This window comes from Oncorhynchus tshawytscha, unplaced genomic scaffold (assembly GCF_018296145.1).
Source record: "Oncorhynchus tshawytscha isolate Ot180627B unplaced genomic scaffold, Otsh_v2.0 Un_contig_7957_pilon_pilon, whole genome shotgun sequence".
Lineage (NCBI taxonomy): Eukaryota > Metazoa > Chordata > Actinopteri > Salmoniformes > Salmonidae > Oncorhynchus > Oncorhynchus tshawytscha.
In genome coordinates, this window is record NW_024609337.1 from 1035 (window position 1) to 72720 (window position 71686).

The window sequence follows — 71686 nt, forward strand, 5'->3', positions numbered from 1 at the left end:
CTTCATGTTGTTGTACTGTATTTGGCCCTAAAAGTGATGCTTACACACTAATGTCAGATAAACACAAGGAAAGATAAAACTCAATGTAGCCGATAGATATGCAAACTAATTATACATTTATGGATTTTTTGATGCATCGTTTTCCCTTTATTCAACCCGCACGCCTCCCACCCGCCCTTCATCCACACAATTTTACATGGCCCTAAACCCACCCGCCCACAGTGTCCACGGGGACTGCATGTTGAGTCAACCAGCACATCACTCCTAGTGTCTGCAGAGCAATACTGCCCCCTGTCAGTCACTGCAGGTAACTTCACACACACACACACACACACACACACACACAATCTCTGAGGAGACAAATGAGTATTACCTGAAAGCCAGCTCAAACACAGAGCCACCGCTGTCGTTGCACACTGCCAGCGTAGGGTCATCGGTGAACTGAGAGAGAGAGAGAGGGACAACCGAGGAGTTCAATAGAGACGATCTGAGCAGAAGACACGTTTCAATTCAACTTGGCTTGTACACAGACAGACTACCTTGACATGTAAGATGGCGGTGCCGGGTGGGTGGGCGTCGGTAATGGTTCGGTAATGAAACATGCTGCACACGCAGAAGCTTCCCATTGGCCAGATCCCACATGGTGATATGTCCCTTGGCGAAGCCACAGAGCAAGCGGGTGCAGTCGTGGTTGATGCTGAGGGCGGAGACGGCTCCGTACTCCGCCCCTGTCGCCGTGCTTCCCAAGCACAAACGGAGAGCCTGGTTCAGATCTGAAGGAGAAAAAAAAAACGCATTACCCATCAGGCAACGCACTGTGGAGCCAAGCACTATGGGAGATGTCGCTCTTAACTCTTATACTGTCATAGAACAACATATTATAAACATATGGAGATCAGTCAAAACATATGTTCTGCTGACAGCATCAACCAGAAACATGCTGCACACAGTAGTGAATGACAACCACACTACATACAACAACACATGTCTGGACCAGCCGGATGAATGACAACCACACTACATACAACAACACATGTCTGGACCAGCCGGATGAATGACACAGACAAAAGACCTCATTCAAAAACTACTTGGAGAAATGAAATAGCACGTGCAGACAATATGATAACATGCCGATGTTGAGCCCAATGTCTACAATATGACTGTACAGAGAGACAGAGACAGCGATCGAGACAGAGAGAGAGACAGAAAGAGAGACAGAAAGAGAGACAGAGACAGAGACAGAGATCAGAGAGAGAAAGAGAGAGAGAGAGAGAGAGAGAGAAAGAAAGAGAGAGACAGAGAGAGACAGAGACAGAAGAGACAGAGACAAAGAGAGAGAGAGAGAGAGAGAGAGAGAGAGAGAGAGAGAGAGAGAGAGAGACAGAGAGAGAGAGAGAGAGAGAGAGAAAGAGAGAGACAGAGACAGAGAGAGACAGAGACAAAGAGAGAGAGAGAGAGACAGAGACAAAGAGAGAGAGAGAGAGAGAGAGAGAGAGACAGAGATCGAGACAGAAAGAGAGACAGACAGAGACAAAGAGAGAGAGAGAGAGAAAGAGAGAGACAGAGCTATTGGAAGAATGTACCTTTTCCTGTCCATTCAGAGTTAGCCCAGACAGACAGAGAGACAACAACCAACTAAATATATAACAATCTTCAGTTGAATTCAGAGTTCACACAACCTCAACTTAGTTAGTTAGTTACTACCTTGTCCTTAACCATGCATTGTACTGGCTCATGTCAATGATTATATGACTGCAGCACTAATCACTGATATGTTAAGGACTTACCAAACACTAGAGCCAGGCCATGAGACGTTCCCACTACGATCACACCAGACACAGTCTAGAAACAGAGAAGACATTTAACTAGAGAAGAGGACCAGTCTAGAAACAGAGAGAAGAGGACCAGTCTAGAAACAGAGAGAAGACATTTAACTAGAGAAGAGGACCAGTCTAGAAACAGAGAGAAGAGGACCAGTCTAGAAACAGAGAGAAGAGGACCAGTCTAGAAACAGAGAGAGAGGACCAGTCTAGAAACAGAGAGAAGACATTTAACTAGAGAAGATGACCAGTCTAGAAAAAGAGAGAAGACATTTAACTAGAAAAGAGGACCAGTCTAGAAAAAGAGAGAAGACATTTAACGAGAGAAGATGACCAGTCTAGAAAAAGAGAGAAGACATTTAACGAGAGAAGATGACCAGTCTAGAAAAAGAGAGAAGAGGACCAGTCTAGAAAGAGAAAGACAGTCTAGAAACAGAGAGAAGACCGTGTAGAAACAGAGAGAAGACAGTGTGGAAAGGGTGAAAGCAGCACTACAGCATAGTATGTGATGACTGTACTTACTACTGCAGTTGGCAGTCCAGCATCTACTTTGTCCTGAAGAACAAGGAAGGAAAAAGTACATGTCAGTGATGCATGACAACATGTACTAATTGTTGGTTGTGTGTGTGGGTGTGTGGGGTGTGTGTGTGTGTGGGTGTGTGTGTGTGTGTGGGGTGTGTGTGTGTGTGTGTGTGGGTGTGTGTGTGTGGGGTGTGTGTGTGTGGGTGTGTGTGTGTGTGTGGGTGTGTGTGTGTGGGGTATGTGTGTGTGTGTGGGGGTGTGTGTGTGGGGTATGTGTGTGTGTGTGTGGGGTATGTGTGTGTGTGTGGGGTGTGTGGTGTTGGTTGTGTGTGGTGTGTGTGTGTGGTGTGTGTGTTGTGTGTATGTGACTCACAGCGGCTGAGACTATCTGAGCAGAGATGCCTTTCAGGATGCTGTGCCGGAGCACAGAGCCATGGACTGTAGTGCTGAGCTCCACTGTCTTCCTCTTCCTACACACACACACACACACACACACACACACACACACACACACACAGACTGTTAAGTTAGAATCTCAGTTGTGATGACAAATGTCAGTTAACTGTACCCGTAATGCATAATGTAACCTGCTGAATACAGCCCATCACAGAAGGGTCTCAAAAACTGCCCATTAGGAGTTAGGTTAAGGGTTAAGGTTACATTTAGCATTAGGGAAAATAGGATGTTGGATTGGGAATCAATTCTTTGGTCCCCACAAGGATAGTGATACAAAACTTCCGGCGCCGACAGAGATGGCCGCCTCGCTTCGCGTTCCTAGGAAACTATGCAGTTTTTTGTTTTTTTTACGTGTTATTTCTTACACTAGTACCCCAGGTCATCTTAGGTTTCATTACATACAGTCGAGAAGAACTATTGAATATAAGATCAGCGTCAACTCACCATCAGTACGACCAAGAATATGTTTTCCGCAACGCGGATCCTGTGTTCTGCCTTACAAACAGGACAACGGAGTGGATTCCATGCAGCGACCCAAAAAAAACGACTCAGAAAAAGAGGGAAACGAGGCGGTCTTCTGGTCAGACTCCGGAGACGGGCACACCGTGCACCACTCCCTAGCATTCTTCTTGCCAATGTCCAGTCACTTGACAACAAGGTTGATGAAATCCGAGCAAGGGTAGCATTCCAGAGGGACATCAGAGACTAACGTTCTTTGCTTCACGGAAACATGGCTAACTGGAGAGACGCTATCCGAGGCGGTGCAGCCAACGGGTTTCTCCACGCATCGCGCCGACAGAAACAAACATCTTTCTGGTAAGAAGAGGGGCGGGGGCGTATGCCTTATGGCTAACGTGACATGGTGTGATGAAAGAAACATACAGGAACTCAAATCCTTCTGTTCACCTGATTTAGAATTCCTCACAATCAAATGTAGACCGCATTATCTACCAAGAGAATTCTCTTCGATTATAATCACAGCCGTATATATCCCCCCCCCAAGCAGACACATCGATGGCTCTGAACAAACTTTATTTAACTCTCTGCAAACTGGAAACCATTTATCCGGAGGCTGCATTCATTGTAGCTGGGGATTTTAACAAGGCTAATCTGAAAACAAGACTCCCTAAATTTTATCAGCATATCGATTGCGCAACCAGGGGTGGAAAGACCTTGGATCATTGTTACTCTAACTTCCGCAACGCATATAAGGCCCTGCCCCGCCCCCCTTTCGGAAAAGCTGACCACGACTCCATTTTGTTGATCCCTGCCTACAGACAGAAACTAAAACAAGAGGCTCCCACGCTGAGGTCTGTCCAACGCTGGTCCGACCAAGCTGACTCCACACTCCAAGACTGCTTCCATCACGTGGACTGGGATATGTTTCGTATTGCGTCAGATAACAATATTGACGAATACGCTGATTCGGTGTGCGAGTTCATTAGAACGTGCGTTGAAGATGTCGTTCCCATAGCAACGATTAAAACATTCCCTAACCAGAAACCGTGGATTGATGGAAGCATTCGTGTCAAACTGAAAGCGCGAACCACTGCTTTTAGTCAGGGCAAGGTGTCTGGTAACATGACCGAATACAAACAGTGCAGCTATTCCCTCCGCAAGGCTATCAAACAAGCTAAGCGTCAGTACAGAGACAAAGTAGAATCTCAATTCAACGGCTCGGACACAAGAGGCATGTGGCAGGGTCTACAGTCAATCATGGACTACAGGAAGAAACCCAGCCCAGTCACGGACCAGGATGTCTTGCTCCCAGGCAGACTAAATAACTTTTTTGCCCGCTTTGAGGACAATACAGTGCCACTGACACGGCCTGCAACGAAAACATGCGGTCTCTCCTTCACTGCAGCCGAGGTGAGTAAGACATTTAAACGTGTTAACCCTCGCAAGGCTGCAGGCCCAGACGGCATCCCCAGCCGCGCCCTTAGAGCATGCGCAGACCAGCTGGCCGGTGTGTTTACGGACATATTCAATCAATCCCTATACCAGTCTGCTGTTCCCACATGCTTCAAGAGGGCCACCATTGTTCCTGTTCCCAAGAAAGCTAAGGTAACTGAGCTAAACGACTACCGCCCCGTAGCACTCACTTCCGTCATCATGAAGTGCTTTGAGAGACTAGTCAAGGACCATATCACCTCCACCCTACCTGACACCCTAGACCCACTCCAATTTGCTTACCGCCCAAATAGGTCTACAGACGATGCAATCTCAACCACACTGCACACTGCCCTAACCCATCTGGACAAGAGGAATACCTATGTGAGAATGCTGTTCATTGACTACAGCTCGGCATTCAACACCATAGTACCCTCCAAGCTCGTCATCAAGCTCGAGACCCTGGGTCTCGACCCCGCCCTGTGCAACTGGGTACTGGACTTCCTGACGGGGCCCCCAGGTGGTGAGGGTAGGCAACAACATCTCCTCCCCGCTGATCCTGAACACTGGGGCCCCACAAGGGTGCGTTCTGGGCCCTCTCCTGTACTCCCTGTTCACCCACGACTGCGTGGCCACGCACGCCTCCAACTCAATCATCAAGTTTGCGGACGACACAACAGTGGTAGGCTTGATTACCAACAACGACGAGACGGCCTACAGGGAGGAGGTGAGGGCCCTCGGAGTGTGGTGTCAGGAAAATAACCTCACACTCAACGTCAACAAAACTAAGGAGATGATTGTGGACTTCAGGAAACAGCAGAGGGAACACCCCCTATCCACATCGATGGAACAGTAGTGGAGAGGGTAGCAAGTTTTAAGTTCCTCGGCATACACATCACAGACAAACTGAATTGGTCCACTCACACAGACAGCATCGTGAAGAAGGCGCAGCAGCGCCTCTTCAACCTCAGGAGGCTGAAGAAATTTGGCTTGTCACCAAAAGCACTCACAAACTTCTACAGATGCACAATCGAGAGCATCCTGGCGGGCTGTATCACCGCCTGGTACGGCAACTGCTCCGCCCTCAACCGTAAGGCTCTCCAGAGGGTAGTGAGGTCTGCACAACGTTCTCTATCAAACTACCTGCCCTCCAGGACACCTACACCACCCGATGTTACAGGAAGGCCATAAAGATCGTCAAGGACATCAACCACCCGAGCCACTGCCTGTTCACCCCGCTATCATCCAGAAGGCGAGGTCAGTACAGGTGCATCAAAGCTGGGACCGAGAGACTGAAAAACAGCTTCTATCTCAAGGCCATCAGACTGTTAAACAGCCACCACTAACATTGAGTGGCTGCTGCCAACACACTGACACTGACTCAACTCCAGCCACTTTAATAATGGGAATTGATGGGAAATGATGTAAATATATCACTAGCCACTTTAAACAACGCTACCTTATATAATGTTACTTACCCTACATTATTCATCTCATATGCATACGTATATACTGTACTCTATATCATCGACTGCATCCTTATGTAATACATGTATCACTAGCCACTTTAACTATGCCACTTTGTTTACATACTCATCTCATATGTATATATTGTACTCGATACCATCTACTGTATCTTGCCTATGCTGCTCTGTACCATCACTCATTCATATATCCTTATGTACATATTCTTTATCCCCTTACACTGTGTATAAGACAGTAGTTTTGGAATTGTTAGTTAGATTACTTGCTGGTTATTACTGCATTGTCGGAACTAGAAGCACAAGCATTTCGCTACACTCGCATTAACATCTGCTAACCATGTGTATGTGACAAATAAAATTTTATTTGATTTGATTTGAAAACTGTGTGTGTACACATTTTACCATACTTGCGAGTACCAGAAGTCCTCACTAGAATAGCAAACCAACTAAAATTCAGAGAAGTGAGGACGTTTTGCCAGTCCTCACTTGTAAAAAGGCTATTTTAGGCTTAGAGGTTAGATATAAGGTTAGGATTAGAGGGTTAGGTATAAGGTTAGGATTAGAATTAAGGGTTGGGTTTAGGGGTTAGGTATAAGGTTAGGATTAGAATTAAGGGTTAGGTTTAGGGGTTAGGTATAAGGTTAGGATTAGAATTAAGGGTTAGGTTTAGGGGTTAGGTATAAGGTTAGGATTAGAATTAAGGGTTAGGTTTAGGGGTTAGGTATAAGGTTAGGATTAGAATTAAGGGTTAGGTTTAGGGGTTAGGTATAAGGTTAGGATTAGAATTAAGGGTTAGGTTTAGGGGTTAGGTATAAGGTCAGGATTAGAATTAAGGGTTAGGTTTAGGGGTTAGGTATAAGGTTAGGATTAGAATTAAGGGTTAGGTTTAGGGGTTAGGTATAAGGTTAGGATTAGAATTAAGGGTTGGGTTTAGGGGTTAGGTATAAGGTTAGGATTAGAATTAAGGGTTGGGTTTAGGGAAAATATAATTTTCAATGGGAATCAATTGTTGGTCCCCATAAAGCCCTCACAAGTATAGTAAGACATCGCTGAGAGTGTGTGTGTGTGTGTGTGTGTGTGCGCTACCGTTTGAGGTGTGTGCGGTCTCCACTGTCGGAGCTGGCCAGTGAGGAGGTTTCACAGGAGTGGGCGTCGATGTTCTCTGTGTTCAGCAGACACGTGTCCTCCAGGATGAAGGGCTCCTCCTCATCCTCAGGCTAAAACAGGAGACGGAAGTATCACAACTGTTAGCCCAGATATGATGTAGGGCTGGCTACCCCAATGTGTTGACTTCCTCACACAACATTGTATTGTTCTGTAAGAAGTCAGGGAGCTAGAAGCTGTCAGATTCCTGCAGCATTTGAAATGGAATATGTATAGTTATTGAAAGATGAGAGACAGTTACCTCATTCAGGATGCTCTCCAATGTAGGCGGGGTGTCAACTTGGGGAATGTCAAACTCTTTATCGTCGATCTGAGGAGAATAGATAAGGTATGCAATATGTGTTCGAGCTCCGTGGTCGCTCTAGTCATAGACATGTCATTATATTACTATTCTACCTAATTCTATGGTTCTAGCGATCTTTAATCGGATATTAAACGTATAGCAGAGACATGGCTGTGCTAAGCCAAAGAAAAGACAACAAAGTAGCCCACTAGCAAGGTACACATTTGACAACCAGCAAAATAAGACTAATGCTAGCTACAGCTTTAATTGCACAAACAAACTCTCATATTTAGCGCATCTATCCCCCCAAAAATGCTAGGTTTAGCTATCTATCAAGAAGAACAGCCATAAGCGCGACAGTCCCACTCACCGTATCTATTTCCATTAAATTGAGCTGGGATGACGCAGAAACCAAACTGCGTGTATCTGGTGATTCTGACATTGTAAGAGGTCAAATATATTAATATAGATACACAACGAAACAATAGCTACATTATTAGCAAGTTAGCGGTATCACATCTCTCCGATTCCACTCTTCCTTGTTGTACCGGAAGAATGGTGGGTCACGTGATACGTCACGGCTCGAGGGGTGTGTTCAGTGTTCGGAACGTTTGGCAAGGTTCGGAAACATTTTGTCTTGAGCGAATAATACCAACAAAAAGTGGTATAATACTTCACACTTTTCTTTTTTTGAGTGAAATGAATTAGTTCAGTGTTGCCAGCTAGCTTCCCATCTCTATTTCCCAGATATGTTTCACTCTCTCTGGTATTCCAGGAGTCCTCGACCCGTATCCATAATCTCAAATCTAGGATCAGGTCAAAACTGATCCTCGATCAGCACTCCGAATCTGAAACCATTTAGGAATATGGGCTCTTTGGATGATGTTAATGTGCAGTGGAGGGATGAAGATTCCGTGAAATGCAATTGCAGCTTTTAACCAGCAAGGGGAGTTCAAAACACAGCCTACATAGGCCGACTAACTTCAACATGGTGTTGAAATTATCAAGAGTAGCTAAATGCTGCCTCGTTGTGTCCTATTTCAGTAATACAGGCGAAAGTGATGAGTGTAACCAATGTTTTGAGTGTGATCCCAAATAAGTCTGTGGTTTGAACAAGATTTTCTTTGATAAAAAACATCTTATCATCTTCAAATGTTCTAGAAGTAGACAGCAAAATAATGACATTCTCATTGTTGTTGACAGAGTTGGGGAGTAACTGATTACAAAAAACTGCAACTGTCATCAGTTCCGTAACCAGCTAAAATATTGTAATGAGATTACAGATACTTTAGATACAGCTTTCTGTTTTCTCAAGGCCATTGAATTCAGCATCGGAAAAAAAGAGCAAGTTTCAGTTTGTTCCACCTGAGTGAGTCTGATGACAAGTCAGAGACCACTATGATGACACACCAGATGATGACCACCAATCAGAGACCACTATGATGACACACCAGATGATGACCACCAATCAGAGACCACTATGATGACACACCAGATGATGACCACCAATCAGAGACCACTATGATGACACACCAGATGATGACCACCAATCAGAGACCACTATGATGACACACCAGATGATGACCACCAATCGGAGACCACTATGATGACACACCAAATGATGACCACCAATCAGAGACCACTATGATGACACACCAAATGATGACCACCAATCAGAGACCACTCTGATGACACACCAAATGATGACCACCAATCAGAGACCACTATGATGACACACCAAATGATGACCACCAATCAGAGACCACTTTTTAAGTCTTCTTCTAATGGGGAAATGAATCCAAAAATATCTGAAAGTAATCCGATTACATGACTGAGTTTTGGTAATCCAAAAGTTACATTACTAATTACAGTGTTGGACAGGTGACTAGTAACTGTAATAGATTACATTTAGAAAGGAACCTACACAACCCTGGTTGTTGATGCCTGTGTCTTGTGCACTGATGAAGGTCTGACGACCGAATGCTCAGCCTAAATCAATAGAAAGTTGTGCATTGATCCTGAGTGTGCAGAGACTCCTTTTCATTTAAATGTGTCTTTTGCACAAATCAATGACAGGCCCCTGCAAATAATGTTGTGTTTGACTCTAAATGTCGACAAGAACTACATATAAGCCTAACCTTACGCGTTTCCAAAACACTGATCGTTTTGGTAAGGAAAGCAAAAATACAAGTAAGCGTTTCATTGGACAGTGTATACCATGTGTATCCTGCACAGATGACTAATACAACTTGAAATTGAAAGGCTTTACTTGAAACATCTAATGAGGCTGTCACAGAGGTCCGTCAGACACATAGGTACAAAAGCAGATTGGTCTGGTAGCCCGAAGCTATACTGGTACATCTCTGTTCCTCACAATCCTGGATGGAGGTTGGATTTTACGCTTTACTTTCACAGATCCAGCTTTAAACTTCTTGTTCTTGCTGCTTTTCTCAGTCTTTTGCACATCGGGCACAGACTCAGGACTCCAAACGGACTCTATGGGATGCTTTGGATCCATCACAGACCTCGAGGTGTATATCTGTCTGGACAGGTTCTGTTTCAATAAACTGGGTGTCTGTTTCTGCATAGACTTCTGTCTGGACAGCCTCTGTTTCGATAAACTGGGTGTCTGTTTCTGCATAGACCTCTGTCTGGACAGGCTCTGTTTCGATAAACTGGGTGTCTGTTTCTGCATAGACCTCTGTCTGGACAGGCTCTGTTCTGATAAACTGGGTGCCTGTGTCTGCATAGACTTCTGTCTGGACAGGCTCTGTTCTGATAAACTGGGTGCCTGTGTCTGCATAGACTTCTGTCTGGACAGTTCTGGTGGCGAGAGCAGCACGCTGATCTTGCTGGACCCCAGGATCGGCTGTTCGAAGCACCAGCCACAGCACCAGCTGAATATGACAGCTAGAGTCAGGGTGATGACGATGGTGCAGAAGATGAATACGACGAGGAAGCCACCAATGCTCCACATGTCGTGGAAGCCCTCATCGGACAGCTTGGAGAAGAGCCTCTCATAGAGGTAGGACCAGTCCTTGGAGATGTTTCTTGCCATGGCTGCCATCTTGGCTCTGGCTCCAGTGTCTTCATTCACCTGTACAGTCATTGAGGTCAATGTCAATTCTCTAATAACCATAGCAATGTGGAAGATACCATTCTGTAAAACATAAATGACACTTACCTCTTGATCACCAGCTATTACTCTGATAGAGAAGAACACAGTTCTATACTATGTGTGAAGCTTCTGGACTACTACATCATTGATGTCCATTTCAGATCCACTTCATCTGTATTCATTCAGAAATAAGAAGAAGATATTGTTGCACGGACATGTAATCTTTTAATGAACAGTAATTCTTTATTATTTCCACCCAGAAAACGAATAATAGCTTCCATCATAACGAAGCCAAGTGCCACTGTCAGTACCAATGAACAAACTGGACAGAGGACCTCAGCTAGCTAGCCAGCTAGCTTTAGTTAGCTTGTTAGCTACAACTGTCAAATTGCAATAATTGAGCCATGACGAAGTGTGTTAACTGAGGCAACTTTCATTATCATAAAATTCCTTCGTGAGAGCGTTACTTCAACTTACCAAAATTGTTAGTAGGACGTTGGCAAACTATATGGCTTTTATTTGAACCGGAGGATCAGCGGTCACATCGGAAATTCTCGGTAACCATGGTAACGTCGTCATCAACGTTCGCCGCGTGTTACATGAAATTGCTCCAAGCCAAGCGCCTAGGAATTCTATGTAGAGAGCATGTATCTTCTTCCTAATGTTAGCTAGCCTACTTTATAACTATTCGTTGAGTTACTTTTAAATATGCATGACGAAATTCGAGATGGTTAGACCTACAGGCTTGTGGTAGAAAGGTTGGGGTGAGCAAGTGAAATAGTTTGTTTTTTTAACTAACTGAAAAGTTATCCAATATTTAATTGCTCTAGCCTAAGCTCATATTCAGTTGCCCCAAGGAAAAGGAATACAGGAAAAGTTAGTACTGTAATTATGGTTACTACATAAACAATTATAATGCTTTTCACAAGTAAAGAGGCCTGATCACTGTATCATTCATGTGCTCTTTTCATACCAACCCTGGTCATTAGGCTCTGGCTGCAAGCTAGTGTTTCATGCTAGACGCTGTGATACCAGCAACACTAATTGGCAGAGATGGAATTCCTCAGGGGCCTGATTCATCTCCTAGTTCCCAGCACGGAGAGGGGCTTATGTAGGGGTCACACACGCACAGAGGCAGGCACACAGACACGCACGCACTCACATACACACATACACACAGTCAAAATGCTACTGTACTACTGTTGTCTTATACTGCATCAATTTCCTTCACATAGGGCTACGTACAGTACAGTTTGGGTAATCTGGGATATTGTGCCTGCCAGCCTGTCACTTCTCTAGACTTAAGCCCCACTGTAAGACAAGACATCAGACAGCAAACAGTAGTCCCTCTAGCAGTGTAAGCTTTACTGAGAGGACCGTGTGTGTGTGTGTGTGTGTGTGTGTGTGTGTGTGTGTGTGTGTGTGTGTGTGTGTGTGTGTGTGTGTGTGTGTGTGTGTTTTAGCAGAGGATCTGCAGGAAATATGGGATAATCCCCTTTTTAAGATAACTTTCCTTGAGAATAATGTGTTTCTTTCTCTAAAGCCCCAATTGATACCACAGAATCCTCAGAAATATATACATAAAACACGCATCAGTGGGGGAGAGAGAGATTCAGCATTCAGCACCACAGACAGCTCAGAGAGAGAAAAGGAGATGTCACATTCGTCTGACATTGATTAAAATTACATTGTTTACAAACAATGGAGTAAAACAAGCTGATATTTTGGGTTATGAAGGGGTACGACACTTGAACTAAGCTCAATTAAAAGTTACATTCTTCAAGAATCAATGGGTGTATACTATATCATTGATTTAGAAGTCTAAAAATATATGTACCAATCACAGATTTCCCCTTTAAAAGTCCTTGTTTTTATTATCAGAAAGATAGAGATACTGACAGGCTACATTACAGTAGGTGAGGGACACTCATATTCCATCACAGAGCAGGAAGTCACACTGACAGTAGCCTACACCCCGAGGTCAGATTGTGTGATGTAACAATGACTGATGTCATATGACAGATAGGATGACCCTCACACCTCACTGGCCATTGCAAGCAGTGTCAAACATACAGTATTGATAAAGAATCATAATTGTTCTGCATTGTCGAGAGAGAGAGACAGAGAGAGAGAGAGACAGAGAGAGACAGAGAGAGAGAGAGAGAGAGAGACAGAGAGAGAGAGAGAGAGAGACAGAGAGAGAGACAGAGAGAGAGAGAGACAGAGAGAGACAGAGAGAGAGAGAGAGAGACAGAGAGAGAGACAGAGACAGAGAGAGAGAGAGAGACAGAGAGAGAGAGAGAGAGCATGAGTGAGAGAGATGAGAGAACACAGGCGATTAAGAGAAGTTTCTTGAACAGTGTAAATTGTTTGGGGTTAATGCTAGTGGTGGTGGGAAGTCCTACAACAGTGTGACATATTTCCCTGGGCCTGGGGGAAACTGCAGCAGCGAGTGGGCCACTCCTCTGATTGCATCCCAAATGGCACCTTTCCTTATATAGCTCATAGGGCTCTGGTCAAAAGTAGTGCACTATGTAGGGAATAGGGTGTCATTTGGGCCACGCTCACTCAGACTGGCTCACTTGTCTCTTCAGACGCATGTTGAAGAGAAAGGAGATGGAGAGAATTCAACTCTACTGGTGTGTGTGTGTGTGTGTGTGTGTGTGTGTGTGTGTGTGTGTGTGTGTGTGTGTGTGTGTGTGTGTGTGTGTGTGTGTGTGTGTGTGTGTGTGTGTGTGTGTGTGTGTGTGTGTGTGTGTGTGTGTGTGTGTGTGTGTGTACTGTCGCTTACTGCCAGGGTTCAGCAGGTTCAGGGAAGGCTGTAGTGTGGCACTATGCACACTAGGCAGACCAGAATATATAAATACCTAGTGTATAGGGGATAGCCTGCTGTGCATTATTCAACAGCCACAGCCCATATAGCATGATAAGGCACCTCCAATGGAGACCTATACATAAATCTTTTGTATCTGTTTAAGCAACTTGTTTGCTAAATGTGAACAGCCTACCTTCCCCAATAGATGTTTTTTTTTATTGTTTATATATCATTTTCGTTGTTGGACATAAAAGACTGTAAAATCACCAGAAAATCATCAATAAAATAAAGTATTTATTAAATCTGTTCCCAAGTCTTCCCACACGCAAATAATGGGATGTGTGATCTTATCCCAATGTAATCAAGGTTTGACATTATTCTGTTTTTGTCAAATACTATATCTGTTTGGGATTCTTGTTTAATCTATTATTTCATCTCATTCATCCCAAATGTTATCTTGTTGCTATCCGAGATGAGACGAGCCAGCCCATGCTCGCCCCCTTTCTTGCATCACGCTGGTGTTCCAGACGGGCCCGCGCCTGGGAGCTGTCCCATCCTTAATGGTGCTGAACCCGCCGCGAGAAGAGAACCATCGAGTCGAATGGATTTCAAAAGCACAGAGACAACGGCCACATCAACCACTTCTCTCCGGTTTCGCTGCTCCTGTCGACCCAAAGGCATGACACCAACCGTTTTGGGGTGAATTAAAGCACTGTTATGTCGTTAAAATATGTGGATTACCCGCTTGTAAAGAGGATGCTCCGTGTGAGAGAAAATGACGGTAGGAGGTTAGGCTCTGTGGAAGCGAAGCCCAGGGCATGTTCGTGACATCCCTAAATGATCTTGTAGGCTTTTGTTGTGGGAATAGCCTCAACCTCCTCAGACAGACCGTTGAATTGACAGGCGACGAACGCAAACTACCGTGGAAACTATATTCGACTGCAGCCGAGGACATAACCTTTAAAGCATCCATCAGGATAGAGTATAGAGAAAGGACGATTTAAACAGGGCTCGCCTGGTCAACAGGGTGGGGGGTGGCGGTTATATCAAGGACCACTGGCCACATAGCGACTGTTATTACAACATGTAATGGGACATTGTTGGTAGAAGGGCCGTAAAGAAACAATGCTGTTGCATTAATGGAACCAGATAGGCTACAACACAGGATTGATAAAGGGCAACGGGAGAGTAGGCTAGATAATAAGAATGAAAAGATCGCAATAGTACAGTCTTGTTCCCAAGATTCGGTGTGTGATGCCATTGGACTGAAATGGGAAGGTGCTCAGCTATGTGCCTGCCCGTTTTCTCTCAGGTATATGAGACAGGTAAATCTATTTGTTTGATATGTAGTCAGGGTTTTCCTGTAACCCGAGCAATTACTTAGTTACAGGCATAAGCGAGCTCCAAGGCTAGTGCACGATAGGGTTATCTGACAAGGCTGAGAAATGATGTGTGGTGGTGCGCGCACACCAACTCATTCGATTTATTCCGGCTGATTCGAGTTTAGAATTCAGAGCTAAATTGAAAATAGCTGTTGAGAGAAAGAATGTCATTCAACCCAACTGGAAAATACACCACAGAGGAGACTCCTCTTTCCGATCATCCTCAACGAAATAACTGTAAGCTTTTCCTTTTCTCTTCGTGTGCTCTGCACGTTTCTGAATAGAAATCTACACCTGTATCCTCCTATAGAAACAGACACATGTTGTTGTCTCTCGGGGTGGTTGTATGGTGCTGGGGATTGTTGAGCCGGAGACCGATGCTGCTCCGCCGCCAGGGCATGTCCAAAGGCCGCTGTTGCGTTTTGTTCAGTGACCTGAAGGTTTTCTTACTCAGACCGCCGGTCCCGGCTCCGCCACCGGTGATCATCCCCATGAACGAACAATACACAGACAGCAATGGGTCCGGCATCGGCATTGATGTTGCCATCGACAACAGCAACTCTGCAGCGAGTGCACCTTCACCAGAGGCGGATGGTTATGCTACCCCTGGCCCGCCGACAGGAGAGCCTCCTTCTGCCGGGACAAACGAGCCTAAAGCGACAGAGGAATGGCAGCATGCTACGGGACAGACTGGACCCCTGGACTATGGCAGCTCCGAGGAGGACTGCTCCAAAGAGAAGTGTGAGGAGAGATTCTCCCAGAACAGTCGCACAGACAGTGGTGTTAGGACTCCCCAGTGCAGGATATGTTTCCAAGGTCCAGAACAGGTGAGTGGCCTTACAGGTAGACAAGACGATAGACATATAGGTAGACCTATAGTCAGACATTGACTGTATATGACTAATTGTTGCTAACAAGGATGTTTTTCAAAGTGTTTCAAAAACAATGGAGCTGAAAGGCTGGAAAATTCTCTCTCTCTCTCTGTCTCTCTTTCTTTCTCCCTCCCTCTCAACACTGTGCATGTTGTGGATCCCAAGCACACAGGAGCAATTATATGCTTGAGAACAGAAATAATGATTTTCTAACTTACTCACTTCCCATGGCTATGTAAAAGGTAGGAGTACTAGAATTCACAGAGCAAGCCCTGTCTTAGAAGAGATAGGAACAGAACATGACAGAGGAAGCCCTGTCTTAGACAGAAGAGACAGGAACAGAACATGACAGAGGAAGCCCTGTCTTAGACAGAAGAGACAGGAACAGAACATGACAGAGGAAGACCTGTTAGAAGAGACAGGGACAGAACATGACAGAGGAAGACCTGTCTTAGACAGAAGAGACAGGGACAGAACATGACAGAGGAAGCCCTGTCTTAGACAGAAGAGACAGGGACAGAACATGACAGAGGAAGCCCTGTCTTAGACAGAAGAGACAGGGACAGAACATGACAGAGGAAGCCCTGTCTTAGACAGAAGAGACAGGGACAGAACATGACAGAGGAAGCCCTGTCTTAGACAGAAGAGACAGGAACAGAACATGACAGAGGAAGCCCTGTCTTAGACAGAAGAGATAGGAACAGAACATGGCAGAGGAAGACCTGTTAGAACAGACAGGAACAGAACATGACAGAGGAAGACCTGTCTTAGACAGAAGAGACAGGAACAGAACATGAAGAGAAGCCCTGTTAGAACAGACAGGAACAGAACATGACAGAGGAAGCCCTGTCTTAGACAGAAGACAGGAACAGAACATGACAGAGGAAGCCCTGTTAGAACAGACAGGAACAGAACATGACAGGAAGCCCTGTCTTAGACAGAAGAGACAGGAACAGAACATGACAGAGGAAGCCCTGTTAGAACAGACAGGAACAGAACATGACAGAGGAAGCCCTGTCTTAGAAGAGACAGGAACAGAACATGACAGAGGAAGCCCTGTTAGAACAGACAGGAACAGAACATGAAGGAAGCCCTGTCTAGACAGAAGAGACAGGAACAGAACATGACAGAGGAAGCCCTGTCTTGACAGAAGAGACAGGAACAGAACATGACAGAGGAAGCCCTGTCTTAGACAGAAGAGACAGGAACAGAACATGACAGAGGAAGCCCTGTTAGAACAGACAGGAACAGAACATCAGAGGAAGCCCTGTCTTCAGACAGGAACAGAACATGACAGAGGAAGCCCTGTTAGAACAGACAGGAACAGAACATGACAGAGGAAGCCCTGTTGAGATCCTGTTAGAAGAGACAGGGACAGAACATGACAGAGGAAGCCCTGTCTTAGACAGAAGAGACAGGAACAGAACATCAGAGGAAAGAACATGACAGGGAAGCCCTGTCTTAGACAGAAGAGACAGGGACAGAACATGACAGAGGAAGCCCTGTCTTAGACAGAAGAGACAGGAACAGAACATGACAGAGGAAGCCCTGTTAGAACAGACAGGAACAGAGACAGGAAGCCCTGTCTTGAACAGAACATGACAGAGGAAGCCCTGTCTTAGACAGAAGAGACAGGAACAGAACATGACAGAGGAAGCCCTGTCTTAGACAGAAGAGACAGGAACAGAACATGACAGAGGAAGCCCTGTCTTAGACAGAAGAGACAGGAACAGAACATGACAGAGGAAGACCTGTCTTAGACAGAAGAGACAGGAACAGAACATGACAGGGAAGACCTGGGGAAGTAGTGGATTCAAGTAACACAGGGTACATCTCAATAGTCTAAAGGAGATTCCTCTCCTAAAATCTCCAGTTGCAGGTGTTTGCTTTCCACCTGTCCTGCTCTTTGATATCATCAGATGGAGCCAAGGAGAGGGAAAGGAAAGGACACTACTTTAGAATATTGAGATCCGGCCAGGGAGTGTAGCTAGGGCCACATGGCCTTGGATTACCTGACTCAGAAAAACTCCCATTTGCAAAGTATCCGGCCCACGTAGACAATTCAGTGTGAAGGTGGGTTGATGATTGAATAGGTGCTGGTGCATCAGGGCCAACATGGTGAATGTGCTGCACATACCTTTCACATCCTGATCCTCTCACCTCTAAGGAAGTCAATGGGGTTGCTCCTCCTCCTCCTGCTCCTCCTCCTCCTCCTGCTCCTCATCCTCCTGCTCCTCCTCCTCCTCCTCCTCCTCCTCCTCCTAATCCTCCTCCACCTCCTCCTCCTCCTGCTCCTCCTCCTAATCCTCCTCCTCCTCCTCCCCCTCCTCCTCCTCCTCCTCCTCCTCCTCCTCCTCCTCCTCCTCCTCCTCCTCCTCCTGCTCCTCCTCCTCCTAATCCTCCTCCTCCTCCTCCTCCTCCACCTCCTCCTCCTCCTAATCCTCCTGCTCCTCCTAATCCTCCTCCTCCTCCTAATCCTCCTCCACCTCCTAATCCTCCTCCTCCTAATCCTCCTCCTAATCCTCCTCCTCCTAATCCTCCTCCTCCCCTCCTCCTCCTCCTCCTCCTCCTGCTCCTCCTCCTCCTCTTCCTGCTCCTCCTCCTCCTCCTAATCCTCCTGCTCCTCCTCCTCCTCCCCCTCCTGCTCCTCCTCCTTTAATTTGTGGCCTAGTCCTGTGCATCAACTAGCCCAGGGGTATTCAACCCAGGGTCCGTGGTTCTGCAGGGGTCCGTGAAAATGTATATTTTTTAAAAGGGGATTTACATTTTTAGCTATTTAATAGTTGTTATGAATATCGCTAACAACAACAAGATAAACACCTTTTGAATTACATACCTACAGTAGAAAAGATGAGCATATAATATAATGATGTCAAATTTATTTCTCAACTCATAATATTGAGCAAATGACATTCACTGAAGTATCAACCAATGGTCGCGCTCCCCTGCTCAGACTTTGCATGCATCAACCAATGGCTGCGTGCCACGTTATCAACAGTGCTGTAGGGCACATGTTGCTGTAACATATGATGCGATTAGCTGATAGTTAAATATCTATCCAGGCGTTGTTAGAGCCGACATGCGTCAGCAACGCCTGGGCTGAGCAGCGCGGACATAAGCTTTGAAAAAGCACCGCGGCTGCCGCTGGCTGCTGGTAAGCTTTCTTGACAGATTTTGGCCAACACATGGCTCACCTCTGTTTAACCAGCGAAACAGCTGCTATTAGCTATTCGTGTTTGGAGTGACCTGCCTAGCTAATAGGTAGAGTTCCACTTCCTGTTATAATGTGGGAGGTCAAAATCATATAAAACCATCTACCAAATCTATTCATTTCAAAATGTTGATGACTGAACCTTGTCATTCACCTGATGATAAGACAAGTCGTGAACATATATATCTTTTGCAAACATATGATGGGGGTGCTGGTTCACTGGTTTGCCTGAGCGGGGATCCATGGTTCACCGGTTTGCCTGGGCGGGGATCCATGGTTCACTGGTTTGCCTGGGCGGGGATCCATGGTTCACCGGTTTGCCTGGGCGGGGATCCATGGTTCACCGGTTTGCCTGGGCGGGGATCCATGGTTCACCGGTTTGCCTGGGGGGGTCCATGGTTCACCGGTTTGCCTGGGGGGATCCATGGTTCACCGGTTCGCCTGGGCGGGGATCCATGGTTCACCGGTGTGCCTGGGTGGGGGTCCCTGGTTCACCGGTTTGCCTGGGCGGGGTCCATGGTTCACCGGTTTGCCTGGGCGGAGGTCCATGGTTCACCGGTTTGCCTGGGTGGGGGTTCCTGGGTCGCCGGTTTGCCTGGGCGGTGGTCCCTGGGTCGCCGGTTTGCCTGGGCGGTGGTCTCTGGGTCGCCAGTTTGCCTGGGCGGGGGTCCTTGCATAAAAAAAAGTTGAAGACCCCTGAATTTGCCCCATCTTCACCCAGTCTCTCAGTGATGAAGACATCCTCATGGTCTGTCCCTGTGTTGACATTTAGGGAGACACTAGTCTAGTGTCTGATGATGCCCGTTGGAGAACATTACAGAGCATCTCTCTCTCTCTCTGCTCTAAATGACATCACATTATAGAACACTACTGCCTGGAGTGGTAGTTGCAGTCAGCCTGTCTCTGGGTGGCAGGCTGCTGAAAGCTTTTTGGCGCTGAGGATAAATTATTATGTGTCCCAAATGGCACCCTAGTTGCTATCTAGTGCACTACTTTAGACCAGGGCCCATAAGGTGGCCCCTAGGGTGCCATTTGAGCTGCATCCTCAGTATAAAGAGTGTGTTAAAGCTTTGGCTCAGTCTGGGAGCAGGAGGAGGAAATAAAACACATTCAGGAGAACCAGTGATGCTGTCTGTCAATCTGAAAGGTCTCCTATTCATTCATATTCTCTCCTCCCCCTCTCCCCCCTCTCTCTCCTCCCGACCTCTCTCTCCTCCCCTCCTCCTCTCTCTCCTCCCTCCTCCTCTCTCTCCTCCCTCCTCTCTCTCCCTCCCTCCTCTCTCCTCCCTCCTCCTCCCTCCCTCTCTCCTCTCTCCTCCCTCCTCTCTCCCTCCTCCCTCTCTCTCTCTCCTCCTCTCTCTCTCTCCCTCCCTCTCTCTCTCCTCCCTCCCTCTCTCTCTCTCTTCCCTCCTCTCTCTCTCCTCCCTCCTCTCTCTCTCCTCCCTCCTCCTCTCCCCCCCCCTCCCTCCCTCTCCCCCTCTCTCTCCTCCCTCTCTCTCTCTCCTCCCTCCTCTCTCTCTCTCTCCTCCTCTCTCTCTCTCTCTCTCCTCCCCCTCCCCTCTCCTCCCTCCTCTCTCTCCCCCTCTCTCCTCCCCCCTCTCTCTCCCCCCTCTCTCTCTCTCTCTCTCTCCTCCCGACCTCTCTCTCTCCTCCCCTCTCTCTCTCCTCCCGACCTCTCTCTCTCCTCCCGACCTCTCTCTCTCCTCCCCCTCTCTCTCCTCTCGACCTCCTCCCGACCTCTCTCTCTCCTCCCCCCTCTCTCTCTCCTCCCTCCTCTCTCTCCTCCACCCCTTCTCTCTCCTCCCTCCTCTCTCTCTCCTCCCCCTCTCTCTCTCCTCCCCCCCTCTCTCTCTCTCCCTCCTCCCCTCTCTCTCCTCCACCCCTTCTCTCTCCTCCCTCCCTCTCTCTCTCCTCCTCCCTCCTCTCCCTCTCCTCCTCCCTCCTCTCCTCTCTCTCCCTCCCTCTCTCCTCCCCCCTCTCTCTCCTCTCTCTCTCTCTCTCTCCCCGACCTCCTCTCTCTCTCCTCCCGACCCCCCTCCCTCTCTCTCCCCACCCCTCTCTCTCTCCTCCCCCTCTCTCCTCTCTCTCCCCCTCTCTCTCCTCCCGACCGCTCCTCTCCTCCCCCCTCCTCTCCCTCCTCCACCCTCTCTCTCCTCCTCCCTCTCTCTCTCTCCTCCCTCCCCCTCTTCTCCCCCTCTCTCTCTCTCCCCCCTCTCTCCTCTCTCTCTCCCCCCTCTCTCTCCTCCCCTCTCTCTCTCCCTCTCTCCCCCATCCCCTCCTCCCCCTCTCTCACTCAGCCTAGTCTAATATGTTATTGAATGTAAACCCTGTTTCAGACACTTGTTGAACCTACTCTGCTAGTCTGATTCCTGTCACAGACAGTACAGGACAGTTGGTTCCCCGGGCGGTTTAGGTTGAATTAGGTTGGATAACCAACGTACCAGTTCAGACCTCTTTTCATCTCACATTGTTGTAGCCTAACTACCAGACAACAGGCTGCACTGGGTACACATACATTTATCTGCCAGCCAGGGCCAGCTTTTCTATGTCTTTATTGTGTAGTATCCACCTGTTTGTATTACATAGATAGTGTGAAATTGAGTCTAGATAATTGCCTGTCTTTCTCTGAAGAAAGGAACAGGAGAGATGTCATTATAGATGTTTGGCTTTAGAAAAGTGCTCTTCTGGGTGTTTGTGTTAACAACTGAAACATGAAAGCAAGAGAATGACCTTCTTGAAAGGCTGCTTCCACCCTCTCTGTGTTTCTCTGTGTGTCTCTCTGTGTCTCTTTGTCTCTCTGTGTGTCTCTGTGTCTCCCTCTGTCTCTCTGTCTTTCTCTGTGTCTCTCTGTGTCTCTCTGTGTCTCTCTGTGTCTCTCTGTGTCTCTCTGTGTCTCTCTCTCTGCGTATCTCTGTGTCTCGCTCTGTGTCTCTCTCTCTCTGTCTCTCTCTGTGTCTCGCTCTGTGTCTCTCTCTCTCTGTGTCTCTCTGTGTCTCGCTCTGTGTCTCTCTCTCTGCGTATCTCTCTCTGTGTGTCTCTGTGTGTCTCTCTGTCTCGCTCTCTGTGTCTCTCTCTGTGTCTCTCTCTGTGTCTCTCTCTCTGTGTCTCTCTCTCTCTGTCTCTCTCTCTGTGTCTCTCTCTGTGTCTCTCTCTGTGTCTCGCTCTGTGTCTCTCTCTGTGTCTCTCTCTATGTCTCTCTCTCTGTGTCTCTCGCTATGTCTCTCTCGCTGTGTCTCTCTCTCTGTGTGTCTCTGTGTGTCTCTCTATGTCTCTCTCTATGTGTGTCTCTCTGTGTCTCTCGCTATGTCTCTCTCGCTGTGTCTCTCTCTCTGTGTGTCTCTGTGTGTCTCTCTCTCTGTCTCTCTCTCTGCATATCTCTCTCTGTGTGTCTGTGTGTCTCTCTCTCTGCATATCTCTCTCTGTGTCTCTGTGTGTCTCTCTCTGTGTCTCGCTCTGTGTCTCTCTCTCCCTGTGTCTCTCTCTGTGTCTCTCTCCGTGTGTCTGTATCTCTCTCTAATAAAAGAGGTTGCATGGTCCATAGGAAAAACAACATTTGAGCCTGGATATGGTATGCCTGGCAGATTTAAGACTACCCACCATCACTACTGACCCTTTAAATAGTTGATCCTGCTTCTTATTAGAGAAGATCCTGGTAAAGGATTCATCTGACCAGAGAGGATTTGGCCTGGTCATGATAACCATGGTAACTGTGAGATGTCTGGAACCAGAGAGGATGTGGCCTGGTCATGATAACCATGGTAACTGTGAGATGTCTGGAACCAGAGAGGATTTGGCCTGGTCATGATATCATGGTAACTGTGAGATGTCTGGAACCAGAGAGGATGTGGCCTTGTCATGATAACCATGGTAACTGTGAGATGTCTGGAACCAGAGAGGATTTGGCCTGGTCATGATAACCATGGTAACTGTGAGATGTCTGGAACCAGAGAGGATGTGGCCTGGTCATGATAATCATGGTAACTGTGAGATGTCTGGAACCAGAGAGGATGTGGCCTGGTCATGATAACCATGGTAGCTGTGAGATGTCTGGAACCAGAGAGGATGTGGCCTGGTCATGATAACCATGGTAGCTGTGAGATGTCTGGAACCAGAGAGGATGTGGCCTGGTCATGATAACCATGGTAACTGTGAGATGTCTGGAACCAGAGAGGATGTGGCCTGGTCATGATAACCATGGTAACTGAGATGTCTGGAACCAGAGAGGATGTGGCCTGGTCATGATAACCATGGTAACTGTGAGATGTCTGGAACCAGAGAGGATGTGGCCTGGTCATGACAACCATGGTAACTGTGAGATGTCTGGAACCAGAGAGGATGTGGCCTGGTCATGACAACCATGGTAACTGTGAGATGTCTGGAACCAGAGAGGATGTGGCCTGGTCATGATAACCATGGTAGCTGTGAGATGTCTAGAACCAGAGAGGATGTGGCCTGGTCATGATAACCATGGTAGCTGTGAGATGTCTGGAACCAGAGAGGATGTGGCCTGGTCATGATAACCATGGTAGCTGTGAGATGTCTGGAACCAGAGAGGATGTGGCCTGGTCATGATAACCATGGTAACTGTGAGATGTCTGGAACCAGAGAGGATGTGGCCTGGTCATGATAACCATGGTAACTGTGAGATGTCTGGAACCAGAGAGGATGTGGCCTGGTCATGACAACCATGGTAACTGTGAGATGTCTGGAACCAGAGAGGATGTGGCCTGGTCATGACAACCATGGTAACTGTGAGATGTCTGGAACCAGAGAGGATGTGGCCTGGTCATGATAACCATGGTAGCTGTGAGATGTCTAGAACCAGAGAGGATGTGGCCTGGTCATGATAACCATGGTAGCTGTGAGATGTCTGGAACCAGAGAGGATGTGGCCTGGTCATGATAACCATGGTAACTGTGAGATGTCTGGAACCAGAGAGGATGTGGCCTGGTCATGATAACCATGGTAACTGTGAGATGTCTGGAACCAGAGAGGATGTGGCCTGGTCATGACAACCATGGTAACTGTGAGATGTCTGGAACCAGAGAGGATGTGGCCTGGTCATGACAACCATGGTAACTGTGAGATGTCTGGAACCAGAGAGGATGTGGCCTGGTCATGATAACCATGGTAGCTGTGAGATGTCTAGAACCAGAGAGGATGTGGCCTGGTCATGATAACCATGGTAGCTGTGAGATGTCTGGAACCAGAGAGGATGTGGCCTGGTCATGATAACCATGGTAACTGTGAGATGTCTGGAACCAGAGAGGATGTGGCCTGGTCATGATAACCATGGTAACTGTGAGATGTCTGGAACCAGAGAGGATGTGGCCTGGTCATGACAACCATGGTAACTGTGAGATGTCTGGAACCAGAGAGGATGTGGCCTGGTCATGATAACCATGGTAGCTGTGAGATGTCTAGAACCAGAGAGGATGTGGCCTGGTCATGATAACCATGGTAGCTGTGAGATGTCTGGAACCAGAGAGGATGTGGCCTGGTCATGATAACCATGGTAACTGTGAGATGTCTGGAACCAGAGAGGATGTGGCCTGGTCATGATAACCATGGTAACTGTGAGATGTCTGGAACCAGAGAGGATGTGGCCTGGTCATGATAACCATGGTAACTGTGAGATGTCTGGAACCAGAGAGGATGTGGCCTGGTCATGATAACCATGGTAACTGTGAGATGTCTGGAACCAGAGAGGATGTGGCCTGGTCATGATAACCATGGTAGCTGTGAGATGTCTGGAACCAGAATAAATACATTATATTGGTAATACTGATGATAAAAATACGCTTTTTAATGAGTGTCACACACCAACGTGTCATCTCACTCTCTCTCACTTTCTCTCACTGAGCTGATAAATCTCTATCACTCTCTCTGAGAGGATTATAAATGACAAGTTCACGGTAGAACGCACTGATGTGAGAATCACACACGCTCACACACACACGCTCACACACACGCTCACACACACACGCTCACACACACACGCTCACACACACGCTCACACACACGCACTACACACACAAACTTTCACACATAACAAGATAAGAGCGTTAAGGATTCATCTCTGAGGAGGTCTCTGTTCAAACAGATTACATGAGCTTTGGGAGGTAAGAAAGCAGAAACCACAGCCCTGTCTATCTGTCTGGAGGAAACACGCTGTAGAATCCACACTGTGACAGATACAGAGTCAGTGGGGACATGTAGGTGCAGAACTGAAGGGCGCGTTACTGGTATCTCTAGAGACAAGGCTCCAGATCAACCGTTCTCCAGAGCTGTAGGTGCAGAACTGAAGGGCACGTTACTGGTATCTCTAGAGACAAGGCTCCAGATCGACCGTTCTCCAGAGCTGTGGGTGTAGAACTGAAGGGCACGTTACTGGTATCTCTAGAGACAAGGCTCCAGATCGACCGTTCTCCAGAGCTGTGGGTGTAGAACTGAAGGGCACGTTACTGGTATCTCTAGAGACAAGGCTCCAGATCAACCGTTCTCCAGAGCTGTGGGTGTAGAACTGAAGGGCGCGTTACTGGTATCTCTAGAGACAAGGCTCCAGATCAACCGTTCTCCAGAGCTGTGGGTGTAGAACTGAAGGGCACGTTACTGGTATCTCTAGAGACAAGGCTCCAGATCAACCGTTCTCCAGAGCTGTGGTGCACAGGACATGTAGAGATAACGTGGCTCCGTCCAAAATGGCTCCCTATTCCCTACATTTTTCACTACTCCTGCTCTGGCTAAAAGTGATGCACTATATAGAGAATATGGTGCCAGATTAACCCTGTGGCAGCGCCAATTATGTATATAAACCCTGCATTACTGATGCTGCGTATTGGCCAATGAGAGGCTTTGAAGCCATGTGTCGGCCATATTGGTGCTCCCCAGTAGGAACACACGTCCATAAGAATGAATGGAATTCTACACTATTTCAATGGAATGTTTCAAGGACAAAATGACATGTATATAAGTATTTGTTGTTTTAGTGTGGACAGTAACATTAGTCATGTTACAAATATATACTTTAAGGAAACGTTTTGATATATGATATGTTTATCTCACATAATATCATTTAAAAGTCTGCAATAAGGCTGTAGTAGAATAAACATGGCTAAAACTAATGTAGACATTAATACATGCATTTCTTTAGATTCCAAAATATTTTTGACACCTGTGTCAGAGTGTCAAGATGGAGGGGCGATGGCTTCAATGCAGCGCCCCCTGTCAGTCATCCAACGTGTATGTAAATCATTGGTCAGCATCCTGGCCGACACTCAGCTGGCTCACTGTTAGACAAACCAATAGCAGCATTTTCCTTTGTGTCCCACAGGGGGAGCTGCTGAGCCCGTGTCGCTGCAGTGGGTCTGTCCGCTGCACCCATGAGCCCTGCCTCATCAAGTGGATCAGTGAGAGGGGCTCCTGGAGCTGTGAGCTCTGCTACTACAAGTACCACGTGGTAGCCATCAGCACCAATAACCCGCTCCAGGTAGGGACAGCTGAGATGGGACTCGCCAGCTCTTGGACTTGAGTCAGGGGGGAGGGTTTTAGGGGATGAAGAGGAGAGCTCTAATTGGGTATATATCACACAGCACTGCAGAGAGAGAGAGGGTTAATACTAGTGTATAGTGTGTATGAATAGTATGGGATGATGATGATGTACTCTCTTTTCCTCCCTCTCCCCCGCCCTCCTTCTCTCCCCTCCCTCCTTCTCCCCCCTTCTCTCCCCCTCTCCTTCCTTCCTTCTCTCCCTCCCTCCTCCTCTCCCCCTCCCTCCTCCTCCCTCTCCCCCTCCCTCCTCCTCCCTCTCCCCCCCTCCCTCCCTCCGCCTCCGCCTCCCCTCCCTCCTCCTCCCCCTCCCCCTCCCTCCTCCTCCCCCTCCCTCCTCTCCCTCTCCCCCTCCCTCTCCTTCTCTCCCCCTCCCCTCCCTCTCCCCTCCCTCCTTCTCTCCCCTCCCTCCTTCTCTCCTTCTCTCCCCCTCTCCCCCTCCCCTTCCTTCTCTCCCTCCCTCCTTGCTTCCTTCTCTCCCCCTGCCTTCCTTCTCTCCCCCCCTCCCCCTCCCTCCTCCTCCCTCTCCCCCTCCCTCTCCTTCTCTCCCCTCCCTCCTTCTCTCCTTCTCTCCCCTTCTCTCCCCCTCCCCTTCCTTCCTTCTCTCCCTCCCTCCTTGCTTCCTTCTCTCCCCCTGCCTTCCTTCTCTCCCCCTCCCCCCCCCTCCCCCTCCTCCCTCTCCCCCTCCTCCCTCCTCCTCCCTCTCCCCCTCCCTCCTCCTCCATCTCCCCCTTCCTCCTCCCTCTCCCCCTCTCCCCCTTCCTCCTCCCTCTCCCTCCTCCTCCTCCCTCTCCCTCCTCCTCCTCCCTCTCCCCCTTCCTCTCCCCCTCCTCCTCCTCCCCTCCTCCTCTCCCTCTCCCCCTCCTCCCTCTCCCCCTCCCTCCTCCTCCCTCTCCCCCTTCCTCCTCCCCTCCCCCTCTCCCCCTTCCTCCTCCCTCTCCCTCCTCCTCCCTCTCCCTCCTCCTCCCTCCCCCTCCTCCCTCCTCCTCCCTCCCCCCCCTCCCTCCTCCTCCCTCTCCCCCTCCCTCCTCCTCCCTCTCCCCCTCCTCCCTCCTCCTCCCTCTCCCCCCTTCTCCTCCCTCTCCCCCTCCTCCTCCCTCTCCCTCGTCCTCCTCCTCCTCCCTCTCCCCCTTCCTCCTCCTCCCCTCTCCCTCATCCTCCCTCTCCCCCTTCCTCATCCTCCCCTCCCTCTTCCTCCTCCTCCCCTCCCCCTCCTCCCTCTCCCCCTCCTCCTCCCTCTCCCCCTCCTCCCTCCTCCTCCTCCCCTCCCCCTTCCTCCTCCCTCTCCCCCTCTCCCCCTTCCTCCTCCTCTTCCTCCTCCTCTCCTCCCTCTCCCCCTTCCTCCTCCTCCTCCCTCTCCCTCCTCTCCCCCCTTCCTCCTCCTCCTCCCTCTCCCCCTTCCTCCTCCTCCTCCCTCTCCCTCATCCTCCCTCTCCCCCTTCCTCCTCCTCCCTCTCCCCTCCCTCCTCCTCCCTCTCCCCCTTCTCTCCCCCAGTGGCAGGCCATCTCTCTGACAGTGATAGAGAAGGTCCAGATAGCAGCGGCCGTGCTGGGCAGCCTGTTCCTCATGTCCTCTATCTCCTGGCTGGTGTGGTCCTCCCTCAGCCCCTCGGCCAAGTGGCAGCGCCAGGACCTGCTCTTCCAGATCTGCTACGCCATGTACGGATTCATGGACCTCGTCTGCATCGGTGAGGCCGGCACACAGAGGAACTCCTCCTCCTCCTCTTCCTCTTCTTCCTTGGTTGATTTATTGGGGGGAAAAGATAGACAACCCAGGGGATTCTACTTGTTTGCAACGTGGTCCCCTATGGAATACACCTCCCTCCTCTCCTCTTCCTTCATTCACTCTTCTCCAATCAGGACACTTGAGGTGGGACATATGACTCCCCAGACAGAGCTCTGGAGGACTCACTGTGTGATTAACCAACACTACCAACATGTTGGATTCAGGATGTATTCATGTGTAACTGACAACCTCCCCCTCTTCTTCTCTCTCGTTCAAGCGCTGATCGTCCATGAAGGCCCCTCAGTGTTCCGGATCTTTAACCGCTGGCAGGCAGTGAACCAGCAGTGGAAGGTGCTCAACTACGACAAGATCAGAGACACTGAGGACCACCAGAGATCCAGGCTCATGCCCAGGCACCTGGCCCTGCCCAACCCCAGGACGAGTGCTCCTCCCGGGGCAGAGCCGGGGGATGACATGGTCTCCCCCTCCACCTCCTCACTCATGGCCGCGGTGGCCGCCTCCGCGCCTGGCTACACCGTGGCCACAGCTGCAACCGCCAGCCTGACGACAGTGACGACGCAGGACTCAATGTCGGAGCAGGGGCCACCATCCCTGCCAGACCACCACTGTGCGTACAACATCCTCCACCTGCTCACCCAGCACCTCTGGACAACGCAGCAGGAGCCCCGCCCCACTCAAGTCCATCCCCAGCCTCCGCAGCCCAGCAACAGCAGCCGGGAGCTGGTCATGAGAGTCACTACGGTCTGAGGCTTCAACTGAGGCCTAACTTTGTTATGTTACAACAACCGACATAAGAGAGAGAGGGGTGTGTGGCCTCGTTTTGGAGTTTGAATGGAGGACTGGGAGACATTGCTGCTGCTTCACAGAGATTTGGGTGAGGGGGAGTGTGGGTGAGGGGTAGAGTGTGGGTGAGAGGTAGAGTGTGGGTGAGGGGTAGAGTATGGGTGAGGAGTAGAGTATGAGTGAGGGGGGGACGATGGACAGGGGGTGAGGATGGAGAGGTGGAGGGCAAGAGAGGGAGAGATTTGCCAGTTTCCTGTGTTTTGACAGCCTTGATGTAATAAAACGAGATTTCCAGAACTGTGTGTGGTGGTCTGATGTAGCAGGAAGGATGTGTGAGGCAGAGCCATTTCTCTCTATATATATATAGGACTCTGCTTAGAGGGAGCTGTGATAGATGGCACTGATCTGATGTGATCTACTATGTAGCCTGGAGCATCACTCCTGTCAGGAAGCTGCAGTCCTCACAGTCAGGATAAATAGACCTTTCTAATTACTATGATGACAGACAGGAGCACAGTTCAGAACAGTGACAGTCCTTAACACCAATACCTTCTTACATTAGCTGTTCACAATGACAATTCTGTCTGCATCCCAAATGGCACCCTATTCCCTACATAGTGCACTACTTTAGACCAGAACCTGATGGGCCCTGGTCAAAACTAGTGGACTGCACAGGGAACAGGTTGCTATTTGGGATGCAGACAAGTTTCAATACAAAACACAAGCCGTCTCCTTCTGAAGAGCTTGACTTGTACGCCACTGACCCGTGGTTAGTTTGGAGTAGCCTAAAGTATGTGGTAACACATTAACAGTTGAATTATTCATATTGGAATATGATTCCTTCCTGTCAACTCTGAGACATGGCAGAGGCATCACAGACAGCTTTACATCTTCCCAGAGTCATTTATAAACAGCTTTACGTCTTCCCAGAGTCATTTATAAACAGCTTTACATCTTCCCAGAGTCATTTATAAACAGCTTTACATCTTCCCAGAGTCATTTATAAACAGTTTTACATCTTCCCAGAGTCATTTATAAACAGCTTTACATCTTCCCAGAGTCATTTATAAACAGCTTTACATCTTCCCAGAGTCATTTATAAAACAGCTTTACATCTTCCCAGAGTCATTTATAAACAGCTTTACATCTTCCCAGAGTCATTTATAAACAGCTTTACATCTTCCCAGAGTCATTTATAAACAGCTTTACATCTTCCCAGAGTCATTTATAAACAGCTTTACATCTTCCCAGAGTCATTTATAAACAGCTTTACATCTTCCCAGAGTCATTTATAAACAGCTTTACATCTTCCCAGAGTCATTTATAAACAGTTTTACATCTTCCCAGAGTCATTTATAAACAGTTTTACATCTTCCCAGAGTCATTTATAAACAGCTTTACATCTTCCCAGAGTCATTTATAAACAGCTTTACATCTTCCCAGAGTCATTTATAAAACAGCTTTACATCTTCCCAGAGTCATTTATAAAACAGCTTTACATCTTCCCAGAGTCATTTATAAACAGCTTTACATCTTCCCAGAGTCATTTATAAACAGCTTTACATCTTCCCAGAGTCATTTATAAACAGTTTTACGTCTTCCCAGAGTCATTTATAAACACAAAGGTTAAATCATGATGTGTCTCTAGTAGAACACAGTGAGCAGGTTGAAATGGATTTGACTCAAAACCCTGTCTCTCCTGTCAGGTCCATCCATTTTAGTACAGGTTGGCATCTCTATGAGAAGTGAATCCATATGATCTTTGATAACACCACCAATGGCAGTAAAAGGGCTTCATGTGTGACAGCAAGTAGCCTGAGTGAAAAGTGAAGAGCAGCAGAGGGTGTTGTTGAAGTGAAAACTGAAGAGCAGCAGAGGGTGTTGTTGGAGTGAAAATTGAAGAGCAGCAGAGGGTGTTGTTGGAGTGAAAACTGAAGAGCAGCAGAGGGTGTTGTTGGAGTGAAAACTGAAGAGCAGCAGAGGGTGTTGTTGAAGTGAAAACTGAAGAGCAGCAGAGGGTGTTGTTGGAGTGAAAACTGAAGAGCAGCAGAGGGTGTTGTTGGAGTGAAAACTGAAGAGCAGCAGAGGGTGTTGTTGGAGTGAAAACTGAAGAGCAGCAGAGGGTGTTGTTTGAATGGAACATAACGAGAGAAGAGACTGCTTTTCAGATGCTTCCAGATGTTTTTGGTTCTGAGTGAAGTACCTCCAATCAAAACAGTGTGCATCTGGTAACCATGACGATGACCCCCCCAGAACCTACCTGACCCCTGAGTTAAGCCAACCACAGTGCTCTGTGAAAAGGACACCACATGCCTTCAGTCACTGAATACATTGTTCCATGGGGACATATTTAGTTTATGATTAGTATAAATATATGTTAAAGAAAAGTGTTGATATGTAAAACAAGGAATTTTATTCTGTGGTTCAGCTCGGGTACATCTGAGTCAGACCGTGTAGTTCAACATCGTTCCAATCATCTCTCTTTTATTACAAAATGAGCTCCGAACAACAACTAGAAACATATCATGATTTAGAGGTGTTGGTCTACATTCCAAAACATAAAGCAAAATCTACAATGGAATGGTTCAAAAATAAACATATCCAGGTGTTAGAATGGCCAAGTCAAAGTCCAGACCTGAATCCAATCGAGAATCTGTGGAAAGAACTGAAAACTGCTGTTCACAAATGCTCTCCATCCAACCTCACTGAGCTCGAGCTGTTTTGCAAGGAGGAATGGGAAGAAATTTCAGTCTCTCGATGTGCAAAACTGACAGAGACATACCCCAAGCGACTTACAGCTGTAATCGCAGCAAAAGGTGGCGCTACAAAGTATTAACTTAATTAAGGGGCTGAATAATTTTGCACGCCCAATTGTTCAGTTTTTGATTGGTTAAAAAAGTTTGAAATATCCAATAAATGTCGTTCCACTTCATGATTGTGTCCCACTTGTTGTTGATTCTTCACAAAAAAATACAGTTTTATATCTTTATGTTTGAAGCCTGAAATGTGGCAAAAGGTCGCAAAGTTCAAGGGGGCCGAATACTTTCGCAAGGCACTGTATATCCACAGTGAAACGAGTCCTATATCGACATAACCTGAAATGCCACTCAGCAAGGAAGAAGCCACTGCTCCAACACCAACATAAAAAAAGCCAGACTAGGGTTTGCAACTGCACATGGGGACAAAGATTGCACTTTTTGGAGAAATGTCCTCTGGTCTGATGAAACAACAATAGAACTGTTTGGACATAATGGTCATCGTTATGTTTGGAGGAAAAAGGGGGAGGCTTGCAAGCCGAAGAACATCACCGCAACCATGAAGCACGGGGGTGTCAGCATCATGTTGTGGGGTGCTTTTCTGCGGGACGGACTGTTGCACTTCACAAAATAGATGGCATCATGAGGGAGGAAAGTTATGTGGATATATTGAAGCAACATCTCCAGACATGAGTCAGGAAGTTAAAGCTTGGTCGCAAATGGGTCTTGGACAATAACTCCAAGCAGACTTCCAAAGTTGTGGGAAAATGGCTTAAGGACAACAAAGTCAAGGTATTGGAGTGGTCATCACAAAGCCCTGACCTCAATTCAATAGAAAATGTGTGGGCAGAACTGAAAAAGCATGTGCGAGCAAGGAGGCCTACAAACCTGACTCAGTTACACCAGCTCTGTCAGGAGGAATGGGACAAAATTCACCCAACTTGTGGAAGGCTACCTGAAGAGTTTGACCCAAGTTAAACAATTTAAAGGCAATGCTACCAAATACTAATTCAGTATATGTAAACTTCTGACTCACTGAGAATGTGATGAAATAAATAAAAGCTGAAATAAATCATTCTCTCTACTATTATTCTGACATTTCACATTCTTAAAATAAAGTGGTGATCCTAACTGACCAAAAACAGGGAATTTTTACTGGGATTAAATGTCAAGAATTGTGAAAAACTGAGTTATAATGTATTTAGCTAAGGTGTGTGTAAACTTCAGACTTCAACTGTATTCGTAGCTACATCCATCGTAAAAAGAAATAGATGACAGTGGTCATGTTAACTGATTGGTGGAGCAGTCTGCTACAGTTGGCTCATAGTTCAATGGTTGTGAGTTCTAATCCCAACTGGGGAAGATAGATTTTTTCTTCAAATCCTTTATTTCCTATATTCATCCCGTGACACACACACACACACACACACACCACACACACTTCTAATTCTGAAAAGTGAAAGCATACCTGTGAGAGGGGTCGCCCTGGTAGTAGTTGTAGGTTTTCATACAGTACCCAAGACCAGTCTGTGTTAATTTGACCATAGGAAAAAAGAGATACTGCGTAAATACTGCAATGCGGTTTGGATTGAGTTGAGCCCCTTCATTTACAAGGTGATGATTGCACTTTCCTCCCAACACAATACCGCAGTACCGCAGCATACCCCCCATAAGGGATTCGAACTTACACTGCAAGTGGCAATAGATGTCAGGAAGTCACCACATAACAACTGTGAACTTTCCAGAGACGTATTTGTTCGCAATGCACATGATTTTATTATCAGAGCGTGTCAGTGGACTCCTGGTAAGTTCAGTGAGAGAGTGTTGGGATCAGGTACAACTACATTTACCCGCCCCCAAAATGAATATTTATGAGCAAGTCCCGCCCAGTGAGAGAGTGTTGGGATCAGGTACAACTACATTTACCCGCCCCCAAAATGAATATTTATGAGCAAGTCCCGCCCCATCCACAACTTCTCACCTGAATGCATTTTTTTCTTTCCAATGTCAAGGGGTTGGACAAAGGCTGAAATTGGGGTTGAGACATCTCCTTTAAAAAGGCAAACATAACTCCACCTAAGAGAGTAGCGTTTTACTATAACCAGGTTTCTAAACTCTGATACACAAGTGTTTCATTACGTTGAAATGAGAGGCGCTAGCCTGGTCCCGGACGTCCTGGCAAAATGGCACAAACAGATCTGAGACCAGGCTAGTGAGGAAGTACATTACACATGATTAGTGACATGTAGCTAAGTGATATATACAGTATTCATCATATTTAACAGGACAATCCTCCTTTCAGAGGTTGAAGGCACTAAAACAGGTCCACAGCGTCCATCTTGTTTTTCAGTTTTTTTCAGTGGAAAATTCCTAGAACGAGCGAATCCCAGAAGCCAATACTGGAGAGTGTAGCCTACTAGTACCACAGGAAGACCCAAACATCAGAACAAAACAACAAGGACAGACTGGGGAACGGTCCATCTAGTCTACTAGTATTCTGTTCATTCCTTTGTCCCAGAATTCCTTCAACCGGACTTCGAAGCCAATCCCTGGCGAGCGAGGTCAGAGGTGGGAGGGCAGAGGTTAGAGGTCGTAGGTTAGATCCTACTCCAGTTGGACCAGAAGGTCTCCCTCTCCAACAGTCTCTCCTGCTTTACAGTGGACACTCTTCACCTGGGAGGGAAGAACAAAGGTATGTTGTCATAGAAACTAGCCATCTGACTGTGGTGATGTGTAGAGGAAAGTAATTCAGTGCGTGTGTGGTAATGTAGTAGTGTGTAGTAATGTAGTAGTGTGTGGTAATGTAGCAGTGTGTGGTAATGTAGCAGTGTGTGGTAATGTAGCAGTGTGTAGTAATGTAGCAGTGTGGTAATGTAGGCAAGTGTGTGGTGATGTAGCAATGTGTGGTAATGCAGTAGTGGGGTAATGTAGTTAAGTGTGTGCGGCAATGAAGCAGTGTGTGTGGTAATGTAGTAAAGTGTGTGTGGTAATGTCATAGTGTGTGGTGATGTAGTAGTGTGGTAATATAGTAGTGTGTGGTAATGTGGTAGAGTGTGTGGTAATGTGGTAGAGTGTGTGGTAATGTGGTAGAGTATCTGGTAATATAGTAATGTGTAGTGTGCTGTAATGTAATAGTATGTGTAGCAATGTACTAGTGTGTGTGGTAATATAGAAGTGTGTGTAGTAATGCAATTGTGTGTGTGGTAATGCAATTGTGTGTGTGGAGTAATACAGTAGTGTGTGTGGTAACGTAGTAGTGTGTGTGTGGTAATGCAGTAGTGTGTGTGTAGTAATGCAGTAGTGTGTGTGTAGTAATGCAGTAGTGTGTGTGTAGTAATGTAATGTGTAGTGTGTGTGTAATGTGTGTGTGTAGTAATGTAATGCAGTAGTGTGTATGTAGTACGTGTGTGTGTGTGTGTGTGTGTGTGTGTGTGTGTAGGAATACAGTTGTGTATGTGGTAATGCAGGTGTGTGCGTGTAGTAATACAGTAGTGTGTGTAGTGTGTGTGTGTAGTAATACAGTAGTGTGTGTAGTAATACAGTAGTGTGTGTGTGTAGTAATACAGTACTGTGTGTAGTGTGTGTGTAGTAATACAGTAGTGTGTGTAGTGTGTGTGTAGTAATACAGTAGTGTGTGTGCAGTGTGTAGTAATACAGTAGTGTGTGTGTGTAGTAATACAGTAGTGTGTGTGTGTAGTAATACAGTAGTGTGTGTGTAGTGGTATAGTATTGTGTGTAGTAATGCAGTAGTGTGAGTGTAGTAATGCAGTAGTGTGTGTGTGGTAATGTAGTAGTGTGTGTGTGGTAATGTAAGTAGCGTGTGTGTGGTAATGTAGTAATGCATAGTGTGTGTGTGTGTGTGTGTGTAGTGTGTGTAGTACTGTGTGTAGTAATGTAGTAGTGTGTGTGTGTGTGTGTAGTATGTAGTAGTGTGTGTGTGTAGTAGTGTGTGTAGTAGTAGTGTGTAGTAATGTGGTGTAATGTAGGTTAGTGTAATGGGGGTGTTGTAATGTGTTGTAGTGTAGTAGTGTAATGGGGGTGTGGTAATGTGTGTGTAGTGTGGTTAGTGTAATAGTGTGTGTAGTAATGCAGTAGTGTGTGTGTAGTAATGTGTTGTAGTGTAGTGTTAGTGTAAGTGTGTGTAGTGCAGGTGTGTAGTAATGGGGGTGTGGTAATGTGTTGTAGTGTAGGTTAGTGTAATGGGGGGTGGCAATGTGTTGTAGTGTAGGTTAGTGTAATACAGTAGGGGGTGTGGTAATGTGTTGTAGTGTAGGTTAGTGTAATGGGGGTGTGGTAATGTGTTGTAGTGTAGGTTAGTGTAATGGGGTGTGTGTAATGCAATGTGTTGTATGTGTAGGTTAGTGTAATGTAGCGTGTGTGTAGTGTGTGTGGTGTGTGGGTGTAAGGTAGTGTAATGGGGTGTGTTGTATGTGTTGTAGTTAGTGTAATGGGGGGTGTGGTAATGTGTTGTAGTGTAGGTTAGTGTAATGGGGGGGTGGTAATGTGTTGTAGTAGGTTAGTGTAATGGGGGGTGGTAATGTGTGTGTAGGTTAGTGTAATGGGGGTGTGGTAATGTGTTGTAGTGTAGGTTAGTGTAATGGGGGGTGGTAATGTGTTGTAGTGTAGGTTAGTGTAATGGGGGTGTGTGTGTAATGTGTGTTGTAGTGTAGGTTAGTGTAATGGGGGGGTGGTAATGTGTTGTAGTGTAGGTTAGTGTAATGGGGGGGTGTGGTAATGTGTTGTAGTGTAGGTTAGTGTAATGGGGGGTGGTAATGTGTTGTGTTAGTGTAATGGGGGGGGGTGGTAAGGTTGTGTAATTGTAATGTGTTGTGTAGGTTAGTGTAATGGGGGGGTGGTAATGTGTTGTAGTGTAGGTTAGTGTAATGGGGGGGTGTGGTAATGTGTTGTAGTGTAGGTTAGTGTAATGGGGGGGGTGGTAATGTGTTGTAGTGTAGGTTAGTGTAATGGGGGGGTGTGGTAATGTGTTGTAGTGTAGGTTAGTGTAATGGGGGGTGGTAATGTGTTGTAGTGTAGGTTAGTGTAATGGGGGTGTGGTAATGTGTTGTAGTGTAGGTTAGTGTAATGGGGGGGTGTGGTAATGTGTTGTAGTGTAGGTTAGTGTAATGGGGGGTGGTAATGTGTTGTAGTGTAGGTTAGTAATGGGGGTGTGGTAATGTGTTGTAGTGTAGGTTAGTGTAATGGGGGGTGTGTCAGTGTAATGTGTAATGTGTTGTAGTGTAGGTTAGTGTAATGGGGGGTGTGGTAATGTGTTGTAGTGTAGGTCAGTGTAATGGGGGTGTGGTAATGTGTTGTAGTGTAGGTCAGTGTAATGGGGGGTGTGGTAATGTGTTGTAGTGTAGGTCAGTGTAATGGGGGGGGTGTGGTAATGTGTTGTAGTGTAGGTCAGTGTAATGGGGGTGTGGTAATGTGTTGTAGTGTAGGTCAGTGTAATGGGGGGGTGTGGTAATGTGTTGTAGTGTAGGTTAGTGTAATCAGTGTAATGGGGGTGTGGTAATGTGTTGTAGTGTAGGTTAGTGTAATGGGGGTGTGGTAATGTGTTGTAGTGTAGGTCAGTGTAATTAGTGTAATGGGGGTGTGGTAATGTGTTGTAGTGTAGGTCAGTGTAATGGGGGTGTGGTAATGTGTTGTAGTGTAGGTTAGTGTAATGGGGGGGGTGTCCATTGGCCTGACCTTGGCAGCTTTAGCAGCAATCAAGCTGTTCTGCATCTTCATGGCCTCGATCACACAGATCTCCTGGCCTTCAGCCACCTGGGGAACAACAACACATCATTACTACATACAATGATGTAGCGTCTATAGCATGACTCACTCCACACAGACAGACAGACAGATGCATTGACTCACTCCACACAGACAGACAGATGCATTGACTCACTCACACAGACAGGCAGACAGACAGACAGACAGACAGACATATGCATTAACTGGCGCCAGACGCCACATGCAATATTGATAAACCAGCATTCCATCTCCATCATTGAGTGCTGATTTACAAGGTTAAATCATTGATGGATGAGGTGGCGAAACTAATATCCAGCAACAACATGCATGTGACAACTCATGTCCAGCAACAACATGCATGTGACAACTCATGTCCAGCAACAACATGCATGTGACAACTCATGTCCAGCAACAACATGCATGTGTTTAACATGTAACAACTCATGTCCAGCAACAACATGCATGTAACATGTCATGTCCAGCAACAACATGCATGTGACAACTCATGTCCAGCAACAACATGCATGTGACAACTCATGTCCAGCAACAACATGCATGTGTTTAACATGTAACATGTGACAACTCATGTCCAGCAACAACATGCATGTGACAACTCATGTCCAGCAACAACATGCATGTGTTTAACATGTAACATGTGACAACTCATGTCCAGCAACAACATGTATGTGTTTAACATGTAACATGTGACAACTCATGTCCAGCAACAACATGCATGTGTTTAACATGTAACATGTGACAACTCATGTCCAGCAACAACATGCATGTGACAACTCATGTCCAGCAACAACATGCATGTGACAACTAATATCCAGCAACAACATGCATGTAACATGTGACAACTCATGTCCAGCAACAACATGCATGTGACAACTCATGTCCAGCAACAACATGCATGTAACATGTGACAACTCATGTCCAGCAACAACATGCATGTAACATGTAACAACTCATGTCCAGCAACAACATGCATGTGACAACTCATGTCCAGCAACAACATGCATGTGTTTAACATGTAACATGTGACAACTCATGTCCAGCAACAACATGCATGTAACATGTAACAACTCATGTCCAGCAACAACATGTGACAACATCCAGCAACAACATGCATGTGACAACTCATGTCCAGCAACAACATGCATGTGTTTAACATGTAACATGTGACAACTCATGTCCAGCAACAACATGCATGTGACAACTCATGTCCAGCAACAACATGCATGTGTTTAACATGTAACATGTGACAACTCATGTCCAGCAACAACATGCATGTAACATGTAACAACTCATGTCCAGCAACAACATGCATGTGACAACTCATGTCCAGCAACAACATGCATGTGACAACTCATGTCCAGCAACAACATGCATGTGACAACTCATGTCCAGCAACAACATGCATGTGTTTAACATGTAACATGTGACAACTCATGTCCAGCAACAACATGCATGTGTTTAACATGTAACATGTGACAACTCATGTCCAGCAACAACATGCATGTAACATGTAACAACTCATGTCCAGCAACAACATGCATGTGACAACTCATGTCAACTCATGTCTAGCAACAACATGCATGTGACAACTCATGTCCAGCAACAACATGCATGTAACACTCATGTCCAGACAACTCATGTGACAACTCATGTCCAGCAACATGCATAACATGTATGTGACAACTCATGTCCAGCAACAACATGCATGTAACAACTCATGTCCAGCAACAACATGCATGTGACCATGCAACAACATGCATGTGACAACTCATGTCCAGCAACAACATGTATGTGTTTAACATGTAACATGTGACAACTCATGTCCAGCAACAACATGCATGTGTTTAACATGTAACATGTGACAACTCATGTCCAGCAACAACATGTATGTGTTTAACATGTAACATGTGACAACTCATGTCCAGCAACAACATGTATGTGTTTAACATGTAACATGTCCTTACCACATCATCTCCAGGCTTGACAGACAGTCACCACAGATCCAGGCATGACGCTACCGCTCTGTTCAGGATGCTCTACGTACCAGGCATGACGCTACCGCTCTGTTCAGGATGCTCTACGTACCAGGCATGACGCTACCGCTCTGTTCAGGATGCTCTACGTACCAGGCATGACGCTACCGCTCTGTTCAGGATGCTCTACGTACCAGGCATGACGCTACCGCTCTGTTCAGGATGCTCTACGTACCAGGCATGACGCTACCGCTCTGTTCAGGATGCTCTACGTACCAGGCATGACGCTACCGCTCTGTTCAGGATGCTCTACGTACCAGGCATGACGCTACCGCTCTGTTCAGGATGCTCTACGTACCAGGCATGACGCTACCGCTCTGTTCAGGATGCTCTACGTACCAGGCATGACGCTACCGCTCTGTTCAGGATGCTCTACGTACCAGGCATGATGCTAGCGCTCTGTTCAGGATGCTCTACGTACCAGGCATGATGCTACCGCTCTGTTCAGGATGCTCTACGTACCAGGCATGATGCTAGCGCTCTGTTCAGGATGCTCTACGTACCAGGCATGATGCTACCGCTCTGTTCAGGATGCTCTATGTACCAGTGTCTCGGATCTATGTGGGTTCTATGTAACATGTATGTTCTTACCACGTCTCCAGGTTTGACAGACACGGCGACCACGGAGCCAGGCATCGGAGAACGGAGGATGCTGCTGGTGTCTTCTGGAACCTTCTCAGGCATGTGAGCGCTCAGCGTGGATACCAGCTGACTGAGAACACGCACCTTAAACTGAACACACAAGAGACAGAGGTCGGGGGTCAATTCACAGTTATCAATTCATTACATATACAAGTCCACAAATTAGGCCCATGTTGTAAAACTAATGAAAGACAAATAAAGACAAACACTCCACATTCATTATTCTGAAAGTCCTATTGTGTTGATGCTGTTCTCCTTGGGTCCACCGGGTGGCAGCACCCAACATCATTCATGTCGGTCTATATCCCTGTCCCTGGCTTAGTGAATCAATACTACTGCATTACTGCCAGTGGGTTCATTCATCAGGCTATTTCATGCCAATCCTTTAATTAGCTCATTAGGCTAATTTATGTCTTACACATAGCTAGCACTGAGTGGCTGGTTTCTCCCTCGTTAAGAGTTGAAACTTCACGAAGCAGCAGGCCGAATAAATAGAACAGCCAACGGTCGCTTGGCGCCGGGCAACGAGGTGACACCGGAGAGTGAGATGAGGAGGGAGGGGGAGGGAGGGAGGGAGGGAGGGGAGGGAGGGAGGGAGGGGGAGGGAGGGGTGAGACCGGAGAGTGAGGAGGGAGGGAGGGGGGGAGGGGAGGGGGGGGAGGGAGGGGAGGGAGGGAGGGGGGAGGAGGGAGGGAGGGAGGGAGGGAGGGAGGGAGGGAGGGAGGGAGGGAGGGAGGGAGGGAGGGAGGGAGGGAGGGAGGGAGGGAGGGAGGGAGGGAGGGAGGGAGGGAGGGAGGGAGGGTGAGGGAGGGAGATGAGGGAGGGAGGGAGGGAGGGAGGGATGAGGAGGAGGGAGGGAGGGGTGAGACCGGAGAGTGAGATGAGGAGGGAGGGAGAGGTGAGACCGGAGAGTGAGATGAGGAGGGAGGAGAGGTGAGACCGGAGAGTGAGATGAGGAGGGAGGGAGAGGTGAGACCGGAGAGTGAGATGAGGAGGGAGGGAGAGGTGAGACCGGAGAGTGAGATGAGGAGGGAGGGAGAGGTGAGACCGGAGAGTGAGATGAGGAGGGAGGGAGAGGTGAGACCGGAGAGTGAGATGAGGACGGAGGGAGGGAGGGAGGGAGGGAGGGAGGGAGGGAGGGGAGGGAGGGAGGGAGGGAGGGAGGGAGGGAGGGAGGGAGGGAGGGAGGGAGGGAGGGAGGGAGGGAGGGAGGGAGGGAGGAGGGAGGAGACCGGAGAGTGAGATGAGGAGGGAGGGAGAGGTGAGACCGGAGAGTGAGATGAGGAGGGAGGAGACCGGAGAGTGAGATGAGGAGGGAGGGAGAGGTGAGACCGGAGAGTGAGATGAGGGAGGGAGGGAGGGAGGGAGGGAGGGAGGGAGGGAGGGAGGGAGGGAGGGGACCGGAGAGTGAGATGAGGAGGGAGGGAGGGAGGGAGGGAGGGAGGGAGGGAGGGAGGGAGGGAGGGAGGGAGGGGGAGGGAGGGAGGGAGGGAGGGAGGGAGGGAGGGAGGGAGGGAGGGGGAGGGAGGGAGGGAGGGAGGGAGGAGATGAGGAGGGAGGGAGAGGTGACACCGGAGAGTGAGATGAGGAGGGAGGGAGGGAGGGAGGGAGGGAGGGGGGAGGGAGGGAGGGAGGGAGGGAGGGAGGAGGGGGAGGCAGGGAGGGAGGAGGGAGGAGGGAGGAGGGAGGGAGGGAGGCAGGGAGGGAGGGAGGAGGGAGGAGGGAGGGGAGGGAGGGAGGGGGGAGGGAGGGAGGGAGGGAGGGAGGGAGGAGGGAGGCAGGGAGGAGGGGAGGGAGGCAGGGAGGGGGGTGAGACCGGAGAGTGAGATGAGGGAGGGAAGGAGGGAAGGAGGGAAGGAGGGAAGGAGAGACCGGAGAGTGAGATGAGGAGGGAGGAGAGGTGAGACCGGAGAGTGAGATGAGGAGGGAGGGAGAGGTGAGACCGGAGAGTGAGATGAGGAGGGAGGGAGAGGTGAGACCGGAGAGTGAGATGAGGAGGGAGGGAGAGGTGAGACCGGAGAGTGAGATGAGGAGGGAGGGAGAGGTGAGACCGGAGAGTGAGATGAGGTGAGGAGGGAGATGAGGAGGGTGAGACCGGAGAGGAGGGAGGAGGGAGGGAGGCAGGGAGGAGGCAGGGAGGGAGGGAGACCGGAGAGTGAGATGAGGAGGGAGGGAGGGAGGGAGGGAGGGGGAGGGAGGGAGGGAGGGAGGGAGGGGGAGGGAGGGAGGGAGGGAGGGAGGGAAGGAAGGAAGGAAGGAAGGAAGGAAGGAAGGAAGGAAGGAAGGAAGGAAGGAAGGAAGGAAGGAAGGAAGGAAGGAAGGAAGGAAGGAAGGAAGGAAGGAAGGAGGGAGGGAGGGAGGGGTACAATACATATTTGCTGGCAGATATCTGTGGTGAGATTCAATGAGCAGCTGGATACTGAAGTTTGATAACAGCTTAATAACAAAATACCTTCCTAACTCAGTCCTTTTATACAGAACAAAAATATAAAACACAACATGTAAAGTGTTGGTCCCATGTTTCATACGCTGAAATAAAAGATCCCAGAACTGTTGCCAGAGTGTTCATTTCTCTACCATAAGCCGCCTCCACCGTCATTTTAGAGAATTTGGCAGTACATTCTACATTTTTTACTTTTGAGTAATTTAGCAGATGGTCTTATCAGAGCGACTTACAGTGAGTGCATACATTTTCATATTCCCCGTGGGTATTGAACCCACAACCCTGGCGTTGCAAGCGTCATGCTCTATCAAATGAGCCACACGGGACACAGCAGTATGTCCAACCTGCCTCACAACCGCAGACCACGTGTAACCACGCCAGCCCAGGACCTCCACATCTGGCTTCTTCACCTGCGAGATCATCTGAGACCAGCCACCCGGACAGCTGAGGAAAATGTGGGTTTGCACAACCAAAGAATTTCTGCTCAAACTGTCAGAAACCGTCTCAGGGAAGCTCATCTGTGTTCTAGTCATCCTCACCAGGCTCTTGGCCTGACTGCAGTTTGGCGTCGTCACCGACTTCAGTGGGTAAAACGCTCACCTTCGATGACCACTGGCATGCTGGATGAATCCCGGTTTCAAATGTACCGGGCAGACGGCAGACAGGGTGTATGGCGTCGTGTGGGTGAGCAGTTTGCTGAACATTGTGAACAGAGTGCACCATGGTGGCGGTGGGGTTATGGTACGGGCAGGTTTAAGCTACGGACAAAGAACACAATTGCATTTTATTGATGGCAATTTGAATGATACTGCCAGGAGGTCCTGAGGCCCATTGTCCTGCCATTCATCCACCACCATCACCTCATGTTTCAGCATGATAATGCACACTCCATGTCGCAAGGATCCGTACACAATTCCTGGAAGCTGAAAATGTCCCAGCATTATCCTGGTTTATCACTGGTCTAGACTAGGTGGAACATTGTCCTGGCTTAACACTGGTCTAGGTTGGAAGGGAACATTGTTCTGGCTTAACACTGGTCTAGGCTAGGTGGAGCATTGTCCTGGCTTAACACTGGTCTAGGCTAGGTGGAGCATTGTCCTGGCTTAACACTGGTCTAGGCTAGGTGGAGCATTGTCCTGGCTTAACACTGGTCTAGGCTAGGTGGAGCATTGTCCTGGCTTAACACTGGTCTAGGCTAGGTGGAACATTGTCCTGGCTTAACACTGGTCTAGGCTAGGTGGAGCACTGTCCTGGCTTAACACTGGTCTAGGCTAGGTGGAGCACTGTCCTGGCTTAACACTGATCTAGGCTGGTGGAGCATTGTCCTGGCTTAACACTGGTCTAGGCTAGGTGGAGCATTGTCCTGGCTTAACACTGGTCTAGGCTAGGTGGAGCACTGTCCTGGCTTAACACTGGTCTAGACTAGGGGAGCATTGTCCTGGCTTAACACTGGTCTAGGCTAGGTGGAGCATTGTCCAGGCTTAACACTGGTCTCAGGCTACAGTAGCGGGTCCCAGGCAGTAGCGGGTCCCAGTCACACTGCCAGTAGCGGGTCCCAGTCACACTGCCAGTAGCGGGTCCCAGTCACACTGCTAGTAGCGGGTCCCAGTCACACTACTAGTAGCGGGTCCCAGTCACACTACTAGTAGCGGGTCCCAGTCACTACTAGTAGCGGGTCCCAGTCACACTACTAGTAGCGGGTCCCAGTCACACTATAGTAGCGGGTCCCAGTCACACTACTAGTAGCGGGTCCCAGTCACACTACTATAGTAGCGGGTCCCAGTCACACTACTATAGTAGCGGGTCCCAGTCACACTACTATAGTAGCGGGTCCCAGTCACACTACTAGTAGCGGGTCCCAGTCACACTACACACTAGTAGCGGGTCCCAGTCACACTACTAGTAGCGGGTCCCAGTCACACTACTAGTAGCGGGTCCCAGTCACACTACTAGTAGCGGGTCCCAGTCACACTACTAGTAGCGGGTCCCAGTCACACTACTAGTAGCGGGTCCCAGTCACACTACTATAGTAGCGGGTCCCAGTCACACTACTAGTAGTCCCAGTCACACTACTATAGTAGCGGGTCCCAGTCACACTACTATAGTAGCGGGTCCCAGTCACACTACTATAGTAGCGGGTCCCAGTCACACTACTATAGTAGCGGGTCCCAGTCACACTACTATAGTAGCTGGTCCCAGTCACACTACTAGTAGAGGATCCCAGTCACTGACCTGTATATGAAGGTCACAGTACAATAACATTAGGAAGCCACCCACCATGTTAATGACCTCATGCATCCTTGTCGGTTTACCTTCCTCACTCCTGGAACCCTGCCCTCATAAGACTGTATTTAGCGGACTCACACACACACACACACACACACACAGGTCATCCTCTTCACAACACCATCAAAGTGACTAAAATAACCCCTGGCCGGGGTACCCCCAAAGGACACCCCCAAACAAACAGTCATTGATTCCCAAGGCTGACAATCCCTTGTTGGAAAACCAGGAGCGGGGAGGGAAACCCAGGCTGGACTCGTAAATCAGGGCTGTAATCCGGAGCGTCAGGTGTGTGGGGAATGGGAGCGTTGGGATGGCCTGGGGAAATGAAGGCTTCGACAGGATTTCTTCCCAGGAAACAGAAGTAACTAACAGCCCTCATATTGTCACCCCAGTTCAGATACAGGTCAACCAACCAGGTTAGGTGTTGATCTAACCAGTAACTGTTGTTCTGTAACCAGCCTGTAACCAGCCAGGTAACTAGGTGTTGTTCTGTAACCAGCCAGGTAACTAGGTGTTGTTCTTCAACTCCAGCCTGGCTAACCAGGTGTTGTTCTGGTAACTAACCAGGTGTCTGTAACCAGCCTGGTAACTAGGTGTTGGTCTGTAACCAGCCTGGTAACTAGGTGTTGTTCTGTTACCAGCCGTACTAAAGGTCTATTCAACTCCAGCCCTGGTACCAGCCTAGGTGTTGGTCTGTAAACCAGCCTGGTAACTAGGTGTTGGTCTGTAAACCAGCCTGGTAACTAGGTGTTGGTCTGTAACCAGCCTGGTAACTAGGTGTTCTGTAACCAGCCGTACTAAAGGTCTATTCAACTCCAGCCTGGTAACTAGGTGTTGGTCTGTAACCAGCCTGGTAACTAGGTGTTGTTCTGTAACCAGCCTGGTAACTAGGTGTTGTTCTGTAACCAGCCTGGTAACTAGGTGTTGTTCTGTAACCAGCCTGGTAACTAGGTGTTGTTCTGAAACCAGCCGTACTAAAGGTCTATTCAACTCCAGGCCTGGAGGGCAACAGGAGACCTACGTCTGGTTTCTTTTCCAGCTGGTTATTGATGTTATTGAACTCTGTACTACTGAGGGACTTCATGTCCCCAGCTAGACTAGAACATACCCAGGATGAGCTAGACTAGAACATACCCAGGATGAGCTAGACTAGAACATACCCAGGATGCGCTAGACTAGAACATACCCAGGATGAGCTAGACTAGAACATACCCAGGATGAGCTAGACTAGAACACACCCAGGATGAGCTAGACTAGAACATACCCAGGGATGACTAGAACTACCCAGGATGAGCTAGACTAGAACATACCCAGGATGAGCTAGACTAGAACATACCCAGGATAGAACAGCAGGAGACTAGAACATACCCAGGATGAGCTAGACTAGAACATACCCAGGATGAGCTAGACTAGAACATACCCAGGATGAGCTGGACTAGAACATACCCAGGATGAGCTAGACTAGAACATACCCAGGATGAGCTGGACTAGAACATACCCAGGATGAGCTAGACTAGAACATACCCAGGATGAGCTAGACTAGAACATACCCAGGATGAGCTAGACTAGAACATACCCAGGATGCGCTAGACTAGAACATACCCAGGATGAGCTAGACTAGAACATACCCAGGATGAGCTAGACTAGAACATACCCAGGATGAGCTAGACTAGAACATACCCAGGATGAGCTAGACTAGAACATACCCAGGATGAGCTAGACTAGACATACCCAGGATGAGCTAGACTACCCAGGATGAGCTAGACTAGAACATACCCAGGATGAGCTAGACTAGAACATACCCAGGATGAGACTAGAACATACCCAGGACATAGACTAGAACATACCCAGGATGAGCTAGACTAGAACATACCCAGGATGAGCTAGACTAGAACATACCCAGGATGAGCTACCCAGGATGAGCTAGACTAGAACATACCCAGGATGAGCTAGACTAGAACATACCCAGGATGAGCTAGACTAGAACATACCCAGGATGAGCTAGACTAGAACATACCCAGGATGAGCTAGACTAGAACATACCCCAGGATGAGCTAGACTAGAACATACCCAGGATGAGCTAGACTAGAACATACCCAGGATGAGAACATACCCAGGATGAGCTGGACTAGAACATACCCAGGATGAGCTAGACTAGAACATACCCAGGATGAGCTGAGACTAGAACATACCAGGGATGAGAACATACCCTAGAACTAGAACATACCCAGGATGAGCTAGACTAGAACATACCCAGGATGAGCTAGACTAGAACATACCCAGGATGAGCTAGACTAGAACATACCCAGGATGAGCTAGACTAGAACATACCCAGGATGAGCTAGACTAGAACATACCCAGGATGAGCTAGACTAGAACATACCCAGGATGAGCTAGACTAGAACATACCCAGGATGAGCTAGACTAGAACATACCCAGGATGAGCTAGACTAGAACATACCCAGGATGAGCTAGACTAGAACATACCCAGGATGAGCTAGACTAGAACATACCCAGGATGAGCTAGACTAGAACATACCCAGGATGAGCTAGACTAGAACATACCCAGGATGCGCTAGACTGGAACATACCCAGGATGAGCTAGACTAGAACATACCCAGGATGAGCTAGACTAGAACATACCCAGGAGCAGTGAGAGCTAAGGGATAAGGGATACACAGTGGTAAGGGATACACAGTGGTCTTCCATGTCCTCAGGAGAGGAAGCCTGGAAGCAGCTCAGCAGGGGTGTCTCCTCCTCTCCAACACAAAGACAGAATCCTCCAGCTGACGCAGCAGGGGACAGGACAGAGGTACTTACTGAGCCCCTCATCAACCTCCTCCCAACCCCCCATGCCCGATCAGACCCCCACAGCCCAGCCCCAGGTCCCTAAAGGAAAGGGAAGTGATGTCGCCCCGTGACAAGTTCCTGTGGAGCCTGCGTTCAAAGCCCCCCCCTCCCCCCAGGGTGTGAGCAGCACAGAGCTGTTTATAGCTGGCTCCTTTCAAAGCCTCTGATACATAACGGATGGTCTTCTCTTCCTGACATTCTGTGTAGTGTGGGGGTCTGGGGGGGTATTGGGGGTCTGGGACTAGGCTGGATGGGGATGTGTAGGCGGGGAACTGACGACGACTTGGATCGACAGATAAGAGGAACGTCACTAAATGTGTGTACATACACGAAAAACGTACACACGACCACTAAGTCACAAGATTCATACATTCACCAGAATAAAGGGGTGACTCACCTGTGTGCCCAGGTACTGTAGCGTGATGTCTCCTCCTGCGTCTCTAGACAGACACTGTAGAACCCTGGGGGTTCTGTTGATGGTGACAGGCAGCAGGGCTGAGGCCAGGTTCCACTCTCCACTAACCTCCACCGTAACTCCATCCACCTCCACCTGCCAGGGGGTCAGAGGGTCATTTCATTACTACACTCTACTTATTATTCTGATACAAGACATGTGCTTCCCATGTGGAGAGACTGCAGTTTGATATGCTGGAAGAGACAGTCTGCAGCCTGACAGCAGGAGGAGCAGCTATGTTGAACCACTTGGGAAAATAACAGCATCAGATAGTACTGTTGGGCAGAGGAGAGACCCAGTATCCACTACTAGAGGACAGAGGAGACACCCAGTATCCACTACTAGAGGACCAGGGAGAGACCCAGTATCCACTACTAGAGGAGAGAGGAGACACCCAGTATCCACTACTAGAGGACAGAGGAGACACCCAGTATCCACTACTAGAGGAGAGAGGAGACACCCAGTATCCACTACTAGAGGAGAGGACCAGGGAGAGACCCAGTATCCACTACTAGAGGAGAGGACCAGGGAGAGGTATCCACTACTAGAGGAGAGGACCAGGGAGAGACCCAGTATCCACTACTAGAGGAGAGGACCAGGAGAGACCCAGTATCCACTACTAGAGGAGAGGACCAGGGAGAGACCCAGTATCCACTACTAGAGGAGAGGACCAGGGAGAGACCCAGTATCCACTACTAGAGGAGAGGACCAGGGAGAGACCCAGTATCCACTACTAGAGGAGAGGAGGAGAGGACCTAGAGGAGAGGACCAGGGAGAGACCCAGTATCCACTACTAGAGGAGAGGACCAGGGAGAGACCCAGTATCCACTACTAGAGGAGAGGACCAGGGAGAGACCCAGTATCCACTACTAGAGGAGAGGACCAGGGAGAGACCCAGTATCCACTACTAGAGGAGAGGACCAGGGAGAGACCCAGTATCCACTACTAGAGAGGAGAGGACCAGGGAGAGACCCAGTATCCACTACTAGGAGGAGAGGACCAGGGAGAGACCCAGTATCCACTACTAGGGGACCAGGGAGAGACCCAGTATCCACTACTAGAGGACCAGGGAGAGACCCAGTATCCACTACTAGCGGACCAGGGAGAGACCCAGTATCCACTACTAGAGGACCAGGGAGAGACCCAGTATCCACTACTAGAGGACCAGGGAGAGACCCAGTATCCACTACTAGAGGAAAAGGGAGAGACCCAGTATCCACTACTAGAGGAAAAGGGAGAGACCCAGTATCCACTACTAGAGGACCAGGGAGAGACCCAGTATCCACTACTAGAAGATAGAACCAGGGAAAGAACACAGTACCCAGCACCAGTCGTTCCTCTCCTGGGGGGTACTAACCGCTAGTTTGATGTGTGGTTCAGCGGTTCAGGGTGACCAGGAGAGGCTGATTAGGAGCACATGTTATCATGGTTCAAGGAAAACAACCCACCAGACCAGGGACTGCAGGTGTCTAAACACCCAGCCACCGAGTGATGTCTGTCGGCCAGGACAACCCCTCCTCCCCCTCACCACCTGGACCTCAGCTCCATTCAAGCCCCCTCACAGAGAGAAGGGCCGACTGCCTTCATTCACTCTACCAAACCACAGGGATATATAGTGGGGTCCCAAATGATTGACACCATGATACATTTTTTCTTTTTTTTTTCCATTATTTATTTTATTGTACCTTTATTTAACCTTTATTTAACCTTTATTTAACCAGGCAAGTCAGTTAAGAACAAATTCTTATTTTCAATGATGGCCTAGGAACAGTGGGTTAACTGGTCTAGGAACAGTGGGTTAACTGGCCTAGGAACAGTGGGTTAACTGGTCTAGGAACAGTGGGTTAACTGGTCTAGGAACAGTGGGTTAACTGGTCTAGGAACAGTGGGTTAACTGGTCTAGGAACAGTGGGTTAACTGGTCTAGGAACAGTGGGTTAACTGGTCTAGGAACAGTGGGTTAACTGGTCTAGGAACAGTGGGTTAACTGGTCTAGGAACAGTGGGTTAACTGCCTGTTCAGGGGCAGAACAACAGATTTGTACCTTGTCAGCTCGGGGGTTTGCAACCCCCTCCTAATGTGTTCTCCTAAAACATTTTAGAGACAGGCTGTTTACTGTTATCCCCGCAAGGTGAAGTATTCAAATGTATTAAAAACAGGGGTGTCAATAATGTTGATCCCTACCTTTGAGAAAAACTAAAATAACTGGTTAAACAAAATGTCTTTCTTTGAGTAATTATATTAGTATAAAATAATATAATATCCCCTTTTTGTTGCATAAATTAGATCTCAGTATTTAAATAATTTACCTTATACAGTTTTTTGCTCATCTTTATCAAGGGTGTCAATCATTTCGGACCCCACTGTGTGTGTGTGTGTGTGTGTGTGTGTGGCTCACAGTGAACGTGGATCCAGAGCGTGACACAGCGACCGTGTGACTTCCCTTCTCCAACTCTACACACAGCTCCCACTGTCTCTGCTCCTGGGGGGTGGTGGACACCCTGAAACACACACACACACACACACACACACACACACACACACCACTTTCCCATTAGTATCAGTCTCAGAGAGCTATTCTCTGAGGGTCAGAGGAAGCTGTATAAACAGAGTCAGCTCCTCCACTGACTGACAGCTGCCTCCTCTCTCTCCCGACACCAGAGACCAGTCTGCTGCTCTGTTACAAAGCTGAACCAAGGAGATCACAGCCAGCTGACCTCTCAGCCAACCTTCCTAATACAACTTCTATTAACAAAGACACTTGAAATGAGCATGGTATAAATTAACATAATCAACAGCTCCAAAACATACAAGTTTAGATTTTGAACCAGAAATTCAAAAGATATAAATGTTTATAAGCAGTGTATCCCTGCTCTGAGAGGGAGGGAGGGAGGGAGGGAGGGAGGGAGGGGGAGGGAGGGAGGGGGAGGGAGGGAGGGAGGGAGGGAGGGAGGGAGGGAGGGGGAGGGAGGGAGGGAGGGAGGGAGGGAGGGAGGGAGGGAGGGAGGGAGGGAGGGAGGGGGGAGGGAGGGAGGGAGGGAGGGAGGGAGGGAGGGAGGGAGGGAGGGAGGGAGGGAGGGAGGGAGGGAGGGAGGGAGGGAGGGAGGGAGGGGGAGGGAGGGAGGGGGCCTCTACCACTGACTGCAACTACAAAGACCGACCCCCAGCGGTTCATGAACAACGAAAGGAAACGATCCGAAAAAGAAAGAAGAAAATGTGGCCAGATGTTTAGACAGATGGCAGGGCTGACAGAGAGAATCAAGTCTAACAGTTTGACCAGCAGACTGCTACGCCACGCTAGGATACAGCTCTGTTAACTGGTGACATATTGCAGGACTGAGCCGGTGCTACAAACAATGGAACATGTAAAACACTGGTTTAAACACACAACACAATAATAACCTCTGTAAAAACAGACAATGGACATTCAGACACAGTGAAACAGCACAATAATTAACACATGAGGAACAATGAGAGCTTTAGCTCTTTCTGATGTCAACTAGAACCTCTTGGTGTTTTTACCTCCTCTCTGTTTGATTTAACCAGGTTAAATCTTTTAAAAACATATTTTACAGTATCAACCTGACCAAGATGGTGCTTCATCTATGTGCTGTTCCAGCACCAACTCCTACAATTAGTTCCTACAGTTATTTGAATTGGTTTAATTTACCTGAGATTACCCAGGAACCTCTGGGAGCGGAGCTGTGCGGAGACATAGAGAGCAGCTGCGGTGGCGACGAGCTCCCTGCGACCCTCGGAGGTCAGCTGGTGACCTTTGAACCCCTCTGGGTATTCCTCTGGCAGGAAGTTAGTGGTGATGTCACCAGAGATGAAGCGAGGGTGGGTGATGATCTCTCTGAGCAGGGGGATGTTGTGGGTCACACCTGGACAGTCACACATACAGGAACAACAGGTAGAGATCAGACCCCTGGACAGTCACACACACAGGAACAACAGGTAGAGATCAGACCCCTGGACAGTCACACACACAGGAACAACAGGTAGAGATCAGACCCCTGGACAGTCACACACACAGGAACAACAGACAGAGACAGGTTGAGATTAGACCCCTGGACAGTCACACAGACAGAGACAGGTAGAGATCAGACCCCTGGACAGTCACACAGACAGAGACAGGTTGAGATCAGACCCCTGGACAGTCACACAGACAGAGACAGGTAGAGATCAGACCCCTGGACAGTCACACAGACAGAGACAGGTTGAGATCAGACCCCTGGACAGTCACACAGACAGAGACAGGTAGAGATCAGACCCCTGGACAGTCACACAGACGGAGACAGGTAGAGATCAGACCCCTGGACAGTCACACACACAGGTAGAGATCAGACCCCTGGACAGTCACACACAGGAACAACAGACAGAGACAGGTAGAGATCAGACCCCTGGACAGTCACACACACAGGAACAACAGACAGAGACAGGTTGAGATCAGACCCCTGGACAGTCACACAGACAGGAACAGACCCCAGACAGTCACACAGACAGGTTGAGATCAGACCCCTGGACAGTCACACAGACAGGTTGAGATCAGACCCCTGGACAGTCACACAGACAGGTAGAGATCAGACCCCTGGACAGTCACACAGACAGGTAGAGATCAGACCCCTGGACAGTCACACAGACAGGTTGAGATCAGACCCCTGGACAGTCACACACACAGGAACAACAGACAGAGACCGGTAGAGATTAGAACCTCTACATGTGTGTAGCTATACAGAAAATGTCAGAGTCTTGAGGTACTGAAGATGCTTCCAGAAAGCTCTAACACCCAACACACAGTGAGTGAGTGAGTGAGTGAGTGTGTGAGAGTGTGAGTGTGTGAGTGTGTGAGTGCCTTACCTCTGATGACGTAGTTATCGAGAGCCGCCTCCATCCTCTGCAGGGCTTCAGCGCGCGTGGCGCCATAGGTCACCAGCTACGGCGAGCACAGAGGGACATTCACATTATATATCAGTAAAACATACTGGAAAGGGCAATGTGATTGTGTTGGGCAGTTTGAGGGAGAACACAGTAGCTGACCTTGGAGATCATTGGGTCATAGTAGATACTGATGTCACTTCCTTCTTGGATGCCACTGTCCACACGCACCTGACAGAGAGAAGACTACATGTCAGTATGACTACATGTCAGTATGACTACATGTCAATATATGGCTACATGCCAGTATGCCTACATGTCAATATATGACTACATGTCAGTATGACTACATGTCAATATATGACTACATGTCAGTATGACTACATGTCAATATATGACTACATGTCAGTATGACTACATGTCAATATGACTACATGTCAGTATGACTACATGTCAATATGACTACATGTCAGTATGACTACATGTCAATATATGACTACATGTCAGTATGCCTACATGTCAATATATGACTACATGTCAGTATGCCTACATGTCAATATATGACTACATGTCAGTATGACTACATGTCAATATATGACTACATGTCAGTATGACTACATGTCAATATGACTACATGTCAATATGACTACATGTCAATATGACTACATGTCAATAAGACTACATGCCAGCATGACTACATGCCAGCATGACTACATGCCAGCATGACTACATGTCAATATATGACTACATGTCACCTACATGCCAGCAAGACTACATGCCAGTATGACTACATGCCATATATGACTACATGCCAGTATGACTACATGTCAATATATGACTACATGTCAGTATGACTACATGTCATATATGACTACATGCCAGTATGACTACATGTCATATATGACTACATGTCAATATGACTACATGTCAATATATGCCAGTCATAACTACATGTCCAGCATGACTACATGTCAATAAGACTACATGCCAGTATGACTACATGCCAGCATGACTACATGCCAGCATGACTACATGTCAATATGACTACATGTCAGTATGACTACATGTCAATATGACTACATGCCAATAAGACTACATGCCAGCATGACTACATGCCAGTATGACTACATGCCAGTATGACTACATGCCAGTATGACTACATGCCAGCATGACTACATGCCAGTATGACTACATGCCAGCATGACTACATGCCAGCATGACTACATGTCAGCATGACTACATGTCAGTATGACTACATGTCAGCATGACTACATGTCAGCATGACTACATGTCAGCATGACTACATGTCAGTGACTACATGTCAGTATGACTACATGCCAGCATGACTACATGTCAGCATGACTACATGTCAATGACTACATGTCAGTATGACTACATGTCAATATGACTACATGTCAATATGACTACATGTCAATATGACTACATGTCAATATGACTACATGTCAATATGACTACATGTCAATATGACTACATGTCAGTATGACTACATGTCAATATATGACTACATGTCAATATATGACTACATGCCAGCATGACTACATGTCAATATATGACTACATGTCAATATATGACTACATGTCAATATATGACTACATGACTACATGCCAGCATGACTACATGCCAGCATGAATACATGCCAGCATGGCTACATGTCAATAAGACTACATGCCAGTATGACTACATGTCAGTATGACTACATGTCAGCATGACTACATGCCAGTATGACTACATGCCAATATGACTACATGTCAGTATGACTACATGTCAGCATGACTACATGTCAGCATGACTACATGCCAGTATGACTACATGTCAATAAGACTACATGTCAGTATGACTACATGTCAATAAGACTACATGTCAATAAGACTACATGCCAGTATGACTACATGCCAGTATGACTACATGCCAGCATGACTACATGCCAGTATGACTACATGTCAATATGACTACATGCCAGTATGACTACATGTCAATAAGACTACATGCCAGTATGACTACATGTCAATATGACTACATGCCAATATGACTACATGTCAATATGACTACATGTCAATATGACTACATGTCAATATGACTACCTGTCAATATGACTACACTGTCACCTGACAGAGAGAAGACTACATGCCAGTATGACTACATGTCAATATATGACTACATGTCAATATATGACTACATGCCAGCATGACTACAGGTCAATATATGACTACATGTCAATATATGACTACATGTCAATATATGACTACATGACTACATGCCAGCATGACTACATGCCAGCATGAATACATGCCAGCATGGCTACATGTCAGCATGACTACATGCCAATATGACTACATGTCAATATGACTACATGCCAGTATGACTACATGCCAGCATGACTACATGCCAGCATGACTACATGCCAGTATGACTACATGCCAGTATGACTACATGCCAGTATGACTACATGCCAGTATGACTACATGCCAGTATGACTACATGTCAATAAGACTACATGCCAGTATGACTACATGTCAATAAGACTACATGCCAGTATGACTACATGCCAGTATGACTACATGCCAGTATGACTACATGTCAATAAGACTACATGTCAATAAGACTACATGTCAATAAGACTACATGCCAGCTGGCATCATGACTACATGCCAGCATGACTACATGCCAGTATGACTACATGTCAGTAAGACTACATGTCAATAAGACTACATGTCAGTATGACTACATGTCAGTATGACTACATGTCAGTATGACTACATGTCAATAAGACTACATGCCAGTATGACTACATGCCAGTATGACTACATGCCAGCATGACTACATGTCAGTATGACTACATGTCAATAAGACTACATGTCAATAAGACTACATGTCAATAAGACTACATGTCAATAAGACTACATGCCAATAAGACTACATGCCAATATGACTACATGCCAGTATGACTACATGCCAGTATGACTACATGCCAGCATGACTACATGTCAGCATGACTACATGTCAGCATGACTACATGCCAGCATGACTACATGCCAGTATGACTACATGTCAGTATGACTACATGTCAGTATGACTACATGTCAGTATGACTACATGTCAGTATGACTACATGCCAGTATGACTACATGTCAATAAGACTACATGCCAGTATGACTACATGCCAGTATGACTACATGTCAATAAGACTACATGCCAGTATGACTACATGCCAGTATGACTACATGCCAGTATGACTACATGCCAGCATGACTACATGCCAGCATGACTACATGTCAATAAGACTACATGTCAGTATGACTACATGTCAGTATGACTACATGTCAGTATGACTACATGCCAGCATGACTACATGCCAGTATGACTACATGCCAATAAGACTACATGAGCATGACTACATGTCAATGACTACATGCCAATGACTACATGTCAATAAGACTACATGCCAGTATGACTACATGCCAGCATGACTACATGCCAGGATGACTACATGCCAGTATGACTACATGCCAGCATGACTACATGTCAGTATGACTACATGTCAATAAGACTACATGTCAAGACTACATGTCAGTATGACTACATGTCAGTATGACTACACATGACTACAGTAATGACTACATGTCAATAAGACTACATGTCAGTATGACTACATGTCAGTAATGACTACATGTCAGTATGACTACATGTCAGTATGACTACATGTCAGTATGACTACATGTCAGTATGACTACATGTCAGTATGACTACATGTCAGTATGACTACATGTCAGTATGACTACATGTCAGTATGACTACATGTCAGTATGACTACATGTCAGTATGACTACATGTCAGTATGACTACATGTCAGTATGACTACATGTCAGTATGACAAGTCTTCCAGGATATAGAAATAGGACATGTAGTATGTATTTCCATGTTGTTTACTTATGATGAAAAAAGAACCTATCAATAACAATTAAACCCATTTCAAAAGCAAATAGTTTTGACATCAGGGAGAGGACAGACAGGAAGAGGTAAATATGACACTATTATTAGTAGTCATAACAACAAGCATTGTGATGCTGAACATCTGAGGCCTGACTAGAACAGCAGCAGTGTTCCGTGGAAATATCCTGTCAGGTTCAGAGGTCAACACACGTCTTCAGCAGAAATAACAGAGAGGTCAACACACATCACGTCTTCAGCAGAAATAACAGAGAGGTCAACACACGTCTTCAGCAGAAATAACAGAGAGGTCAACACACATCACGTCTTCAGCAGAAATAACAGAGAGGTCAACACACGTCTTCAGCAGAAATAACAGAGAGGTCAACACACATCTTCAGCAGAAATAACAGAGGTCAACACACATCACGTCTTCAGTAGAAATAACAGAGAGGTCAACACACATCACGTCTTCAGCAGAAATAACAGAGAGGTCAACACACATCACGTCTTCAGTAGAAATAACAGAGAGGTCAACACACGTCTTCAGCAGAAATAACAGAGAGGTCAACACACGTCTTCAGCAGAAATAACAGAGAGGTCAACACACGTCTTCAGCAGAAATAACAGAGAGGTCAACTCAAGAGCATATGCACACAAGCAAAAAGTGTACATGCATGTGACTCACCTTTGGGAGGTGGATTGGTTCCTGGTACTGTGACAGGCGTCCAATGGAGGGCAGACCAAAGGACTTGTAGGGGTCCTGGAGAAGGAGAAACATCACCTATGCTTTATAACAGGTTATAACTGCCTAATTAAACTCTCAATAACCTCTATAACACACAGGAAGTGTCCAGCGGACAGTGGGGACCCAGAAAGCGCTTCGTAGAGAGAAGTGACACATTCACAAGGCAGCAGAAGGGCCACGGTTGACCGGCTTCACTCTACGGTACAGAGCAGAACAAGTGTTCAGTGAAGCCCACCTCAGCGTAGACTCTGCTCTCTATAGCCCAGCCGTTGATGGGGATGTCTTCCTGTTTGTGTAGCAGAGGGAAACCCTTGGCCACACGGATCATCTGCTGCACCAGGTCCAGACCAGTGATGCACTCTGTGATTGGGTGCTCCACCTGAAGGGGGCAAAGGTCAGCGGTCGGGTCAACCACTCAGAGGGGAGGACTGGGTTGGTTACAGGAAGTCACTTGGCTCAAGTGTCTGGACTTGTCATGTCACAGAAAAACGCACACAGAGACTAAACTACGGCTTTCTTCCCATCGCCCCACCTGAAGGCGAGTGTTCATCTCCAGGAAGTAGAAGTTCTTGTTGGAGTCCACCAAGAACTCTACGGTCCCGGCAGAGGAGTACTGGACTGCTTTAGCCAGCTGTACCGCTTGCTCCCCCATCGCACGACGTGTCTCTGGGTCCAGGAACGTACTGCAGAGAGGAGGACAGAAATCACATAACTTACAACCCAAGACATTTTTTTTTTTTTTTTAAAGTAACCTTTATTTAACTTGTCAGTTGAGAACAAATTCTTATTCACAATGACCACCTATAAGGGCCAAACCCAGACGACGACTGGGCCAATTGTGTGCCGCCCTATGGGACTCCCAATCACAGCCGGGTGTGATGCAGCCTGGATTTGAACCAGGGACTGCAGTGACGCCTCTTGCACTGAGATGCAGTGTCTTAGACCGCTGCGCCACTCGGGAGCCCACCTAGGACTTACACCAATGAATAATTTAAAGGTGAAAACATTGACCCCTGACCTTGGAGCCTCCTCCACCACCTTCTGGTTCCTCCTCTGGATAGAACACTCCCTCTCGTTCAGCCACAGGGCATTACCATGCTTATCAGCCAGGACCTGGATCTCAATGTGTCTGGGGTTGTCGACAAACTTCTCTATCAGCAGACGGTCGTCTCCGAAACTAGACGCAGCCTCCTGTGAGGACAAACGGAAACCTTCCCTGGGAAAGACAGAATGGAAGCGGTTTATTCAAGTCTAATTAAATGTCTTAATAAAGTCTATAAATATCTTACTACACAGTGTAGAGACGTATAAATGATTGTATCATTTAAATGCTTTTATTATATTTGAATTGCATTTATTACAGTAATAACGAATCTCACCTGGTCTCATCATCGTTCCAGGCGATCCTCATGCCTTTCCCCCCTCCTCCTGCTGAGGCCTTGATCATCACCGGGTAGCCTGATCAACAACACAATATGACCCGGGTAGCCTGATCAACAACACAATATGACCCGGGTAGCCTGATCAACAACACAATATGACCCGGGTAGCCTGATCAACAACACAATATGACCCGGGTGGCCTGATCAACAACACAATATGACCCGGTAGCCTGATCAACAACACAATATGACCCGGGTAGCCTGATCAACAACACAATATGACCCGGTAGCCTGATCAACAACACAATATGACCCGGTGGCCTGATCAACAACACAATATGACCCGGGTAGCCTGATCAACAACACATGATATGACCAATATGGGTAGCCTGATCAACAACACAATATGACCCGGGTAGCCTGATCAACAACACAATATGACCCGGGTGGCCTGATCAACAACACAATATGACCCGGGTAGCCTGATCAACAACACAATATGAAAATTCTGCATGGAGCCCAGGCAAATCTTTTTTTAATTAATGAATGTAATTTTGATTCACTTACCGATCTCTCCTGCAATCTTCACAGCGTCCTCCACGTTCTGAGACAGGAGACAGAGTTGTAAGTTCCACCAACCACCAGCAGAGGGAGGGCTCACCCTCATCTCCTCAACCATCCCTTTGTTCCTCTGTGTCTCCCTGCCTGCCTGCATGTCTCCCTGCCTGCCTGCCTGCATGTCTCCCTGCCTCCCTGTGTCTCCCTGCCTCCCTGTGTCTCCCTGCCTGCCTCCCTGCCTGTGTCTCCCTGCCTGCCTCCCTGCCTGTGTCTCCCTGCCTGCCTCCCTGCCTGTGTCTCCCTGCCTGCCTGCCTCCCTGTGTCTCCCTGCCTGCCTGCCTCCCTGTGTCTCCCTGCCTGCCTGCCTCCCTGTGTCTCCCTGCCTGCCTGCCTCCCTGTGTCTCCCTGCGTCTCCCTGCCTGCCTGCCTGCCTCCTGTGTCTCCCTGCCTGCCCTGCCTCCCTGTGGCTCCCTGCCTGCCTGCCTCCCTGTGGCTCCCTGCCTGCCTGCCTCCCTGTGGCTCCCTGCCTGCCTGCCTCCCTGTGGCTCCCTGCCTGCCTGCCTCCCTGTGGCTCCCTGCCTGCCTGCGTGGCTCCCTGCCTGCCTGCGTGGCTCCCTGCCTGCCTGCGTGGCTCCCTGCCTGCCTGCGTGGCTCCCTGCCTGCCTGCGTGGCTCCCTGTGTTTCTCCCTGCCTGTTTCTCTGTCTCCCTGCCTGTTTCTCTGTCTCCCTGCCTGTTTCTCTGTCTCCCTGCCTGCCTGTCTCCCTGTCTGTTTCTCTGTCTCCCTGCCTGCCTGTCTCTCTGTCTCCCTGCCTGTTTCTCTGTCTCCCTGCCTGTTTCTCTGTCTCCCTGCCTGTTTCTCTGTCTCCCTGCCTGTTTCCTGTCTCCCTGCCTGTTTCTGTCTCCCTGCCTGTGTCTCCCTGCCTGTTTCTGTGTCTCCCTGCCCCTGCCTGTTCTCTCTGTTTCTGTGTCTCCCTGCCCCTGCCTGTGTCTTCTCTGCCTGTGTCTGCCTGTGTCTCCCTGCCTCTCTGCCTGTGTCTCCCTGCCTCTCTGCCTGTGTCTCCCTGCCTCTCTGCCTGTGTCTCCCTGCCTGTTTCTCTGTCTCTGCCTGTGTCTCCCTGCCTCTCTGCCTGTGTCTCCCTGCCTCTCTGCCTGTGTCTCCCTGCCTCTCTGCCTGTGTCTCCCTGCCTCTCTGCCTGTGTCTCCCTGCCTCTCTGCCTGCCTCTCTGCCTGTGTCTCCCTGCCTCTCTGCCTGTGTCTCCCTGCCTGTCTCTGCCTGTGTCTCCCTGCCTGTGTCTGCCTGTGTCTCCCTGCCTGTGTGCCTGTGTCTCCCTGCCTGTGTCTGCCTGTGTCTCCCTGCCTGTGTCTGCCTGTGTCTCCCTGCCTGTGTCTGCCTGTGTCTCCCTGCCTGTGTCTGCCTGTGTCTCCCTGCCTGTGTCTGCCTGTGTCTCCCTGCCTGTGTCTGCCTGTGTCTCCCTGCCTGTGTCTGCCTGTGTCTCCCTGCCTGCCTGTGTCTGCCTCCCTGCCTGTCTGCCCTGCCTGTGTCTCCCTGCCTCTCTGCCTGTGTCTCCCTGCCTCTCTGCCTGTGTCTCCCTGCCTGCCCTCTGCCTGTGTCTCCCTGCCTCTCTGCCTGTGTCTCCCTGCCTCTCTGCCTGTGTCTCCCTGCCTCTCTGCCTGTGTCTCCCTGCCTCTCTGCCTGTGTCTCCCTGCCTCTCTGCCTGTGTCTCCCTGCCTCTCTGCCTGTGTCTCCCTGCCTCTCTGCCTGTGTCTCTGCCTCCTGCCTGTGTCTCCCTGCCTCTGCCTGTGTCTCCCTGCCTCTCTGCCTGTGTCTGCCTCCTGCCTGTGTCTCCCTGCCTCTCTGCCTGTGTCTCCCTGCCTCTCTGCCTGTGTCTCCCTGCCTCTCTGCCTGTGTCTCCCTCTGCCTGTGTCTCCCTCTCTCTGCCTGTGTCTCCCTGCCTGTGTCTCCCTGCCTCTCTGCCTGTGTCTCCCTGCCCTCCCTCTGCCTGTGTCTCCCTGCCTCTCTGCCTGTGTCTCCCTGCCTCTCTGCCTGTGTCTCCCTGCCTCTCTGCCTGTGTCTCCCTGCCTCTCTGCCTGTGTCTCCCTGCCTCTCTGCCTGTGTCTCCCTGCCTCTCTGCCTGTGTCTCCCTGCCTCTCTGCCTGCCTGTGTCTCCCTGCCTCTCTGCCTGTGTCTGCCTGCCTCCCTGCCTCTCTGCCTGTGTCTCCCTGCCTCTCTGCCTGTGTCTCCCTGCCGGTCTGTCTGTCTGTCTGTCTACCCAATCAATCATGCACTGGGGGCAGCATAGGTAGAAGAGATCACCCCATCAGAGCTGTTGTTGCCCCCCTGGCCTGTGACAGCTACGTGATAACAACCATCTTTATCTATTTATCTACTAGCCATCAGCAGACGAAGTGTTAAACATGGCCCACACAGCTCTATTAGGACCATCACTGTATACAGAGGAGGGGACGAGCAGGAGAGGGAGAGGTGGGAGAGGAGAGAGAGAAGAGAGAAAGGCAAAAGGCTAAGGAGAGAGAGAAGGGAAGATTGAGAGAGACCGAGAAAGGCAAATGGCTGAGGAGGGGGTAGAGGAGAGAGAGGGGGTAGAGGAGAGAGAGGGGGGTAGAGAGGAGAGAGAGAGGGGGTAGAGGAGAGAGAGGGGGTAGAGGAGAGAGAGATGAGGAGAATAGAGATGGAGGGAAACAAATGCCTGTGTGTAGAATGAGGGATAATGAAGACCAGATCTGAGTGGTACTGTTAAATGTAGATCCAGTTTGATTTGTTGCCAGGACGATCATAAACTTGCAGAAAGTTGTTGCCAGGACAACCATGTTGACAGTATAGCTCACCTCGACGACCCCGTCGAACCCAGGGATGACGTTGACATTGGCTGCCTTGGCAAGGAGCTTGCTCTCGATCTTGTCGCCCATGGCATGGATGGCGTGGGTGTCCGGTCCTATGAACACCACGTCTTCTGCAGCCTGCAGGAGACCAACAACATCATCACATCAGAGAACAACCATACACTGGAACCACTGAGACAGACAATCACACCTGGGACAGTAGAGCTGCTACCTATACCAACCTACATAATGACCATACCTGGGTCAGTATAGAGCTGCTACCTATACCAACCTACATAATGACCAGACCTGGGTCAGTATAGAGCTGCTACCTATACCAACCTACATAATGAACAGACCTGGGTCAGTATAGCGATGCTACCTATACCAACCTACATAATGCTACCAGTATAGATACCAACCAACCTACATAATGAACAGACCTGGGTCAGTATAGAGATGCAACCTGAACAAACCTGGGTCAGTATAGATCTGCTACCTATACCAACCTACATAATAAACAGACCTGGGTCAGTATAGAGATGCTACCTGAACAGACCTGGGTCAGTATAGATCTGCTACCTATACCAACATAATGAACAGACCTGGGTCAGTATAGAGCTGCTACCTATACCAACATAATGAACAGACCTGGGTCAGTATAGAGCTTCTACCTGAACAGACCTGGGTCAGTATAGAGATGCTACCTGAACAGACCTGGGCCAGTATAGAGATGCTACCTGAATAGACCTGGGTCAGTATAGAGATGCTACCTATACCAACCTACATCATGAACAGACCTGGGTCAGTATAGAGCTGCTACCTATACCAACCTACATAATGAATAGACCTGGGTCAGTATAGCGATTCTACCTATACCAACCTACATAATGAACAGACCTGGGTCAGTATAGAGATGCAACCTGAACAAACCTGGGTCAGTATAGATCTGCTACCTATACCAACCTACATAATAAACAGACCTGGGTCAGTATAGAGATGCTACCTGAACAGACCTGGGTCAGTATAGATCTGCTACCTATACCAACATAATGAACAGACCTGGGTCAGTATAGAGCTGCTACCTATACCAACATAATGAACAGACCTGGGTCAGTATAGAGATGCTACCTATACCAACCTACATAATGAATAGACCTGGGTCAGTATAGTGTTGCTACCTATACCAACCTACATAATGAACAGACCTGGGTCAGTATAGAGATGCTACCTGAACAGACCTGGGTCAGTATAGAGATGCTACCTGAACAGACCTGGGTCAGTATAGAGATGCTACCTATACCAACCTACATAATGAATAGACCTGGGTCAGTATAGAGATGCTACCTATACCAACCTACATAATGACCAGACCTGGGTCAGTATAGAGATGCTACCTATACCAACCTACATCATGAACAGACCTGGGTCAGTATAGAGCTGCTACCTATACCAACCTACATAATGAACAGACCTGGGTCAGTATAGAGATGCTACCTATACCAACCTACATCATGAACAGACCTGGGTCAGTATAGAGCTGCTACCTATACCAACCTACATAATGAACAGACCTGGGTCAGTATGCTACCTGAGACCTGCAGTATAGATCTGCTACCTATACCAAACAGACCTGGGTCAGTATAGATCTGCTACCTATACCAACCTACATAATAAACAGACCTGGGTCAGTATAGAATGAACAGACCTGGGTCAGTATAGAGATGCTACCTATACCAACCTACATAATGAACAGACCTGGGTCAGTATAGAGATGCTACCTATACCAACCTACATAATGAACAGACCTGGGTCAGTATAGAGATGCTACCTATACCAACCTACATCATGAACAGACCTGGGTCAGTATAGAGCTGCTACCTATACCAACCTACATAATGAACAGACCTGGGTCAGTATAGAGATGCAACCTGAACAAACCTGGGTCAGTATAGATCTGCTACCTATACCAACCTACATAATGAACAGACCTGGGTCAGTATAGAGATGCTACCTGAACAGACCTGGGTCAGTATAGAGATGCTACCTATACCAACCTACATAATGAATAGACCTGGGTCAGTATAGAGATGCTACCTACCTATACCAACCTAAATAATGACCAGACCTGGGTCAGTATAGAGATGCTACCTATACCAACCTACATAATGAATAGACCTGGTTCAGTATACCAGGCATGCTACCAACCAACCTTGAAATGAACAGACCTGGGTCAGTATAGAGATTTCAGAATACCTGCAAACAGACCTGGGTCAGTATAGATGCTATTCAGACCTGAACAGACCTGGGACAGACCACATCTCATCAGTATAGAGATGCTACCTATACCAACCTACATAATGAACAGACCTGGGTCAGTATAGAGATGCTACCTATACCAACCTCATAATGAACAGACCTGGGTCAGTATAGAGCTGCTACCTATACCAACCTACATAATGAACAGACCTGGGTCAGTATAGAGATGCTACCTATACCAACCTACATAATGAACAGACCTGGGTCAGTATAGAGCTGCTACCTATACCAACCTACATAATGAACAGACCTGGGTCAGTATAGAGATGCTACCTATACCAACCCACATGATTAGAGTGGTTGAATTGGTTCCATTGTACCAGGCATAGCTCAAGATTTGAAATGTGTTTGACATTTTTCACCACATCTCAGAATGGGACAAACATCTCATTTACGTGGGACATTTAGAGGTGGGAGACACTCTTATTCAGTCACAGCGAGGTGGGACAACCACATCTCAGTACAGTGGGACAACCACATTAGTCACAGCGAGGTCCCATCTTACATCTCAGTCACAGCGAGGTGGGACAACCACATCTCAGTCACAGCGAGGTGGGACAACCACATCTCAGTCACAGCGAGGTGGGACAACCACATCTCAGTCACAGCGAGGTGGGACAACCACATCTCAGTCACAGCGTGGGGTGGGACAACCACATCTCAGTCACAGCGAGGTGGGACAACCACATCTCAGTCACAGCGAGGTGGGACAACCACATCTCAGTCACAGCGAGGTGGGACAACCACATCTCAGTCACAGCGAGGTGGGACAACCACATCTCAGTCACAGCGAGGTGGGACAACCACATCTCAGTCACAGCGAGGTGGGACAACCACATCTCAGTCACAGCGAGGTGGGACAACCACATCTCAGTCACAGCGAGTACATTTTTCTTCAATAAAGCAGCTATAAGTCAAAGTCGAAGCTGGCGAAGACAACATGTGAAATAGGTCAAAGATACAGGAAGAGACTCCATCATAGACATTTCTTGTCAGTCAAAACAGTGCCGTCTTGGGAACTCAACACAAACCCCTTCAGGCTGTAATAGTTGAGGCCTAGTCTCCTGATATCACATCTACCCCTCCTACATTACCCACTAGCCCTGGAAACATGACAGTACTTAAGGCTTATAAACAGGGAAAGAAAGAGGGACGGGAAGAGGGGCACTTGTTCTCTCTCTCTCCCGTTGTCTTTGTATTGTATAGAGCCCGTTGGATATTGCTTCCTGGCTCACACACAGTGGCAGAGCCTCAGGGCCCATCGTCAGGCCTACAGCTGGGCAATAATGCTGTGGCCCAAATGCCAACCTATTCCCTATGAAGTGCATCACCTTTGACTGGGCTCTGGTCAAAAATAGTGCACTAGATAGGGAATTGGGTTCCATTGGGGTCGTAGCTTAAGGGCCTGTTATTAGTATGGAGATTCACCCTCAATGACTCCCAATGCAGCACCATTAAAGTGAATGGGCCCTGGTTCCCATAGCATGACACACAGGACAAAGGCAGAGAAGGAGAAGAGGGGGACTCGACCCAGAGATAATTCTGCTGTTTGTAAATAATAAGCTTAGCTGAGAGGGACAAAGAGAAGAGTGGTGAAGAGAGAAAACAGATTAACAAAACCCCTACTTTAGTGAAATGATTTAAGTTTTACACAAAAAGGTACCTTCATTCTCATTTCATAAGTAGGCTTACTTTGCTGAGAGGTTTGACAAAGAGAAGAGTGGTGAAGATATAAAACAGATTAACAAAACAACCCTCCATCTTTCAGTTTGAAAATGATTTCCATCTTGGTTCCAGATCACTTTTACACAACTCCTCCAAAAGGTACCTTCATTCTCATTTGAACATACAACTCCTCCATCTTGGCTTCCTGTTTGAACAATATTAGATCTTTGATCACTGTTTGAACAATATATACAACTCCTCCATCTTGGTTCCAGATCACTGTTTGAACAATATATACAACTCCTCCATCTTGGTTCCAGATCACTGTTTGAACAATATATACAACTCCTCCATCTTGGTTCCAGATCACTGTTTGAACAATATATACAACTCCTCCATCTTGGCTCCAGATCACTGTTTGAACAATATATACAACTCCTCCATCTTGGTTCCAGATCACTGTTTGAACAATATATACAACTCCTCCATCTTGGCTCCAGATCACTGTTTGAACAATATATACAACTCCTCCATCTTGGCTCCAGATCACTGTTTGAACAATATATACAACTCCTCCATCTTGAACAATATATACACAACTCCTCCATCTCCTCCAGATCACTGTTTGAACAATCCAGATACTGTTTACAACTCCTCCATCTTGGTTCCAGATCAGATCCATCACTCCAGTTTGAACAATATATACACAACTCCTCCATCTTGGCTCCAGATCACTGTTTGAACAATATATACAACTCCTCCATCTTGGCTCCAGATCACTGTTTGAACAATATATACACAACTCCTCCATCTTGGTTCCAGATCACTGTTTGAACAATATATACAACTCCTCCATCTTGGCTCCAGATCACTGTTTGAACAATATATACACAACTCCTCCATCTTGGCTCCAGATCACTGTTTGAACAATATATACAGCGCCTTAGGAAAGTATTCATACCCCTCTGAATTTTGTTGTGTTACAGCCTGAATTCAAAATGGATTAACACATCTACACACATTATCCTGTAATGACAAAGTGAAAACATGTTTTTCAAATGTTTTGCTAATGTATTGAAATACAAAAACACACAAGTATTGACTCACACACCCGAGTCAATACTTTGTAGAAGCACCTTTGGCAGTGATTACAGCTGTGAGTCTTTCCGGGTAAGTCTATATGAGCTCTAAATTATTCGAGCTCTGCCAAGTTGGTTGTTGATCATTGCTAGGCAGCCATTTTCAAGTCTAGCCATAGATTTTCAAGCTGACTGAAGGGGTGTGAGTCAGGAACATTCAATGTCTTCTTGGTAAGCAACTCCAGTGTAGATTTGGCCTTGTGTTTCAGGTTATTGTCCTGCTGAAAGGTGAATCAGACTGAACCAGGTTTTCCTCTACTGTGACTGTGCTTAGCTGTATTCTGTTGATTTTTACCCCCCCAAAAAAACTCTATAGTCCTTGCCGATGACAAGCATACCCATTAATGATGCAGCCACCACCACGCTTGAAAATATGAAGAGAGGCACTCAGTAATGTTTTGGATTTGTCCCAAACATCACACTTTGTATTCATTTTGCTGTTTTACTTTAGTGCCTTATTGCAAACAGGATACATGTTTCAGAATATGTATTTTGTACAGGTTCTCTTTTGTCATTTAGGTTAATAATGTAGAGTATACAATGTTGATCCATCATCAGTTCTCCTATCACAAACATTAAACTCTGTTTTAAAGTCACCATTGGTCTCATGGTGAAATCCCTGAGCAGTTTCCTTCCTCTCCAGCAACTGAGTTAGGAAGGATACCTGTATCTTTGTAGTGACACCATCCATATTGTAATTAATAACTTCACCATGCTGAAAGGAATATTCAATGTCTTATTTTAAAATAAAAAATTTTACCCATCGACCAATAGGTGCTCTTCTTTGTGAGGCATTGGAAAACCTCCCTGGTCTTTGTGGTTGAATCTGTGTTTGAAATTCTTTGCTCGACTGAAGGGACCTTACAGATAATTGTATGAGTTGGGTACAGAGACGAGGTACACACTACGATTGCACACAGAGTCCATGCAACTTATTATGGGACACATTTTTCCTCCATTATTTATTTAGGCTTGCCATAACAAAGGGGTTGATTACTTATTGTGTCAAGACATTTAATCTTAATTTTTAATTAATTAATTTTAAAAAATAACCTACTTTGACATTATGGGGAATTGTGTGAAGGCCAGTGACACACACTTTCAATGTAAAAATCCATTTTAAATTCAGGCTGGAACAACAAAACATGGAAAAAGTCAAGGGGTGTGAATAATTTCTGAAGGCACTAAGTATTCACAGCTGCGTCAATACTTAGTAGAAGCACCTTTGGTTGGGATTACAGCTTTAAGTCGTCTTGGGGATGTCTGGATCAGCTTTGCCTTGCAGATTTGGATCAGCTTCTTCCTTGCAGATTTTCTCAAGCTTTGTTAAGTTAAATGGGGAGTGCCGGGGAACAGCAATCTTCAAGTCTTTCCACAGATTTTCAAATGGGATTCAAGTCTGGGCTACTCAATGACACATTCTAGTTCTGAAGCCATTCCAGCGTTGCTTGGGCTGTATGCTTTGGGTCATTGTCCTGTTGGAACATAAATCTTCGCCTCAGTCTAAGGTTTGCACTCTGAAGCAGGTTCTCATCAAGGATGTGCCTGTATTTGTTACCCTCTATCCTTACCAGTCTCCCAGTACCTGCCGCTGAAAAGCATCCCCATAGTATGATGCTGCCACCACCATGCTTCACGGTAGGGATGAAGTTAGACGGGTGATGAGCTGTGCCTGGTTCTCTCCAGACATAGCACTTTGCATTCTGGCCAAAGAGCTCAATTTCAGTCTGATCAGACCACCGAACCTTTTGCCTCATGCTCTGTCTTTCACAGGCCTTTATACCAGGCCTTTATACCTGCTGTCAAGTGCCTTTTTCTCAAAAGTGGCTTCGGTCTGACCACTCTCCCATAAAGCCCAGATCGGTGAAGTTCTGTAAAGACGATTGTCCTTCTGGCAAGTTCTCCCATCTCGGCCAAGGAACACCCACTCTGAAGCTAACTGCAGCTCTTTGTGAAGTGTTGCAGTCATTTCAGTCGCTGTAGTAGCTGACGTGTATACTGTCGAGTCATCCGCATACATAGAAACTCTGGATTTACTCAAAGTAAGTGGCATGTCGTTAGTAAAAAAATAAATAAAAGCAAGCTGCCTAAACAGCTTCCCTGGGGAATTCCTGATTCCATTTGGATTATGTTTGAGAGGCTTCCATTAAAGAACACCCTCTGTGTTCTGTTAGAAAGGTAACTCTTTATCCACAATATAACAGGGGGTGTAAAGCCATAACACACATGTTTTACAAGCAGCAGACTATGATCGATAATGTCAAAAGCTGCAGTGAAGTCAAACAAGACAGCCCCCACAATCATTTTATCACAAATTTCTCTCAGTCAATCATCAGTCAGTTGTGTAAGTGCTGTGCTTGTTTAGTGTCCTTCCCTATAAGCTGAAAGTCTGTTGTCAATTTGTTTACCGTGAAATAGCATTATATCTGGTCAAAAAAAAAATCCCAGAAGTTTACTAAAGGTTGGTAACAGACTGATTGTTCATCTATTTGAGCCTGTAAAGGGGGCTTTACTATTCTTGGGTAGCGGAATGACTTTAGCTTCCCTCCAGGCCTGAGGGGACACACTTTCTAGTAGGCTTAAATTGGAGATGTGACAAATAAGAGGCAATATCGTCTGCAATTACCCTCAGTAATTTTCCAACCAGATTGTCAGACCCCGTTGGGACACACAATAATTTGTCAGACCCCACAATAATTTTCACCTCCTCCACACCGAATTCAAAAGTACATTTCTTGTCTTTCATCATTTGGTCACATATACTTAGATGTGTAGTGTCAGCCAGTGTTGCTGGCATGTCATCCCTAATGTTGCTTATCTTGTCAATAAAAACATCCTTAAAGTAGTTTGCAATATCAGTGGGCTTTGTGATGAGTGAGCCATCTGGTTCAATGAATGATGGAGCCGAGTTGGCTTTTTTCCCCCCAAATTGTAATTTAATGTGCCTCAAAGCTTTTTTACGATCATTCTTTATATAATTCACCTTTGTTTCATAGTGTAGTTTATTTTTATTTAGTTTAGTCACATTATTTCTTAATTTGCAGTACGGTTACCTGTCAGTTGGGCTGCCAGACTTATGTGCCATTCCTTTCACCTTATCCCTCTCAACCCATACCATTTTTTAAATTCCTCATCAATCCAAGGAGATTTAACAGTTTTTACAGTAATTTCTTAATGGGCGCGTTGCTTATTAGTAACTGGAATAAGTAGTTTCATAAATGTGTCAAGTGCAGCGTCTGGTTGCTCCTCATTACACACCAGACCAGCAGCGTCTGGTTGCTCCTCATTACACACACCAGACCAGCAGCGTCTGGTTGCTCCTCATTACACACACCAGACCAGCAGCGTCTGGTTGCTCCTCATTACACACACCAGACCAGCAGCGTCTGGTTGCTCCTCATTACACACACCAGACCAGCAGCGTCTGGTTGCTCCTCATTACACACCAGACCAGCAGACCACCAGCAGCGTCTGGTTGCTCCTCATTACACACCAGACCAGCAGCATCTGGTTGCTCCTCATTACACACCAGACCAGCAGCGTCTGGTTGCTCCTCATTACACACCAGACCAGCAGCATCTGGTTGCTCCTCATTACACACCAGACCAGCAGCATCTGGTTGCTCCTCATTACACACCAGACCAGCAGCATCTGGTTGCTCCTCATTACACACCAGACCAGCAGCATCTGGTTGCTCCTCATTACATACCAGAGACCAGCAAATATTCTTTACATCACCAACATATGAATCACTACACAACTTATTGTATGACCTCTTATACACTATATCAGGACCAGCCTTTGGAACTTGGTGTTCCTAGATATGGCTGTTACATTGTGATCACTACATCCCATGGATTTAAATACTGCTTTCAAGATCATTTCTGCAGCG

General features: G+C 47.6%; 4 protein-coding genes and 1 long non-coding RNA gene across 5 annotated transcripts in view; 2 read left to right on the forward strand and 3 right to left on the reverse strand.

Moving 5' to 3' along the window:
* Nucleotides 1–603: 603 nt before the first annotated feature.
* On the reverse strand, nt 604–8205 carry LOC121844621 (vacuolar protein sorting-associated protein 8 homolog; the record flags this gene model as incomplete). Its single annotated transcript, XM_042314906.1, has 8 exons — nt 7990–8205; nt 7578–7646; nt 7259–7389; nt 2716–2812; nt 2343–2375; nt 1788–1842; nt 1584–1589; nt 604–773 (listed from the first exon to the last, which is right to left on the reverse strand). Coding segments are annotated over exons 1-8 (633 nt in total), but the record flags the coding sequence as incomplete, so codon positions are not given.
* A 1523-nt stretch (nt 8206–9728) lies between these two features.
* LOC112267520 (coagulation factor V-like) lies at nt 9729–11299 on the reverse strand. Its single transcript, XM_024445750.2, has 3 exons — nt 11215–11299; nt 10804–10909; nt 9729–10716 (listed from the first exon to the last, which is right to left on the reverse strand). The coding sequence occupies exon 3, from the start codon at nt 10684–10686 to the stop codon at nt 9967–9969; it is 720 nt and encodes a 239-aa protein (XP_024301518.2). The 5' UTR covers nt 10687–10716; nt 10804–10909; nt 11215–11299; the 3' UTR covers nt 9729–9966.
* A 2800-nt stretch (nt 11300–14099) lies between these two features.
* march4l (membrane-associated ring finger (C3HC4) 4, like) lies at nt 14100–29689 on the forward strand. The gene is made up of 4 exons (XM_042314902.1): nt 14100–15761; nt 26351–26506; nt 28061–28253; nt 28569–29689. The coding sequence occupies exons 1-4, from the start codon at nt 15255–15257 to the stop codon at nt 29057–29059; spliced, it is 1347 nt and encodes a 448-aa protein (XP_042170836.1). The 5' UTR covers nt 14100–15254; the 3' UTR covers nt 29060–29689.
* Nucleotides 29690–33327: 3638 nt separating this feature from the next.
* On the forward strand, nt 33328–33887 carry LOC121844619. The gene is made up of 2 exons (XR_006082068.1): nt 33328–33685; nt 33762–33887. It is a non-coding gene; the product is annotated as an uncharacterized LOC121844619 (long non-coding RNA).
* pcca (propionyl-CoA carboxylase subunit alpha) overlaps nt 33604–71686 on the reverse strand; it is a 57341-nt gene continuing 19258 nt past the window's right edge. Inside the window, exons 7-21 of the mRNA XM_042314903.1 lie at nt 62678–62809; nt 59842–59878; nt 59272–59350; nt 58911–59108; nt 58425–58575; nt 58128–58271; nt 57833–57907; nt 53359–53427; nt 53179–53254; nt 51989–52202; nt 50717–50819; nt 48263–48415; nt 40236–40376; nt 37543–37620; nt 33604–34524 (exon numbers count right to left, since the gene is read on the reverse strand). Coding sequence (XP_042170837.1) covers nt 34456–34524; nt 37543–37620; nt 40236–40376; nt 48263–48415; nt 50717–50819; nt 51989–52202; nt 53179–53254; nt 53359–53427; nt 57833–57907; nt 58128–58271; nt 58425–58575; nt 58911–59108; nt 59272–59350; nt 59842–59878; nt 62678–62809 — 1719 coding nt within the window. The 3' untranslated portion in view covers nt 33604–34455. The remainder of the gene's footprint in view (nt 34525–37542; nt 37621–40235; nt 40377–48262; nt 48416–50716; nt 50820–51988; nt 52203–53178; nt 53255–53358; nt 53428–57832; nt 57908–58127; nt 58272–58424; nt 58576–58910; nt 59109–59271; nt 59351–59841; nt 59879–62677; nt 62810–71686) is intronic.

Excerpts from the sequence above, each read along its gene's own strand:
- LOC112267520 (XM_024445750.2), bottom strand. The coding sequence starts at position 10,686 with ATGGCAGCCATGGCAAGAAACATCTCCAAGGACTGGTCCTACCTCTAT.
- march4l (XM_042314902.1), top strand. The coding sequence starts at position 15,255 with ATGTTGTTGTCTCTCGGGGTGGTTGTATGGTGCTGGGGATTGTTGAGC. Across the intron at positions 15,762-26,350 it reads GTTTCCAAGGTCCAGAACAG|GGGGAGCTGCTGAGCCCGTG; the intron begins GTGAGTGGCCTT and ends TGTGTCCCACAG. Across the intron at positions 26,507-28,060 it reads GCACCAATAACCCGCTCCAG|TGGCAGGCCATCTCTCTGAC; the intron begins GTAGGGACAGCT and ends TCTCTCCCCCAG.